Source organism: Bos indicus, chromosome 1 (assembly GCF_029378745.1).
Source record: "Bos indicus isolate NIAB-ARS_2022 breed Sahiwal x Tharparkar chromosome 1, NIAB-ARS_B.indTharparkar_mat_pri_1.0, whole genome shotgun sequence".
Lineage (NCBI taxonomy): Eukaryota > Metazoa > Chordata > Mammalia > Artiodactyla > Bovidae > Bos > Bos indicus.
Window position 1 is genome coordinate 87,282,553 of NC_091760.1, and position 72,089 is coordinate 87,354,641.

Below are 72,089 nucleotides of genomic sequence, written 5' to 3' on the forward strand. Positions count from 1 at the left end.
ATACCATGAGGAAGCAATTAATCATATACATGTTGCAGATATTCCACAGGACTGCTCACTGGTTTCTTCAACAAGTCAGAGGAATGAAAAATAAAAAGATACTTTTCTAGATTCAAAGACTTAAAAATAACTTAAAAGACCTAACAAATAGAGTTGAGTGGATTTGTTCTGATACTTATTTGAACCAACTAAATTAAATAAGGGCTTCCCAGCTGGTGCGAGTGGTAAAGAACCTGCCTGCCAATGCAGGATGTGAAATAAAGGATACTTTGAATGTGGACTGAGAATTGATCATAGCAAAGAATTGTTAATTTTGTTAGCTTCAATAATAGTACTGAGGTTAAATACCCTTACCTTTGTAGATGCACCCTGAAGTAGTTAAGGGTGAAATTACATGACATCTTGAATTTGCTTTAAAATATTCAATAAATAATAGGGGAGGGAAGAAACTGATGAAATAAATATGACAAAATATTGACAAGTGTTAAAGGTAGGGAATGTGTATATGAGAGTTTCCTGTACTTGCTGCACTTTTGTTGTTTGAAATTTTCACAATAAAATATATTTTAAAGTATCTTTTAGTTAAGGAGCACAAAAGTGATACCTGTGTAAAAGGTATGGATTGTAAAAGTTTAGAGTTGAAGCACTTTGAGAGAAGAAATCAAGTTCCTCAACTTAATAAAAATTCCATCAAAACATGTGCACTTGACTGTTCTGGTGAACATCACAAACCTGGGAAGATATCAAATTTAGGCCAAAACTCTGTGAAGTTATTCTAGTAAGTAGAATAGGAAGCTATAAGAACACAGAAAGTGAAGAAATGAATTAAACTCATGGTGTCGATATTTTAAGGTAACTGAAATTGTGTACTTGGCAACACATTTTGTACTTACTGCATCTGTGTGCATTTTGTCTAGTGTACAGGAATCTGATGTACTCAGAAGAATCAGTTGTGCTAAACTATAACTGGAATTTCGTAAGGAAACAATCATATTACAATCAGTGTTTAAATGCTCAAGAAAAATAGGTTTCCAAAAATTTTTTAGAAGCAGATACATGATTTGATAAACTGAACATTAAAGTAAAAATAGTTATGTTTTTCACTAGCTGCACAAAGGTCCTTGGAGACTTATTGAGTTAATCTATACGTGGTATTGCAAATATGGGCTTCCTTGGTGACTCAGTGGTAAAGAATCCACCTGCCAAGCAGGAGAAGCATGTTTGATCCCTGAGTTGGAAAGATACCCTGGAGTAGAAAAATGGTAGCCCACTCCAGTATTCTTGCCTGGGAAAATCCCATGGACAGAGGAGCTTGGCAGGCTATAGTCCATGCAGTCACAAAAGAGTTAGACATGACTGAGCAACTAAGCAACAACTGGAAATACACTGAGATAATTAGTATTTTTAAGAGTTTTCAGATCAGATCAGATCAGTCGCTCAGTCGTGTCCAACTCTTTGCGACCCCATGAATCGCAGCACGCCAGGCCTCCCTGTCCATCACCAACTCCCAGAGTTCACTCAGACTCACATCCATCGAGTCAGTGATGCCATCCAGCCATCTCATCCTCTGTCGTCCCCTTCTCCTCTTGCCCCCAATCCCTCCCAGCATCAGAGTCTTTTCCAATGAGTCAACTCTTCACATGAGGTGGCCAAAGTACTGGAGTTTCAGCTTTCGCATCATTCCTTCCAAAGAAATCCCAGGGCTGATCTCCTTCAGAATGGACTGGTTGGATCTCCTTGCAGTCCAAGGGACTCTCAAGAGTCTTCTCCAACACCACAGTTCAAAAGCATCAATTCTTCGGTGCTCAGCCTTCTTCACAGTCCAACTCTCACATCCATACATGACCATAGGAAAAACCATAGCCTTGACTAGACGGACCTTTGTTGCCAAAGTAATGTCTCTGCTTTTGAATATGCTATCTATGTTGGTCATAACTTTCCTTCCAAGGAGTAAGTGTCTTTTAATTTCATGGCTGCAGTCACCATCTGCAGTGATTTTGGATCCAAGAAAAATAAAGTCTGACACTGTTTCCCCATCTATTTCCCATGAAGTGGTGGGACTGGATGCCATGATCTTCATTTTCTGAATGTTGAGCTTTAAGCCAACTTTTTCACTCTCCACTTTTAGTTTCATCAAAAGGCTTTTGAGTTCCTCTTCCCTTTCTGCCATAAGGGTGGTGTCATCTGCATATCTGAGGTTATTGATATTTCTCCCGGCAATCTTGATTCCAGCTTGTGGAATCAAGTCGAACGTTTCTCATGATGTACTCTGCATATAAGTTGAATAACAGGGTGACAAAATACAGCCTTGATGAACTCCGTTTCCTATTTGGAACCAGTCTGTCATTCCATGGCCAGTTCTAACTGTTGCTTCCTGACCTGCATACAAATTTCTCAAGAGGCAGATCAGATGTTCTGGTATTCCCATCTCTTTCAGAATTTTCCACAGCTTATTGTGATCCACACAGTCAAAGGCTTTGGCATAGTCAATAAAGCAGAAATAGATGTTTTTCTGGAACTCTCTTGCTTTTTCCATGATCCAGCGGATGTTGGCAATTTGACCTCTGGTTCCTCTGCCTTTTCTAAAACCAGCTTGAACATCAGGAAGTTCAGTGGCTCAGAGGTTAAAGCGTCTGTCTGCAATACGGGAGACCTGGGTTCAATCCCTGGGTCAGGAAGATCCCCTGGAGAAGGAAATGGCAACTCACTCCAGTATTCTTGCTTGGAGAATTCCATGGACGGAGGAGCCTGGTGGGCTACAGTCCACAGGGTTGCAAAGAGTTGGACATGACTGAGCGACTTCACTTTAAAGAGTTTTAGTTTTTTACTAAAAGGAGAGAAATATTCTCTACCACGAAAATGGAACTGCTGCATTTCATTTTGCTGATGAGTTGTTTTTCAGATTTACATTCATTTGTTAGAAATTTAGTATCTTACCTCCAAGATTTTTGCAACTTGACATAAATTGATTTGGTTGTTCAGTGTTCATTTAAAATTCTTGACATTGTGTGTGTCTATATCTTGTTTGTGTAGACTAGCATCTTCTTTAGGAAATGGCTGTCCTTGCGGTATGTATCACTGGACTGATAAGTATGATGACAATGATGAAGAAAGATGTCACTAAGTTATGTTGATGGGCAGTGTATCTCATGGGATAATACAAACAATGTTTCTTAACTACAGGATTTGATGGATATATTTTTATTATATTAAGATGAAAAATACAGTTATTACTTGTCCAGTCACATGTCTTTTCTGAAAGAGCTGTGTTTCATAATTAAGAGTCTTAAGGACAAGCCAAAAAATATATGCTTGCTAATCCACTTTACATTTTAGGAATCCTAAGAGTTGAACATAAAGTTTCCCCCTCCTTACCCCTCAAAGATACCATCCTAGTGCTGCCTGCTCAAGAAGAGACTGATGTCTTCTTAATTCTCACAACTATAACATATTTTTAATCCCTTGAGAGAACACCAGTCTCAGGCAAATATGTCACATCTCAGATTGCTGTGATGGGCTTCTTTCAGATGTAAGCAGCTATGTTTATGACTTTAAAAGTAAGTGGCCATTTGAGCCTGGGTCATACTAGTGTGCATAAATCCAGAAGGACCTTTTGAAAAAAAAAAAAAAAGGAAAATAATTCATTTCTTTCTTTTTCCTTTTGGCATCTTTTACCCTAAATAATGCCCATGCTCGTGTGATTTTTCCAGCTCTCTCACAAAACCTGTTCTCTGGAACATACTATTTACTGACACATTTTCTACTGAAAACATGGCTGCATTTCTTGCTTTCACACACAGGATGCCAGTTCCTGAAGTTTCTGTTTGTCTTAGATGTGTGGCATCAGAATGACAAGACTGTGTCTATTAAACCCTTACAATGTATCATACTGTATAATAGCAGAAAATCAATGTGGTTGCATGTCGTTCATTTATTTCTAGAAAAACTACTTTATACTGTGTGATTTCCAGTAAGATTTGTCATTTAATGAACACTTACTAATTTTCTACCAAATTCTTACTTTCTCTAAGATCAGTTTCCTTCCATGATTCCAGTTTCCTTTCATGTTGCTATCAATGCACTTCGAAAAATTTCTGATGTTAGATTTAATACATTCCAAAGCAGACAACTGGAAGAGTAAAAGTTCTAATGCCCAAGATGTATGGAAAGTATTTAAAGGACTACTTTTTAAACATGGACCCCTGCATTTTCATATTATAGTGGGTCCTGTCAATCATGTAGCCATATGGAGCAAGGGTAACTATTTAAATGACACTCTAACCTACTGGTTAATTTTGCTTGTTTATGACTATATATGGGGCTTCCCTGGTGGCTCAGATGGTAAAGAAGCTGCCTGCAATACAGAAGACCCAGGTTTGATCCCTGGGTCCGGAAGATCTCCTGGAGAAGGGAATGGCAACCCACTCTAGTATTCTTGCCTGGAGAATTCCATGGACAGAGGCACTTGGTGGCCTACAGTCCATGGGGTTGCAAAGAGTCAGACACAACTGAGCAACTAACACTTACTCACTTATGACTGTATGTAATGGATACACACACTCACAGTACTTTTCTTGTGTCTGGCTCCTTTAATTCAATAATTGTGTATTCTTGCATATGATCATGTAGTTGTAGGTTGTTTACACTCATTATTATAGAGCAAGAAGTTTCTGTGTTCAACCACCAGAATTCTGTTTTAGTAGAGCCAAGGTGGGGCCCAATAATTTGTCTAACAAGTCTGGGAGAGTCATGTTGATGCTGATGGTCAGAGAATATGAAATGGTGGTCTAGTTAAGGAGATAAAAAGGTAAATAGACAATTCTAATGGCACCCCACTCCAGTACTCTTGCCTGGAAAATCCTATGGATGGAGGAGCCTGGAAGGCTGCAGTCCATGGGGTCGCTGAGGGTTGGACATGACTGAGCGACTTCACTTTCACTTTTCCCTTTCATGCATTGGAGAAGGCAATGGCAACCCACTCCAGTGTTCTTGCCTGGAGAATCCCAGGGACGGGGGAGCCTGGTGGGCTGCCGTCTATGGGGTTGCACAGAGTTGGACACGACTGAAGTGACTTAGTAGTAGTAGTAATGCAAAAATAAATGCTACTGTGCTCTGGGGACATATAGGACGGAAAAAGAAAAAGAACGCAGAGTGATAGTGATGGTGGTAAAACATCCTCACTGAAATAACCACTGTGCTGAATTTGGAGATGGAGTGTTAGCTATAGAGGAAAAGGTAATTCTAGGCAGAGAAAAACTTTGTGGAAGATTTGGTGGGTGATTTTAAGCCACTTTTAGGGTATTGCAGCAGTTCCACTTGGCAGGAACACTAAATGAACTTACAGAGAAACCTGGTGATTCAGCGGTCAAGAAACTGACTGCAATGCAGGAGATGCAGGAGATGAATATTCTATCCCTGTGTCTGAAAGATGCGCTGGAGGAGGGCATGGCAACTTGCTCCAGTATTCTTGTCTGGAGAATCCGATGGATTGAGGAGCCTGCCGGGATATAGTCCATAGGGTCACAAAGAGTTGGCCATGCCTGAAGCAACTGAGCATGCGGGCATGCATGCAGAGACAACCAGAGGAAAAAAGGAAAAGCAGAATGTCTTGAAGTGACTAATTTAGTAGACTGTAAGTCCAGCATCAGATGAATGAATGTATCTCATAGTCTAAATTTACATCCAAGTAATGGAGGGTATTTACCCATACAGAAAAGTGAAATTATTTACGTTAGAAAAGATTGTCATAGAATTCCTGTTTTTCTCTGTAACATTTAAGTCAGGAAAAAAATTACTCTTCCAAATGGATTTATGCCTTACTTTTAAAACAAGATATACATTTTCTTTCTTTTCTAAAACGAACTATATAGCCACATAAAGGATAATAAGAATAATGTAATCATAATACTTTTGAGTACTATGCCTCATTTAATCCTACCTAAAATCCTATGAAGTATGTATTATTTCCCTTTTATAAATGTTTTATGAATGATAGAATGAGATATGGAAGCTTAAGCAATTTGGTAAAGCCCATTCCGTTAAATTTGGGACCCAGGTCTAATTCCAAGGCCACACTCTTAAGCTACAAGTCTGCTTTCTTTGTGTTTCATGTTGACCATAACATGATAGAACTGTGGTCTGGGGCCATGAAATGGTCCTTTAGGCAAGATCTATCAGGATTCATCTTTGGAAGAATCTCAACCTTACCTTCATAGAGTTAGCAGTCTGGTAGGCAAAAAGATATGACTACAAATGGGTGATAAATCATTACAGTGAACAATTGGGCACTACTAAATCAGAAGACAGTTCTATTTGATGAAAAGAGTACAAGTATACAGAAAGAATTTAGAAAGACTATGAGGTACAAGCTGAGTCCTTCAATCCATGTAGGTACTTGGCAAGCAAAAAGAAAAGGCTTAGGCAGGGGGAAGATTTTGAACAAAAGCTCTGTATGTTCTAGGGACTGAAAATAGTTCCATCTGGTTTAGGAATGAGGTAAATCAGGAAGAAAATGACACCGAAAAGGTGAATAGATTACCTAATCTATTCCATTACATGGTCTTCTATGCCATGTAAAGTCATAGGGACTTTGTTACTGACAAGGGAAAGATTAAACAGGGGAGTCACATGATAATATTTACCTTTTAAAAAATGTTTTTGAAATATAAAAGTATTTTGTCAGATTATTATATGCAGAGTACATCATGAGAAATGCTGGGCTGGAGGAAGCACAGGCTGGAATCAGGATTGCCAGGAGAAATGTCAATAACCTCAGATATGCAGATGACACCACCCTTTAGGCAGAAAGTGAGGAAGAACTAAAGAGCCTCTTGATGAAGGTGAAAGAGGAGAGTGAAAAAGTTGGCTTAAAGCTCAACATTCAGAAAACGAAGATCATGGCATCTGGTCCCACCACTTCATGGCAAATAGATGGGGAAACAGTAGAAACAGTGGCTGACTTTATTTTTCTGGGCTCCAAAATCACTCCAGATGGTGACTGCAGCCATGAAATTAAAAGACGCTTACTCCTTGGAAGGAAAGTTATGACCAACCTAGATAGCATATTCAAAAGCAGAGATATTACTTTGCCAACAAAGGTCTGTCTACTCAAGGCTATGGTTTTTCCAGTGGTCATGTATGGATGTGAGAGTTGGACTATAAAGAAAGCTGAGCACCAAAGAATTGTTTTGTGGAGTTAGAGAAGACTCTTGAGAGTCCCTTGGACTGCAAGAAGATCCAACCAGTCCATCCTAAAGGAAATCAGTCCTGAATATTCATTGGAAGGACTGATGCTGAAGCTGAAACTCCAATACTTTGGCCACCTGATGCAAAGAGCTGACTCATTTGAAAAGACCCTGATGCTGGGAGATATTGAGGGCAGAAGAAGGATGAGATGGTTGGATGGCATCACCAACTCAATGGGCATAGGTTTGGGTGAATTCTGGGATTTGGTGATGGACAGGGAGGCCTGCCTTGCTGTGGTTCAAGGGGTCGTAAAGAGTCGGACACGACTGAGTGACTGAACTGTACTGAACTCCATTATAGGCTATTATAAGATAGTGGGTATAGTTCTCTGTGTTATACAGTATATCCTTGTTGCTTACTTATTTTATATATAATAGTTTTTAGCTGTTAATCCCATAGCCTAATTTGTCCCTCTCCCCTTACCTATACCTTTTGGTAACCACAAATTTGTTTTCTATATCTGTGAGTCTGTTCCTGTTTTGCATGTACATTCATTTGCATTTTGTAGGATTCCATGTATAAGTGATATACTATTTGTCTTTCACTATATGACTTATTTCACTAAGTATAATATTCTCTAGGTTCATCCATGTTGCTGCATATAGCAGTGTTTCATTCTTTTTTTCATAGCTGAATTATATATACATATAATTGGGCTTCCATGGTAGCTCAGACAGTAAAGAAACTGCCTGCAACATGGGAGACCTAGGTTCAATCCCTGGGTCAGGAAGATCCCCTGGAGAAGGGAATGTCTACCCAGTCCAGTATTCTAGCCTGGAGAATTCCATGGACAGAGGAGCCTGACAGGCTACAGTCCATGGGATTGCAAGGAGTCAGATGAATGAATGACTTTCACTTTCACATATATACAACCAACCACATTTTCTTAAGCCAATCATCTGTTGATGGGCATTAGTGTGCTTCCGTGTCTTGGTTACTGTAAATAGTGCTGCTATGAACATTGGAGGTGCATGTATCTTTTCAAATTAGTTTTCATTTCTTTTCATGATATATACCCAGGAATGAAATTGCTGGATCTTATGATAATTTTATTTTTAGTTTTTTGAAGACTCTCCATACTGTTATCCATAGTGGCTGCACCAATTTTTATCCCCACCAACAGTATAGGAGGATTCCCTTTTCTCCACATCTTCTCCATAAAGTGTTTTTTGTAGATTTTATGATAGTCATTCTGACACATGTGAGGTGATAGCTCATTGTGGGTTTTTTTTTAAGGATTTTTTTTAATGTGGACCATTTTTTTAGTCTTTATTGAATCTGTTACAATGTCGCTTCTGTTGTTTATGTTCTCGTATTTTGACCATGAACATGTATGATAGCTCCTTGACCAGGGATCAAACCCACACCTCCTTCATTGGAAAGTGACGTTCTACGCACTGGACTTCCAGGGAAGTCCCCTTATTGTGGTCTGAAAATCCCTTATGATTATACAGTGGAAGTGAGAAATAGATTTAAGGGACTAGATCTGATAGAGTGCCTGATGACTATGGACTGAGATTCGTGACATTGTACAGGAGACAGGGATCAAGACCATCCCCATGGAAAAGAAATGCAAAAAAGCAAAATGGCTGTCTGGGGAGGCCTTACAAATAGCTGTGAAAAGAAGAGAAACGGAAAGCAAAAGAGAAGAGGAAACATAAGAGCATCTGAATGCAGAGTTCCAAAGAATAGCAAGAAGAGATAAGAAAGCCTTCCTCAGCGATCAATGCAAAGAAATAGAGGAAAATAACAAAATGGGAAAGACTAGAGATCTTTTAAAGAAAATTAGAGATACCAAGGGAACATTTCCTGCAAAGATGGGCTCGATAAAGGACAGAAATGGTATGGACCTAACAGAAGCAGAAGACATTATGAAGAGGTGGCAAGAATACAGAGAAGAACTGTACAAAAAAGAACTTTATGACCCAGATAACCATGATAGTGTGATCACTGACCTAGAGCCAGACATCCTGGAATGTGAAGTCAAGTGGGCCTTAGAAGGCATCCTTACAAAAAAGGTTAGTGGAAGTGATGGAATTTCAGTTGAGCTATTTCAAATCTTGAAAGATGATGCTGTGAAAGTGCTGCACTCAATATGCCAGCAAATTTGGAAAACTCAGCAGTGGCCACAGGACTGGAAAAGGTCAATTTTCATTCTAGTCCCAAAGAAAGGCAATGCCAAAGAATGCTCAAACTACCACACAATTGCACTCATCTCATACGCTAGTAAAGTAATGCTCAAAATTCTCCAAGCCAGGCTTCAGCAATACGTGAACCATGAACTTCCAGTTGTTCAAGCTGGTTTTAGAAAAGGCAGAGGAACCAAAGACCAAATTACCAACAACTGCTGGATCATCGAAAAAGCAAGAAAGTTCCAGAAAAACATCTATTTCTGCTTTATTGACTATGCCAAAGCCTTTGTGTGGATCACAATAAACTGTGGAAAATTCTGAAAGAGATTGGAATACTAGACCACTTGAGCTGCCTCTTGAGAAACCTATATGCAGGTCAGGAAGCAACAGTTAGAACTGGACATGGAACAACAGACTGGTTCCAAATAGGAAAAGGAGTACGTCAAGGCTGTATATTGTCACCCTGTTTATTTAACTTATATGCAGAGTATATCATGAGAAATGCTGGGCTGGAAGAAGCACAAGCTGGAATCAAGATTGCCGGGAGAAATATCAATAACCTCAGATATGCAGATGATACCACCCTTATGGCAGAAAGTGAAGAGGAACTAAAAAGCCTCTTGATGAAGGTGAAAGAGGAGAGTGAAAAAGTTGGCTTAAAGCTTAATGTTCAGAAAACTAAGATCATGGCATCTGGTCCCATCACTTCTTAGGAAATAGACGGGGAAACAGTGGAAACAGTGTCAGACTTTATTTTTCTGGGCTCCAAAATCACTGCAGATGGTGATTGCAGCCATGAAATTAAAAGACACTTACTCCTTGGAAGGAAAGTTATGACCAACCTAGATAGCATATTCAAAAGCAGAGACATTACTTTGGCAACAAAGGTCCGTCTAGTCAAGGCTATGGTTTTTCCTGTGGTCATGTATGGATGTGAGAGTTGGACTGTGAAGAAGGCTGAGCGCCAAAGAATTGATGCTTTTGAACTGTGGTGTTGGAGAAGACTCTTGAGAGTCCCTTGGACTGCAAGGAGATCCAACCAGTCCATTCTGAAGGAGATCAGCCCTGGGATTTCCTTGGAAGGAATGATGCTAAAGCTGAAACTCCAGTACTGTGGCCACCTCATGGGAAGAGTTGACTCATTGGAAAAGACTCTGATATGGGAGGGATTGGGAGCAGAAGGAGAAGGGGACGACAGATGATGGGATGGCTGGATGGCATCACTGACTCGATGGACGTGAGTCTTTGTGAACCTGGGAGTTGGTGATGGACAGGGAGGCCTGGCGTACTGCTATTCACGGGGTCGCAAAGATCGGATACGACTGAGCGACTGAACTGAACTGAAGTGAACTGAATAATTAGTGATGTTGAGAATCTTTTCAAGTGCCTGTTAGTCATCTGTATGTCTTCCTTGAAGAAATGTCTAGTCAGGTCTTCTGCCCACTTTTTTAATTGGTTCTTTTAAAATGAGTTACATGCGCTGTTTGTTTATTTTGGGTATTAACTCCTTGTTGATCACATCATTTGCAAATGTTTTCTCCCATTCTGTAGTCATCCTTTTCTTTTGTCAAAGATTTTGTTTGTTTTTGCTTTTATTTCTTTTGCCTTAGGAATATATTGAAGACAATATTGCTATGACTTATCTCAAAGAGTGCTCTGCCTGTGTTCTCTTCTATAAGTTTTGGGGTTTCAGTCCTTAAACCTGAAACTATTTGAGTTTATTTTTGTACATGGTATGAAGAAATGTTCTAATCTCATTGTTTTACATGTAGCTACCCAGTTTTCCCAGTACCACTTGTTGAACAGACTCTCTTTCACCATTGTATAATCTTGTCTCCTTTGTTGTAGACTAATTGGCTATATGAGTATGGGTTTATTTCTGGGTTCTTCATTCTATTCCATTGATCTATAAGTCTGCTTTTGTACCAATAACATGCTGTTTTGATTGCTTTGGCTTTGTAGTACGCTCTGAAGTCTATGAGAGTTATACATCAAGCTTTGTTCTTTTTTCTCAGGATTGCTTTGGCAATTTGGAATCTTTTGTGTTTCCATATAAATGTTAGTATTTTTTGTTCTAATTTTGTAAAAAAAGTCATGGCTGTTATTAGTGTTTAGCATTATAACAGATTTCTGCATAGTAATATTGTATTTTACAAACTTGCTGATTTCATTCATTAGTTCTAATAGTTTTAGGGTGGATATTTTAGGATTCTGTATATAGAGTATCATATTATCTGCAAATAATGACAGTTTTACCTTTTTCCTTCCAATTTGCATACCTTTTATTTCTTTTTCTTGTCCGATTGCTGTGGCTAGAACTTCCAATACTATGTTAATAGAGTACTATATTAATAGATACAATACTGTGTTAATAGACTTGTTCCTCTACATTTTCATTTTCCTTAACTTTCTCTGTCTCTATGAATTTAGATACAATGGCTACCTATTATGGTCTTGGAAGTGCTGTTCTTATGTAGAAGTGTTCCGGTGTAGATTATGTTTACCCAGTATCTTTGGTGGAAGGACTGGGTTTGATATGTTCACTAGTCAATATCTTTCCTCAAGGTGTGCTGAACACAGTCACTTCAATTGGGGGTATGGCTTGTGATAGAGGAGCTGGGGTCTGTTCAGAGTTTGAGGCAGAACTTCCTCTCTGTTCAGTGGTCCTCACCACCCTGTTAAGGGCAGGGTCTGCTCCCAGGTTGCTTGATCAGCAGCCCTGAGAGTTTGGCTCACGCTGGCTTGTTCCTTTTAAGTGTGTGTTTTTTTCCTCTCCCCACACTGGGGACTTTGCCCCAGTGAAGGAGATGCTGAAGCTTGTGGAGCTTGTGACCTTAGAGAGTCACATGGACTGCCTGTGTAGATATTTGTGGCTCTGCTCAGATGCAGCCCATGGTTGTGTATTTCCTCCTATTTTATTGATTATAAACAATTACAGTGTTTTTACTAGATATCAACGTACTTATGGGCAGGGTTTTTAAAATTTGGAGACATTAATATTAGTTGTCACCATGGTAACAATAATGAGGTTGGTAACTACCATTCATTAAGTATCCATGATAAACTTAGTATTTCATGTATATTAATTATATCAGTTAGATTATTTACCAATTCTATGAAGCAGGCAGATATTATTGCTACTTTAGAGATAAGAATCTTAAGGCTTAAATAATTATCCTAGTTCACATAGTAAGTGGTAGGGCAAAGATTTAAACTCAAATATGACCTAGAAGGTCATGCCTTTAACCATTAAACTAATTCTTACATTCTGTCTCTCAGGTTGGTACATGGTAGAGAGTTAATGTTTAGTAAATGTCTGTCTTTTAAATACATAAAAGAACTCGAGCAATACATGTGAACAAAGTTTTTATGTCCCAGAGGATTTACTTTAATGATTGAAAATAAATGTAAATGGAAATGATATATAATTATGCATCATATATATGCATAAAAAGATGATTTTAAATTTAAAAATCTAAACCTAAAAGGTAAATTAAATGTGTGGTAAAGGGGCTGATTTTCATACACTTGAAAAACTAAGGCTAAGAAGAAAGAAAAAAGAAATGTGAAGGCATACTTTCATGTAAATAAGAAAGGAGAAGTAAAAAGATTTGTATGTGGTGGGGACTGTGGCAATTCATCATCAATTGTCTCAGGAACTATGACTCACTGTTAGAACAATTATGCCTAATTTGACCCTTCCAAAAAAGTTATTTCTAGCACTTTGAACTTTCATATGTTCTAAGCAGCAACTTTTAAAAACTGAAGTTATGTGGGATTATGTTTAATCTCCCTATATTATTCAAGATATGCTAACTACTGTAACAAAATACCTCTAATCTCAGTGGTATAAAAAACAAAAGTTAATTCTTGCTCATATTAAAATAAATAGGCATGGGGGAGAAGGACTCTGATATATGCAGTCATTCTGGGATGTAGGCTTATTCCATTTAGTGTAATTACTATCCCCAGGGCTTCAGTAACCTCCACTGGATCCTCCACATGCAGTCAACAGTTTAAGAAAAACAGAGTGATGATATTTACTCGAGGTTTTAGTGTCCATATATAGAAGTGCATCACTTCTTTCTTCTCATATTCCAGCAGACAAACTCAGTCCCATGATCCATGTAACTATAGGAGAGCTCTGATAGTAGCTTGATAATGTGCTAAGAAGTGAGAACAAATATCAGGGCCCAATTATTCAGTCACTTGCATACTCCCTAACTATATAGTTAGCTCCTAAGAGACATAAATATCACTTTTTAATTATTTGTATGCTCTATAATCCCTAAGAGTTTCTGGAATATAGTATACTCTCAACTAATTGTTGAATGACTACCCAAACTCTCTAGCTCACTTCTTAGCTTTAGAGCCATTTAAAGATCCTCAAAGGCCCTAATCCCATTTATTTTAGAAGCCCAAATCTGTATGGTATCAAACTATCAGCACATATCACATACCATATTAATATACTTTTTACCACTAAGATTTGAAAAACACTGTAAATTCTTGATTTTGGAATTATTTGACTACTGTAAAATGGTAAAATTGATCAAAAAGAGAATTGGTTACATTGAAAAAGAAAAGGGAATAAAGGCTTGATAGATAAAATAAACTGCATTGTTAATAAATTCAAGAAAAAGGGTATAGGATTAAAACATCCCTTAACACATGAAATAAGGAGAAGGAAACTGAAAACTGCAGCATTCTTACCATCACAACATTAAATCAAGAACACTGTTGAATTTTGACTAAATGGAGGAGAAATTATCATAACTAAGAGTAAGCTACAAAGGTGCATCTAGTCAAAGCTATGGTTTTTCCAGTAGCCATGTATGGATGTGAGAGTTGGACTATGAAGAAAGCTGAGGGCCTAAGAATTGGTACTTTTGAACTGTGGTATTGGAGAAGACTCTTGAGAGTCCCTTGGCCTGCAAGGGGATCAAACTAGTCAATCCTCAAGGAAATCAGTCCTGAATATTCATTGGAAGGACTGATGCTGAAACTGAAACTCCAATACTTTGGCCATCTGATGCAAATAGCTGACTCATTGGCAAAGACCTTGATGCTTGGAAAGATTGAAGGCAGGAGGAGAAGGGGACAACAGAGGATGAGACGGTTGCATGGCACCACTGACTCGATGAACATGAGTTTGAGCAAGCTCCGAGAGTTGCTGAGAGACAGGGAAGCCTGGCATGCTGCAGTCCAAGGGGTTGCAAAGAGTCATACATGACTGACCAAATGAACTGAACTGAACTGAACACAGTCACCCCTTCTGGCTACCTTGGTAACTAAAACCTATATTACGATAATGTTACTATAGTGAAAAATGCCTCCAGGAAAATAATAAAACTAATGATTAGAAGTCAAACCACATGTGACCCCTCCCCCCAATCTGAGGGAAGATCTTTGACTTTTGGAAGGGGTTAAGAAAAAGCATCACTACGAAAAAAGCTAGTGGAGGTGATAGAATTCCAATTGAGCTATTTCAAATCTTGAAAGATGATGCTGTGAAAGTGCTGCACTCAATATGCCAGCAAATTTGGAAAACTCAGCAGTGGCCACAGGACTGGAAAAGGTCAGTTTTCATTCCAATCCCAGAGAAAGGCAATGCCAAAGAATGCTCAATCTACCGCACAATTGCACTCATCTCACACGCTAGTAAAGTAATGCTCAAAATTCTCTAAGCCAGGCTTCAGCAATACGTGAACCATGAACTTCCAGATGTTCAAGCTGGCTTTATAAAAGGCAGAGGAACCAGAGATCAAATTGCCAACATCTGCTGGATCATGGAAAAAGCAAGAGAGTTCCATAAAAACATCTATTTCTGCTTTATTGACTATGCTAAAGCCTTTGACTGTGTGGATCACAATAAACTGGAAAATTCTTAAAGAGATGGGAATACCAGACCACCTGACCTGCCTCTTGAGAAATTTGTATGCAGGTCAAGAAGCAACAGTTAAAACTGGACATGGAACAACCGACTGGTTCCAAATAGGAAAAGGAGTACTTCAAGGCTGTATATTGTAACCCTGCTTATTTAACTTATATGCAGAGTACATCATGAGAAACTCTGGGCTAGAGGAAGCACAAGCTGGAATCAAGATTCCTGGGAGAAATATTAATAACCTCAGATATGCAGATGACACCACCCTTATGGCAGAAAGTAAGAGGAACTACAAAGCCTCTTGATGAAAGTGAAAGTGGAGAGTGAAAAAGTTGGTTAAAGCTCAACATTCAGAAAACTAAGATCATGGCATCTGGTCCCATCACTTCATGGGAAATAGATGGGAAACAGTGTCAGACTTTATTTTCTGGGGCTCCAAAATCACTGTAGATGGTGATTTCAGCCATGAAATTAAAAGACACTTACTCCTTGGAAGGAAAGTTATGATAAACCTAGATAGCATATTAAAAAGCAGAGACATTACTTTGCCAACAAAGGTCCGTCTAGTCAAGGCTATGGTTTTTCCAATGCTCATGTATTAATGTGAGAGTTGTACTGTGAAGAAAGCTGAGCACCAAAGAATTGTTGTTTTTGAACTGTGGTGTTGGAGAAGACTCTTGAGAGTCCCTTGGACTGCAAGGAGATCCAACCAGTCCATTCTGAAGGAGATCAGCCCTGGGATTTCTTCAGGAGGAATGCTAAAGCTGAAACTCCAGTACTTTGGCCACCTCATGCGAAGAGTTGACTCATTGGAAAAGGCTCTGATGCTGGGAGGGATTGGGGGCAGGAGGAGAAGGGGACGACAGAGGATGAGATGGCTGGATGGCGTCACTGATTCGATGGGCATGAGTCTGAGTGAACTCTGGGAGTTGTTGATGGACAGGGAGGCCTGGCATGCTGTGATTCATGGGTTCACAAAGAGTTGGACACGACTGAGTGACTGAACTGAACTTAACTGAAGAATAATTTGGGATGTTGGGTTAAATTAGGGACTGCTTGCTTGGAAACTTCTTGGGTACAAAGGACATTGTATTCTGTACTGACTTAGCTGTGCATAAATGAAATGTTCATCTTCCATGTTACCTCATCTGTCTTAACTGATACAATCAGAAACCCTATACAAGGTGTTTCATGGACAGAAACCCTATACAAGGAAGTAGAAGACAGAATTTTAAGTAATTAAGTGAAATCAGTTTTGATTTCTTCACAATAATTATATATACTGCTGCTGCTGCTAAGTCACTTCAGTTGTGTCCGACTCTGTGCGACCACATAGATGGTAGCCCACCAGGCTCCTCCATCTCTGGGATTCTCCAGACAAGAACACTGGAGTGGGATGTCATTTCCTTCTCCAATGCATGAAAGTGAAAAGTGTAAATGAAGTTGCTCAGTCCTGTCCGACTCTTAGCGACCCCATGGACTGCAGCCTACCAGGCTCCTCTGTCCATGGGGTTTTCCAGCCAAGAGTACTGGAGTGGATTGCCATTGCCTTCTCCAATTATATATACTAGAGAATTCTTAATGAAGTGAAAAAATTTAAGAATTACTTTCAAATGTAAAGATAATGTGAATTCTAAGAATGAAGTCGACTTGCTATAGTTTATTTAAATATTTAATTATTTAGATTTTGCTCCTTTTTATATTTTGATGCCAGTGCATATATATATATTTCGTGTCTCCAGTGTTTGTGTAAGCCCTTGAAAAGCTCAGAGATCCTGGGCTCTATGCCCACATTGTGTAACAGAGCAAATGGTCATGTTTGGTTCTTGCCAATTGGGTTTGAACTGAAGCGTGGTATGTGGAGAGAGGCACTTTCTCCTGTGTCATTTCACAGATGGAAACCAAGGGCATTTATTCAGAGGGTTTTCTTTTGACAGATAAGTTTGAATTTTATAAATGATAAATATAAATACACACACACACACACACATATATATATATATATAAATAATGGGCTTCCCTGATAGCTCAGTTGGTAAAGAATCTGCCTGCAATGTAGGAAACTGGTTCAATTCCTGTTTCAGGAAGATATACTGGAAAAGGGATAGGCTACTCACTCCAGTATTCTTGGGCTTCCCTAGTGGCTTAGCTGGCAAAGAACCCACATGCAATGTGGGAGAGCTGGGTTTGATCCCTCAGTTGGGAAGATCCCCTGAAGAAGGGAAAGGCTACCCACTCCAGTGTCTTGGTCTGAAGAATTCCATGGACTGTATAGTCCATGGGGTCACAAGAGCCCAACATGACTGAGCTACTTTCACTTCACTTTATATATAAATAAAAATAAAAAGATAGACAAAGTTCTACTAGGTGCCAGACCCTGTGCTGGTTCTTACTCTTTTTAGTAGGCCTTTCCTTTGAAGGCTTTATATTTACCAGTCATTTACTACTTTGGCGTGAATCAAGTTTTTATATATATTATAAATGTAAAAATTATAATTTTCTAAATCCATTGTTCCCTTTGGTAGTCTATATAAGGCACCACTTTTTCTTCTCTTCTATCTACCTATCTACCATCTACCTATCATCAATATAGAATCATGCATTCTTATTTTATTCAATGGATTATTATTTTCAGTTTGTGTTAAATTGCTGCCAGCGGGCCTCCTTTACAGTGGTTCCTGATCCCTTTATCATGTCCCCATATTTTTCAGTATTTCCTTATTTTCCAAGAACTCTAGATCCTTTTATTGTGGAAAGCTATTTAGAAATGGAGATTTGTATGCTAGTTGTGTTTCCTGCTAATAGATTTTATTACTTCCTTGGAGCAAAAAAGGCTAGAAAATACACTCTCCACAACACACACACACACACATTTTTTCTAAGATTTCCTGTTCCAGTCCAAATTCTGAATGATTCTTTCTTTACTATCCTTATTCCATTTGCATCTCCCCTCTGCAGTGAGAACCCTGGTTCCTAATGTCAACATGTTCACTTACTTTCTCTGTTCTACAGTACACACACAAAAAGTTTCATAATTACTATACTGTTATAGAAAACAAATCTACTAAAAAACAGTTCAATATTTGTTTCAATTTTTATTTTCTTTTGACTACAGATATATAGTTAAACTGTTTGCAAAGGTTAAAAATTTACTTAGTATTTTAAAAAATTGTCCTTCAGCCTCCTTACCAAATTTTAAGGCCTGGCTGATTCCAGTCTTTTTTTAAGCTTAAGTGTAAGAATACCCAGCTGTGGATATGACTGGTGATAGAAGCAAGGTCTGATGCTATAAAGAGCAATATTGCATAGGTCCATGAATCAAGGCAAATTGGAAGTGGTCAAACAAGAGACGGTAGGAGTGAATGTTGACATTCTAGGAATCAGCGAACTAAAATGGACTGGAATGAGTGAATTTAACTCAGATGACCATTATATCTATTACTGTGGGCAGGAATCCCTCAGAAGAAATGGAGTGGCCATCATGGCCAAGAAAAGAGTCCGAAATGCAGTACTTGGATGCAGTCTCAAAAATGACAGAATGATCTCTGTTCGTTTCCTAGGCAAACCATTCAATATTACAGTAATCCAAGTCTATGCCCCAACCAGTAACGCTGAAGAAGCTGAAGTTGAACGGTTCTAGGAAGACCTACAAGACCTTTTAGAACTAACACCCAAAAAAGATGTCTTTTTCAATATAGGGGACTGGAATGCAAAAGTAGGAAGTCAAGAAACACCTGGAGTAACATGCAAATTTGGCCTTGGAATACAGAATAAAGCAGGGCAAAGACTAATAGAGTTTTGCGAAGAAAATGCACTGGTCATAACAAACACCCTCTTCCAACAACACAAGAGAAGACTCTATACATGGACATCACCAGATGGTCAACACCGAAATCAGATTGATTATATTCTTTGCAGCAAAAATGGAGAAGCTCTATACAGTCAGCAAAAACAAGACCAGGAGATGACTGTGGCTCAGACCATGAACTCCTTATTGCCAAATTCGGACTTAAATTGAAGAAAGTAGGGAAAACCACTAGACCATTCAGGTATAATCTAAATCAAATCCCTTATGATTATACAGTGGAAGTGAGAAATAGATTTAAGGGCCTAGATCTGATAGATAGAGTGCCTGATGAACTATGGAATGGGGTTCATGACATTGTACAGGAGACAGGGATAAAGACATTTCCAACAGAAAAGAAATGCAAAAAAGCAAAATGGCTGTCTGGGGAGGCCTTACAAATAGCTGTGAAAAAGAAGAGAAGCAAAAAGCAAAAGAGAAGAGGAAACATAAGAGCATCTGAATGCAGAGTTCCAAAGAATAGCAAGAAGAGATAAGAAAGCCTTCTTCAGCAATCAATGCAAAGAAATAGAGGAAAACAACAGAATGGGAAAGACTAGGGATCTCTTCAAGAAAATCAGAGATACCAAAGGAACATTTCATGCAAAGATGGGCTCGATAAAGGACAGAAATGGTATGGACCTAACAGAAGCAGAAGATATTAAGAAGAGATGGCAAGAATACACAGAAGAACTGTACAAAAAAGATCTTCACGACCCAGATAATCACGATGGTGTGATCACTGACCTAGAGCCAGACATCCTGGAATGTGAAGTCAAGTGGGCCTTAGAAAGCATCACTACAAACAAAGCTAGTGGAGGTGATGGAATTCCAGTTGAGCTATTCCAAATCCTGAAAGATGATGCTGTGAAAGTGCTGCACTCAATATGCCAGCAAATTTGGAAAACTCAGCAGTGGCCACAGGACTGGAAAAGGTCAGTTTTCATTCCAATCCCAGAGAAAGGCAATGCCAAAGAATGCTCAAACTACCGCACAATGGCACTCATCTCACACGCTAGTAAAGTAATGCTCAAAATTCTCCAAGCCAGGCTTTAGCAATATGTGAACCGTGAACTTCCTGATGTTCAAGCTTGTTTTAGAGAAGACAGAGGAACCAGAGATCAAATTGCCAACATCTGCTGGATCATGGAAAAAGAAAGAGAGTTCCAGAAAAACATCTATTTCTGCTTTATTGACTATGCCAAAGCCTTTGACTGTGTGGATCACAATAAACTGTGGAAAATTCTGAAACAGATGGGAATACCAGACCACCTGATCTGCCTCTTGAGAAATCTGTATGCAGGTCAGGAAGCAACAGTTAGAAGTGGACATGGAACAACAGACTGGTTCCAAATAGGAAAAGGAGTTCGTCAAGGCTGTATATTGTCACCCTGTTTATTTAACTTATATGCAGAGTGCATCATGAGAAACGCTGGACTGGAAGAAACACAAACTGGAATCAAGATTGCCAGGAGAAATCTCAATAACCTCAGATATGCAGATGACACCACCCTTATGGCAGAAAGTGAGGAGCAGCTCAAAAGTCTCTTGATGAAAGTGAAAGTGGAGAGTGAAAAAGTTGGCTTAAAGCTCAACAGTCAGAAAACCAAGATCATGGCATGTGGTCCCATCACTTCATGGGAAATAGATGGGGAAACATTGGAAACAGTGTCAGACTTTATTTTTGGGGGCTCCAAAATCACTACAGATGGTGACTGTAGCCATGAAATTAAAAGACGTTTACTCCTTGGAAGTAAAGTTATGACCAACCTAGATAGCATATTCAAAAGCAGAGACATTACTTTGCCAACAAAGGTCCGTCTAGTCAAAGCTATGGTTTTTCCAGTGGTCATGTATGGATGTGAGAGTTGGACTGTGAAGAAGGCTGAGCACCGAAGAATTGATGCTTTTGAACTGTGGTGTTGGAGAAGACTCTTGAGAGTCCCTTGGACTGCAAGGAGATCCAACCAGTCCCTTCTGAAGGAGATCAGCCCTGGGATTTCTTTGGAAGGAATGATGCTAAAGCTGAAACTCCAGTACTTTGGCCACCTCATGGGAAGAGTTGACTCATTGGAAAAGACTCTGATGCTGGGAGGGATTGGGGGCAAGAGGAGAAGGGGACGACAGAGGATGAGATGGCTGGAAGGCATCACTGACTCGATGGACGTGAGTCTGAGTGAACTCCGGGATTTGGTGATGGATATGGAGGCCTGGCGTGCTTCGATTCATGGGGTCGCAAAGAGTCGGACACGACTGAGTGACTGATCTGATCTTATCTGTAACTCTCTAATGGATGCCTTCCCAAGCTCTATATTAAATTAGGTCTGCTTGTTAGATGGTCTCATAGCATCCTATGCTTTTCTTCTACAGAACTTTTCCTTTTTGGTCTTTATGGTTGTTTACGGAGTCTCCTCCCAATATGCTGTAAGTTTCAAAAGGACAGAGATAATGTCTCCCTTATCGCCCCTTATTCCCCTATGAACACATAGTAGGTATTAAAATAAAAGTTCATTGGGTAAATGAATTATATCTAATAGTTGCTATAGGAGCAGAAAAAAAGAAGAAATTATAAAAGGTTGTTTGTTACATTCCTTCTTTCTCTCACTATTCCACCCTTTTGTTTCCTTCTCCAGAGGCAGAGATTTCTCAATTTAGTTGACAAATATTTGTTAAACAACATTTTTGAGCACCTAATGCATATTTCCTGAGAACTGAAATATATATATATATACACATATATTTATTTATATATAATTTAGGAGACTAAGATCTAGTACCAACAAAAATGAATTTAAAATGGCTTAAAGACAATAATTATAAGACACAGCATCAGAAAATTCGTAGAAGAGAGTATAGGCAAAGCGTTCTCTGATGTAAAGTGTACCAGTGTTTTCTTAGGTCATTCTCCCCAGGCAACAGAAATGAAAAAAATAAATGAGACCTTGTTTCTGGTCTTATGTTTAGATCTTTAATCCATTTTGAGTTTATTTTTGTGTATGGTGTTAGAAAGTGGTCCAGTTTCATTCTTTTACAAGTGTTTGACCAGATTTCCCAGCACCACTTGTTAAAGAGATTGTCTTTAATCCATTGTATATTCTTGCCTCCTTTGTCAAAGATAAGGTGTCCATATGTGCGTGGATTTATCTCTGGGCTTTCTGTTTTGTTCCATTGATCAATATTTCTGTCTTTGTGCCAGTACCATACTGTCTTGATAACTGTGGCTTTGTAGTAGAGCCTGAAGTCAGGTAGGTTGATTCCTCCAGTTCCATTCTTCTTTCTCAAGATTGCTTTGGCTATTCGAGGTTTTTTGTATTTCCATACAAATTGTGAAATTATTTGTTCTAGCTCTGTGAAGAATACTGTTGGTAGCTTGATAGGGATTGCATTGAATCTATAAATTGCTTTGGGTAGTATACTCATTTTCACTATATTGATTCTTCCAATCCATGAACATGGTATATTTCTCCATCTATTAGTGTCCTCTTTGATTTCTTTCACCAGTGTTTTATAGTTTTCTATATATAGGTCTTTAGTTTCTTTAGGTAAATATATTCCTAAGTATTTTATTCTTTCCGTTGCAATGGTGAATGGAATTGTTTCCTTAATTTCTCTTTCTGTTTTCTCATTATTAGTGTATAGGAATGCAAGGGATTTCTGTGTGTTGATTTTATATCCTGCAACTTTACTATAGTCATTGATTATTTCTAGTAATTTTCTGGTGGAGTCTTTAGGGTTTTCTATGTAGAGGATCATGTCATCTGCAAATAGTGAGAGTTTTACTTCTTCTTTTCCAATTTGGATTCCTTTTATTTCTTTTTCTGCTCTGATTGCTGTGGCCAAAACTTCCAAAACTATGTTGAATAGTAATGGTGAAAGTGGGCACCCTTGTCTTGTTCCTGACTTTAGAGGAAATGCTTTCAATTTTTCACCATTGAGGATAATGTTTGCTGTGGGTTTGTCATATATAGCTTTTATTATGTTGAGGTATGTTCTTTCTATTCCTGCTTTCTGGAGAGTTTTTATCATAAATGGGTGTTGAATTTTGTCAAAGGCTTTCTCTGCATCTATTGAGATAATCATATGGTTTTTATTTTTCAATTTGTTAATGTGGTGTATTACATTGATTGATTTGCGGATATTGAAGAATCCTTGCATCCCTGGGATAAAGCCCACTTGATCATGGCGTATGATCTTTTTAATGTGTTGTTGGATTCTGATTGCTAGACATACAGATGGCTAACAAACACATGAAAAGATGCTCAACATCACTCATTATCAGAGAAATGCAAATCAAAACCACTATGAGGTACCATTTCACACCAGTCAGAATGGCTGTGATCCAAAAGTCTACAAATAATAAATGCTGGAGAGGGTGTGGAGAAAAGGGAACCCTCTTACACTGTTGGTGGGAATGCAAACTAGTACAGCCACTATGGAGAACAGTGTGGAGATTCCTTAAAAACCTGGAAATAGAACTGCCTTATGATCCAGAAACCCCACTGCTGGGCATACACACTGAGGAAACCAGAAGGGAAAGAGACACCTTTTCCCCAATGTTCATCGCAGCACTGTTTATAATAGCCAAGACATGGAAGCAACCTAGATGTCCATCAGCAGATGAATGGATAAGAAAGCTGTGGTACATATACACAATGGAGTGTTACTCAGCCATTAAAAAGAATACATTTGAATCAGTTCTAATGAGGTGGATGAAACTGGAGCGTATTATACAGAGTGAAGTAAGCCAGAAGGAAAAACATAAATACAGTATACTAACGCATATATATGGAATTTAGAAAGATGGTAACAATAACCCGGTGTACGAGACAGCAAAAGAGACACTGGTGTATAGAACAGTCTTATGGACTCTGTGGGAGAGGGAGAGGGTGGGAAGATTTGGGAGAATGGCAATGAAACATGTAAAATATCATGTAGGAAACGAGTTGCCAGTCCAGGTTCGATGCACGATGCTGGATGCTTGGGGCTGGTGCACTGGGACGGCCCAGAGGGATCGTATGGGGAGGGAGGAGGGAGGAGGGTTCGGGATGGGGAACACATGTATACCTGTGGCGGATTCATTTTGATATTTGGCAAAACTAATACAATTATGTAAAGTTTAAAAATAAAATAAAATTAGAAAAAAAAATAAATAAATGAGACCTAATCAAAGTCACAGGCATTTGCATAGCAAAGGAGACCATAAAAACAAATGGAAAGACAACCTACAGAATGGGAGAAAATATTTGAAAATCATTGATGTAACAGACAAAGGCTTAATCTCCAATATATGCAAACAGCTCATAAAACTCAATAATAACAAAAAAGCCCAATCAAAAAATGGGCAAAAGATTTTAAAAGACATTTCTCCAAAATAGACAATCAGTTGGCCAGTAGACACATGAAAAAATGCTCAACATCACTAATCATTAGGGAAATGCAAATCAAAACTACAATGAAGTAACACCTCATACTGATCAGAATGGCCATCATTAAAAAGTTTATGAATAACATATGCTGGGAAGGGTGTGGAAAAAAGGGAAACCGCCTACATTGTTGATGGGAATGTAAGTTGGTACAGCCATTATGGAAAACAGTATGAAGGTTCCTCAGAAAACTAAAAATAAAGTTACCATATGGTCCAGCAATCTCACTTCTGGGAATATACCCATAAAAACTATAATTCAAAAAGATACATGTTCATAGCAGCACCATTCATGACAGCCAAGGTATGGAAACAACCTAAATGTCCATCAACAGGTGAATGGATAAAGAAGATGTACATATATGTGATATGACATATATAATATAAATGATATATACTACTCAGCCATAATGAATCATAATAATGCCATTTGCAGCACCAGGGATTCAACTAGAGATTATCATACTAAGTGAAGTAGTTAGAAAAAGAAAGACAAACACCATATGACACCACTCATATGTGAAATCTAAAATATGGCACAAATAAAAAAAATAAAATATGGTACAAATGAACCTATATACAAAACAGAAACAGACTCATAGACATAAAGAACAGACTTGTGGTTGCCAAGGGGGAGGGGAGAGAGAGAGATGGGCTGGGAGTTTGGAGTTGGTAGATGCAAACTATTGTATTTAGAATGGATACACAGCAAGGTCCTAATATATGGCAAACTATATTCAATATCCTGTGATAAACCATAATGGAAAAGAATAAAAAAAAGAATGTACATATGTGTATAAATGAGTCACTTTGCTATACAGCAGAGATTGGCACAACATTGTAAATCAGCTATGCTTCAATTAAAAACAAAAGAAAAAGATCTAGTGCCAAAATGTATTGTCTAATGTCTAAAGAAATCAACAGGGCTTTCTCAAAGACCCCAGAAAGATCAGGCAGATGGGTTACTACATTTATCTGCCTTAAAATGTAGATGTTCTTTTGACTCATAATCAGTACATTTCATGTTCATTTTTGAAGATATTTCTGCCAAGTATGCTTTCTCTTCAGTGGTTAAATGTAAAAATAGAACTTCTCACTTGAGAAGACTCTGAATTAGGTTCCACATATGAGTGTGAAAATCTATTACTGATAGGATTGCAGTGTAAATAGTTGTAAATAAAATTTTAAGGTGGATCAAAAGCCACGTGATTTCTCATTTGAACCCTTCTAATGGAAACCATGTGGCCCATGATTAAATTGAATTTCTCTTTATATGTTAGAAAACAATAAATAGGAAACAAAGCAATTTAAATAATGACAAGAAGCTGTTCACGAGGAATTTAAATGAAATAGGAAGAAAATTACTATGAAGTGATTTCTGTCATATGCTTTACCTTCCTCTATTGCTCTTAGATCCCAAGAATCCTGTGTCATCTTTCTTTATACCCTAAATCAGATAGTTATTTTTTTTTCTGTTGAATTCTTTTACTTAGTAAAGGAAAAGTTCCTTTCCTTCACTTTTTCTTCTGAATAAAGTTGGAGGATAATCAAATAAAGAAGAATGTAAAAGGAGAACTATGCTGTGATGGGCAAGTATAGGCTTGAATCCAGAAAAGCCTGTCTCTCGGTTCAGTTCGGTTCAGTTGCTCAGTCATGTCCAATTCTGTGACCTCATGGACTGCAGCATGCCAGGCTTCCCTGTCCATTACCAACTCCCGGAGCTTGCTCAAACTCATGTCCATTGAGTCGGTGATGCCATCCAACCATCTCATCCTCTGTCACCTCCTTCTCCTCCCGCCTTCAATCTTTCCCAGCATCAGGGTCTTTGCCAATGAGTCAGTTCTTTGCATCAGGAGGCCAAAGTATTGGAGCTTCAGCTTCAGCATCAGTCCTTCCAATGAACATTTAGGACTATTTCCTTTAGGATGGACTTGTTGGATCTCCTTGTAGTCCAAGGGACTCTTAAGAGTCTTCTCCAACACCACAGTTCAAAAACATCAATTCTTCAGTGGTCAGCTTTCTTCACAGTCCAACTCTCACATCCAGACATGACTACTGAAAAAACCATAGCCTTCACTAGATGGACCTTTGTTGGCAAAGTAATGTCTCTGCTTTTTAATATGCTGTCTAAGGTGGTCATAGCTTTTCTTCCAAGGAGAAAGTGTCTTTTAATTTCATGGTTGCAATCACCATCTGTAGTGATTTTGGAGCCCAAAAAATGGAACCCAAAAGATGCAGAGTACATCAGGCAAAATGCCAGGCTGGATGAAGCATAAGCTGGAATCAAGAGTTCCAGGAGAAATATCAATAACCTCAGATACACAGGTGACTTCACTCATACGGCAGAAAGTGAAGAGGAACTGAGGAGCATCTTGATGAAATAGTGAGAAACTTGTAGAAGACTACAAGGAGATCCAACCAGTCCATCCTAAAGGAGATCAGTCTTGGGTGTTCATTGGAAGGACTGATGTTGAAGCTTAAACTCCAATACTTTGGCCACCTGATGCGAAGAGCTTGCTCATTTGAAAAGACCGTGATCCTGGAAAGATTGAGGGCAGGAGGAGAAGGGGACAGCAGAGGATGAGATGGTTGGATGGTACCGCCACTGGTTGGGGCTAAACCATAAACTGTGGAAAATTCTGAAAGAGATGGGAATACCAGACCACCTGACCTGCCTCTTGAGAAATTTGTATGCAGGTCAGGAAGCAACAGTTAGAACTGGACATGGAACAACAGACTGGTTCCAAATAGGAAAAGGAGTATGTCAAGGCTGTATATTGTCATACTGCTTATTTAACTTATATGCAGAGTACATCATGAGAAATGCTGGGCTGGAAGAAGCACAAGCTGGAGTCAAGATTGCTGGGAGAGATATCAATAACCTCAGATATGCAAATGACACCACCCTTATGGCAGAAAGGGAAGAGGAACTAAAAAGCCTCTTGATGAAGGTAAAAGAGGAGAGTGAAAAAGTTGGCTTAAAACTCAACATTCAGAAAAAGAAGATCATGGCATCCAGTCCCATCACTTCATGGGAAATAGATGGGGAAACAGTGGAAACAGTGTCAGACTTTATTTTTCTTGGCTCCAAAATCACTGCAGATGGTGACTGCAGCCATGAAATTAAAAGACGCTTACTCCTTGGAAGGAAAGTTATGACCAACATAGATAGCATATTCAAAAGCAGAGACATTACTTTGCCAACAAAGGTCCGTCTAGTCAAGGCTATGGTTTTTCCAGTGGTCATATATGGATGTGAGAGTTGGACTGTGAAGAAGGCTGAGCACCGAAGAACTGATGCTTTTGAACTGTGGTGTTGGAGAAGACTCTTGAGAGTCCCTTGGACTGCAAGGAGATCCAACAGTTCATTCTGAAGGAGATCAGCCCTGGGATTTCTTTGGAAGGAATGATGCTGAAGCTGAAACTCCAGTACTTTGGCCACCTCATGAGAAGAGTTGACTCATTGGAAAAGACTCTGATGCTGGGAGGGATTGGGGCCCGGAGGAGAAGGGGCCAACAGAGAATGAGATGGCTGGATGGCATCACTGACTTGATGGACGTGAGTCTGAGTGAACTCTGGGAGTTGGTGATGGACAGGGAGGCCTGGCGTGCTGCGATTCATGGGGTCGCAAAGAGTCGGACATGACTGAGTGACTGACCTGAACTAAACTGAACACCAGTTCTAGTAGACAGTATTTTTGAACCTCACTTGCCTATAAGTAGAGAGATTCCACCATCTAAACAAACAGGAGGCAGGACAACATGCAATCCAAGAGGCAAGGTTCCAAGAGCAGCCAAAGTCCATAACAAGAGGACACTAGCTGATGACAGGAGGTGTCCAAAGCTGTAACTGGGGAGAGGATATGAATGAAAACTGGGGGAAGAAAGTTGCAGGAATAATAAAGATGTAAATGGAGCATCTGACGGAGCATTCTAATCAGGAGTACCAAATTGTTCCTTGATCTCTCTTTCCTTTAAAGTTGAGTTGGTGTTGGACAGGGAGGCCTGGCGTGCTGCGATTCATGGGGTGGCAAAGAGTCAGACATGACTGAGCGACTGAACTGAACTGAATTGAACCATGGATGGGTCCACCATGGTTGGTGGACTCAGTGGACATGGGTTTGGGTAGACTCCGGCAGTTGGTGATGGACAGGGAGGCCTGGTGTGCTGCAGTTCGTGGGATCGCAAGGAGTCGGACATGACTCAGCGACTGAACTGAACTCTGCATCTAAGTGAAATAAGCAGGGTGACAGTATACAGCCTTGACTTACTCCTTTCCCAATTTGGAACCAGTCCATTGTTCCATGTCTGGTTTTGACTGTTGCTTCTTGACCTGCATACAGATTTCTTAGGAGGCAGGTAAAGTGATCTGGTATTCCCATCTCTTTAAGAATTTTCCATAGTTTGTTGTGATCCATGCAGTCAAAGGCTTTGGCATAGTCAGTACAGAAGTAGACACTTTTTTGGAACTCTCTTGCTTTTCGATGATCCAGCAGATGTTGGCAATTTGATCTCTGGTTTCTCTGCCTTCTCTAAATCCAGCTTGAACATCTGGAAGTTCTTGGTTCATATACCGTTGAAGCCTCACTTGGAGAATTTTGAACATTACTTTGCCAGTGTGAGATGAATGCAATTGTGCTGTAGTTAGAACATTGTTTGCATTGCCTTTCTTTGGGATTGGAATATAAACTGACCTTTTCCAGTCCTGTGGCCACTGCTGAGTTTCAAGGCAAGTATAGGCCTTGAATCCAGAGAAGCTTGTCCGTACATCTTAGCTATACCAGCTAGAAAGTCTTGGAGAAAGCAGATGTTTCTAAGTCTCTTTTTCTTCATCACTAAAATGATGGTTTAGTTGCAGGCTTAAAATTACATACAGCACTGTTACACTGTGCCTGGTATGTGGAAAGTATAAATAATTTGTAGTCAGTATGTGGAGTCTTTATTTTATCTCTATCCATAGGCAATTATTATGTATCTGCTATTTGTTCTGTGCACTAAATGAGATGTAAGTTATTTGTAAGATATAGTCCATCACATATAGGGCTTGGCCGGGTTAGCTAAGGAGGACTGAATCTGGAGTTACTCTTACCATATAGGTGGGAAGAAGGCCACCCATGGCTGTTGAAGAGACAGCAGAACACAAAACAACTGGTTTGCCTGAGTCCTTTGGAAGACTCCACATATAAAGGATCCACTGTGGATTCAAAATGGGACACAAAGTCGAAAAATGGGTGCTATTCTTACAACCACACATGTAATTCAAACTAGTCATATCTTTCTACAGGTACAAAATTGATGGTCATTGTGCTAGCTGTTTAAAAAAAAAAATTCAACTCTCTGGTAAAAACTGGCATGAAAAATGTAGGACCATGATCCTGCAAAGACTGAGATCTTCAACAGGTTTGTCAAGAGAGTTTCAGGATACAGAAGCCAAGGAAGAGCTAGTTAGCCGAGCTGGAATATAGAGAAGGGACTGGATCCCAAGAATGAAACAGAGTACTTTTTTCAAGGCTGGATTTAAGACTAGAGTCAGAGACACAGTAAATGATTGAATAGTGAGATAGTAAAAATAATTGAATTATCAAATCAGGTACATGAATCAGATTTTGGCCAGGAACAAGTTTTACTAATGATTTCAGGCATGCAAGTAATCATGAGACACAGGTGAAGCACAGAGACATCTGAAATGATCAGTGTAGCTTACTGGGTGTTTTGTTGTTTGTTTTTTTGCTGCATCAGGTTGTTTCCTGGTCCCAGATTAATATATGAGGTCTCCAATGAGGTGTGCAATTAAGTCACTTATTGAGAAAAACTATTTGGACCACAAAACATCTCCAGTTTATGTTTGGATAGTTATATAGTTTATATGTCTATTAATCCATCAATTCCAGGTATGTTATCATAAACAATCTTATAACAGGTATGTCCTTCTACAGATGAGGACTATCTTGTTAGAAAATACCATAACTTTGTTCTAATAGAGGTCATTAGTTTTAGCATGTTTACAGGGATATTTGACCAGGTCATCTTTTTTTTTCCCCCCCTGAAGATGTCCCTTGCCAATGGGATGAGGAATGGGAGAGGGGAACTGCAAATCTGTTTAACTATTTACTTCCCTATGATAAGACCCAGAAAATTGGAATCAAGCAAAATTCTGTCCTTCCTGAAATCTAGATTCCTTCTGGAGTTTGACTTTAGGATGGAACTAGCTGATGGGGAGCATACAGAACTAGGGGGGAAAGGAACTTTTGAGCTCATCTCCATACTCAGTGGATGGATATACTCTGTATCATTAAGGATTTAAAAGGATAAGTGAACTTCACAACCCAGATAATCATGATGGTGTGATCACTCACACTCACCTATAGCCAGACATCCTGGAATGTGAAGTCAAGTGGGCCTTAGGAAGCATCACTACAAACAAAGCTAGTGGAGGTGATGGAATTCCAGTTGAGCTATTCCAAATCCTGAAAGATGATGCTGTGAAAGTGCTGCATTCAATATGCCAGCAAATTTGGAAAACTCAGCAGTGGCCACAGGACTGGAAAAGGTCAGTTTTCATTCCAATCCCAAAGAAAGGCAATGCCAAAGAATGCTCACACTACCCCACAATTGCACTCATCTCATATGCTAGTAAAGCAATGCTCAAAATTCTCCAAGCTAGGCTTCAACAATACGTGAACTGTGAACTTCCAGATGTTCAAGCTGGTTTTAGAAAAGGCAGAGGAACCAGAGATCAAATTGCCAACATCCACTGGATCATTGAAAAAGCAAGAGAGTTCCAGAAAAACATCTATTTCTGTTTTATTGACTATGCCAAAGCCTTTGACTGTGTGGATCACATAAACTGTGAAAAATTCTGAAGGAGATGGCAATACCAGACCACCTGACCTGCCTTTTGAGAAACCTGTATGCAGGTCAAGAAGCAAAAGTTAGAACTGGACATGGAACAACAGACTGGTTCCAAATAGGAAAAGGAGTACGTCAAGGCTGTATATTGCCACCCTGCTTATTTAACTTATATGCAGAGTACATCACGAGAAACGCTGGGCTGGAAGAAGCACAAGCTGGAATCAAGATTGCCGGGAGAAATATTAATAACCTCAGATATGCAGATTATAGTGCCCTTATGGCAGAAAGGGAAGAGGAACTAAAAAGCCTCTTGATGAAAGTGAAAGAGGAGAGTGAAAAAGTTGGCTTAAAGCTCAACATTCAGAAAACGAAGATCATGGCATGTGGTCCCATCACTTCATGGGAAATAGATGGGGAAACAATGGAAACAGTGTCAGATGTTATTTTTCTGGGCTCCAAAATCACCGCAGATGGTGATTGCAGCCATGAAATTAAAAGACACTTACTCCTTGGAAGGAAAGGTATGACCAACCTAGACAGCATATTAAAAAGCAGAGACATTACTTTGTCAACAAAGGTCCTTCTAGTCTAGGCTGTGGTTTCTCCAGTAGTCATGTATGGACATGAGAGTTGGACTATAAAGAAGGCTGAGCGCTGAAGAATTGATGCTTTTGAACTGTGGTGTTGGAGAAGACTCTTGAGTGTCCCTTGGACTACAAGGAGATCCAACCAGTCCATCCTAAAGATCAGTCCTGGGTGTTCATTGGAAGGACTGATGTTGAGGCTGACACTCCAATACTTTGGCCACCTGATGCGGAGAGTGACTCATTTGAAAAGACCCTAATGCTGGGAAAGATTGAGGGCAGGAGGAGAAGGGGACAGCAGAGGATGAGATGGTTGGATGGCATCACCAACTCAATGGACATGGGTTTGGGTAGACTCCGGCAGTGGTGATGGAAAGGGAGGCCTGGCGTGCTGCGGTTCATGGGGTTGCAAAGAGTCAGACACAACTGAGTGACTGAACTGAACAGAACTGAACATATAATAGATAATAAGGGCCTTGAGTGGATGGATAAAGGGAGAGTAGGTGAGTTAGAATAATCAGGGCAGGTTTTGTGACCTTCTTTGCTTTCCTTCTCTTTTAATTTAACCCTTTCTCTCAGCCCTCGGGATAGTAAGGGGGATTTCTGCACTCCACTATTGAATGAAGTTCTGTCCATATAGTCAAGGCTTGCTCTAAGCAAAGTCTAAAATAGAAATATTAAAGGTAAAAGAGAAATTAACTTTGAAAGAAGATATTGATAGGTAGGGGTTTCTGCTCCTTGAACTGACTTAATTTAACGTTGAAGTATGGTCTGCTTCCCTGGTAGCTCAACTGGTAAAGAATCTGCCTGCAATGCAGAAGATCCTCGTTCAATTCTTGGGTCAGGAAGATCCCCTGCAGAAGGGATGGGCTAACCACTCCAGTATTCTTGGGCTTCCCTGGTGGCTCAGATGGTAAAGAATCTGCCTACAAGCTGGGAGACCTGGGGAAGTTCCCTTGGAGAAGGGAACAGCTACACACTCCATTATTCTGGCCTGGATAATTCCATGGACAGAGGAAATGTTAATTTATCACTGACATATGGTCCATTGTCAAGCCTGAAATCCTCTCCTAATAACATCTCACACCAGTTGGAAATATTTTGTAGAGAGATCATGATTCCTTGATCATGGTTTTTTGTGCAATATTTACACCCAAACTAATGTGAACAAATTAATTTCCTTATTCAAGGCAGAAGAAATATGCATGGAAGGACCCTGCAGCTTCTCTGAGTCTTCTGGTTAATAATGTGAGCAATGAATCATCTATTACCTTGAAATATTTCATCTATTGTTGTCTTGAAATATCATTTAAATGTTTTATTTTTTTCTAGATTTCCATGCTTTTATTTTTGTTACCAACTGAATTTAATTTTCTAGAACACAACCAGTATAGGAGCTTCAATACATGTTTCTTGATTTAATTTGCAGATCTATGGGACCTTGGGAAAATATTTTAGAAATTAGTCTCTTTGGTATCTATCTCTGCTAAGGCACCTTTAAGAATCTGTAATGACAAGCCAAATACAATTTATAATAGAAAATTTAAATTTTACATCGGTGGGTATTCATGATTTCCAGCTTCATTTTTAAAAGCCTATACAATAGTTTAAAAATAACACAAGACTTAAAGAGAAGAATAAAAAACATTAAATACCATCAAAAGGGAATTAAGCTGCAATCAAATGAAAGTATCCTGAGTACAGTTTGAAACAGATTCTAAGTGGAAGGGTTGAAAATTTTCTCATTTTTTAATAGGCTTTAATTTTTTATCTTTAATCTATTGTAAAAAGTTCCAAGAAAATCTTAGTTTCTTGTACTATCTATACTGGTCAGATTTTAATCAGAAAAACAGATGCTACTTTAAGGATTCCAACAGGGTCTCAAAGTAGATGATTCTCTGGAGTTTGTCAGATAGCCTTTGCATCTGCTCATACTACCAGCAGTGACTACTGATTTCTCTTCCACCTACCAAATTCTAAAAGTCTAATTGCTTCTCATCATCAGAAACTGACTTAGATTTTAGGGATTCTGGGAAATGTATTAATAGTTTTGAGTCTTACCTAAGATGGTGAGGAGATGTAGAAATAGGTAGGCAGCGATATCCAGGAAACCAAAGATCATCTTGCACACTGTTCAGCATTTAAAAATTTTAAAAGCAGTTGTATAGACAATTATTATATTAATATTTACATAATTGATTCAAAGATACAATGAACTTCCTCTTCTTATAAAAACCAGGCATTTTTAGATATAGTTAAGGAAATTCAAAATGACTCTAAGTGTCATAGTAGGAAGTAGTACTCTAGGTAAAAATTTTGTTACTTCTATTTATCATCAAAGTCACACCAAAGTGTGTGACAAAGTCACACCAGAATATTCTTTGCTATTGTTTCATGCTGAAAGAGTTCCATGAACTATGGTGAACTAAGTTTTCTCATTTTTTGACATCACAAACATGAATATATAGCAATAATGATGATAATCTTGTTATCTTGATGATAGATATAAAAAGAAAAACAAATATAAAAGGCATTTAATGTAATCAACTGCCTTACTGCCTCTTGAGAAATCTGTAGGCAGGTTAAGAAGCAACAGAACACACATGGAAAAACAGATTGGTTCCACATTGGAAAAGTAGTATGTCAAGTATTGTCATCCTGCTTATTTGATTTCTCTGAAAAGTACAGCATGAGAAATGCTGTGCTGGATGAAGCACAAGCTGGAATCAAGGTTGCCAGGAGAAATATCAATAGCCTCAGATATGCAGATGACACCACCCTTTTGGAAGAAAGTGAAGGGGAATTAAAGAGACTCTTGATAAAAGTGAAAGAGGACAGTGAAAAAGCTGGTTTAAAACTCAACATTCAAAAAATGAAGATCATGGCATCTGGTCCATTACTTCATGGCAAATAGATGGGGAAACAATGAAAACAGTGACAGACTTTATTTTCTTGCAAAATCACTGCAGACAGTGACTGCAGCCATGAAATTAAAGGACACTTGCTTCTTGGAAGAAAAGCTGTGACAAACCTATACAGCATATTAAGCAGAGACATTAATTTGTGGACAAAAGTCCATCTAGTCAAAGCTATGGTTTTTCCAGTAGTCAAGTATGGATATAGGAGTTGGACCATAAAGAAAGCTGAGCGCCAAAGAATTGATGATTTTGAACTGTGGTGTTGGAGAAGACTCTTGAGAGTCCCTTGGGCTTTAAGGAGACCAAACCAGTCAATCCTGAAGGAAATCAGTCCTGAATATTCATTGGAAAGACTGATGCTGAAGCTGAAACTCCAATATTTTGGCCACCTGATGCGAAGAACTGACTCATTTGAAAAGACCCTGATGCTGGGAAAGATTGAAGGCAGGAAGAGAAAGGGATGACGGAGGTTGAGATAGTTGGATGGCATCACCAACTTAATAGACGTGAGTTTGAGCAAGTTCTGGGAGTTGGTGATGGACAGGGGACCTGGCACGCTGTAGTCCATGGGGTCGCAAGGAGTTGTACATGACTGAGTGACTGAACTGAATCGAATACAGTTAACAATGTTGTTGTTGTGTGTGCGCAGTCACTCAGCCATTTCCAACTCTTTGCGACCCCATGGACTGCAATCTGCCAGGGTCCTCTGTCCATGGAATATCCAGGCAAGAATACTAGAATGGGTTGCCATTTCCTCTTCCAGGGATCTTCCAAACCTATGGATTGAACCCGTATTTCCTGATTCTCCTGCATTAACAGGCAGATTTTTTACCACTGAGCCACCTGGGAAGCTTCATTGTTGAGTCAAGGATCTTTAGAAAACAAAATTGGTTGTTGATTTGAAAACTTCTTTTAGTAATGTACTTATTATTGTTACTGATATAATTAATTGCTGACTTTTAGAGGTCTATGCAATTAAAAAAAAAACAATAACCTGCAGCAAGCATAAATATCCTCATTTATGGATAAGGACAACAGGGATTCACATCACAGACAGTAAGTGACACAACCAGGAATTGAACCTACAGAATTCTTGCTCTTAACCAATTGCATGAGCCTTTATAGTAAGGAGAAACTTTAGAAAAACCTTGTCTAAACCATGCATTTTATATTTCAATGAACTAAAAGCTTGAGAGCTGAAGCATATTGCCTTTGATTATACTGCTAATTGCAGAGTTGTTACTATGACCTGGGTACAATAGCCAGGCCAGACTAAGTTTGGCTGCCTGAAATTGCAATGGCTTTAGTACAACAAATATTTGTTTCTTCTTTTATGAAGTCTGGTAGAAGTCAAAAAGTCAAGCAGTCCCACCCTATGGTGCATGTAGCTTCCACTGGTTTTGAACTGCCTGGGATTGAAAGTGACATGATAGAATAAATCAAATGACTTCAACTTAAATACCATGATAGGAAATATGGTCTTCCTACCAGAGTGGTAAGCACACAATATTGCCCCTGTCATAACAGGGGTCCTGGTACCCAGCCACATACTCTTATCATGACATTAGTCTGCCTTTCATCCCATATGCTTTCCAGGTTTGAAGCCAGCTGATATTCTTCAATAATAGTATTTGTAGCTAAAATATATTGGTTCCCATAAACCTGGTAACTCTGGTCTTTTTTTCTTATTTTAAAAATATTAACTGTGGCTGCTTATAATGGATGTGATTTTTTAAAATCAATTCCCACTCGATATAAATTTCAAAGTATATATGAAACTTCAACATAAGCCCCTTATTCTAAGTAGATAGGGGACTCATCAGACCTCATAGAAACAGTTCAAGTTTCAAATTTATTTTTCTAGCTTTACAATGCAAATGGGCACTGTACACATTTCATATCCATTGTACACATTCATTTTCCATTGGAAACTGTTGCTTTGGAGTTATAGCTGCATGATTTTTAGATGAAATATCTATAGAAATATATCATCGTGATAAAGAGGAGAATCAACATTCTTTATGTTACTCTGCAGAGAAAAGGTATAACAAATGCTAAGCGATGTCTTTGGTATATGAAGTACAGTGAATAGAAGATGCATTCATTCATCATGCAAAAATGCAAATATTTATTGAGTAATAACTAAATACAAAGAAGACCATATGGATCCTTGTTCTACACTGACACCCAAGAATCATAAAATATGGTTGGACAGCTGAATATTGCCAAACAAGGTATATAGCCAGTGGGCTTGGCATGCTCAAATCCTGCACATTCCAGAGAAAGGACTGGTCCGTGACTAGCTCATGGGAGACAATCTCTGAGCCCTTATAATATTTTGCCTGAAAAGAGTATCTTTGTATACCTGAGACCTCGAACTATACAAGACAGTTTATGCTAACAGTGAAATTTATAGCAAATACTTGTCTTGGTCACCTGATGTGAAGAGCCGACTCATGGGAAAATACCCTGATGCTGGGAAAGACTGAAGGCAACAAGAGAAGGGAACAACAGAGGATAAGATGCTTAGATAGCATCACTAACTCAATGGACATGAGTTTGAGCAAATTCCAGAGACAGTAGAGGACAAAGAGGCCTGGAATGCTGCAGCCCATGGGGTTGCAAAGAGTTTTAGTGACTGAACAACTGAACAACTTAGTGACTGAACAGCAAGAGCTTGCTTTTGTTCTCTTGCAATGCTGGAACTATGCTGTTTTAGTTTGACCTCTGAGGGGCAGGTGGAGTGGTTGGAGTCTGAATAGTTAGTTCATTCATATAAGCATGGTGTGCTTATGTACTGACCTACAATAAGAACCTAGGACACCAAAGTTCGAGTGAGCTCCTTTGGTTAACAATACATCCTGCACATTGTTCTGGGGAAAATTAAATGCTGTCTGTACAATTTTAACGGGAAAGAATAACTTGCAGCTGGTTTCTCCTGGACTCTGTCCTATGCATCTTTTGCTGATTTTAATCTGCATCCTTTCACTGTAATAAATTGCATCCATGAATAAACAGCTTTACTGATATCTGAGTTTGTTAAACCTGAGTGCAGTCTTGGGCTCTCCTGAAACACAGCTGAATAAAAGTTCATAAACAGAAAAAAAGAATCCCAAATGAATTGTGAGACACTAAGTGTCATAAAAATATATTAACATTTTTAAAATGTGTTACTGTTTACAAAAATTTCCTATAATTTTTTTATAGGAATTCAGAAGGAGTGAGAACCACTTCAAACTGTAGAGATTGAGCAAGGTTTTATGGAGGAAGAATCAGGATGTTGAGCAGGATCTCAAAGGGCTCAGGAGAGGAGAGAAGACAGAACAAGGTAAGGAAATGCAATCCAGGGTCAAGGGCAGAAAGCAGAACTCTTATGCTCAAGTGTGAATTTGAAGAAGGTAAGTAAAGAGTTAAGACTGGAGATGTAAGCTGGGGCCAAATTACAGGGTTTTAATGCTGATATTGTTTACCATAAAACTAAAAGTTTAACTTTTATAAATTAAACTAATCAAATTCCAGAAAGTTTCTGTGTGTGGAGAGAGTTACCTGTAGGGGGTCTCCATATGCTGCAAAATTCTGATGATAAAGTAACTCTTAGTGCCAGAAAAAAAGTCACTGTAATAATAACCTAGCAGGGTTCCAAATGTATCCTCTTACAGTGATGTCCACATCAAATTTGCACAATTTATAACTGCAAAATTGAATTGTCTCCAGCCAGAAGTTGTAAGTTCCACCTGTCATCTGAGAATCCAGCTGTGTTCTTTTTGGATTGTTACAAAATCACATTAATAAGGATTCTGCAATCAGAATTTAGCTCACACTTCTGGGTAATGATTCATGATCCACAACTGTCTCCAGCTCAGCTTCCCTGTGGCTCCACTGGCCCTAAAGCCCCCAAAACTGTTGTTGTCAGGAAGACACACTGTTATTACTCTTTTTGTTATTCACTGAGTGCCTTAAATACACACCATTTTCTTTGGAAGTAAGTTGTGGGGGGTGGGATTGGAATGGGTAGTATTTGTAAGAAAAAGATGTCAGGTTTATGGAAGGGTTTGGATTACAGAAAAATATTAAACCCAATGTAGTTCTTAAAAAGTTGTGATAGTGGGCAGACCACCCCACTTCTTTATTTCTATAGCAAAATATTATGCCAATCAGCCATTTCCTTTTTGCCCAGCTATATAATTATTATAGTGGTATGTATTTTTGTTTCAAGTGTATTTGTTCCATCAGGAGTAGAAGAAAACAGAGGCACTCTATATTTGATGGTCCTTAGTTTGGAGAAGGCAATGGCACCCCACTCCAGTACTCTTGCCTGGACAATCCCATGGATGGAGGAGCCTGGTGAGCTGCAGTCCATGGGATCGCTAAAAGTCGGACATGACTGAGCGACTTCATTTTCACTTTTCACTTTCATGCATTGGAGAAGGAAATGGCAACCCACTCCAGTATTCTTGCCTGGAGAATCCCAGGGATGGAGGAGCCTGGTGGGCTGCCGTCTATGGGGTCGCACAGAGTCGGACATGACTGAAGCGATTTAGCAGCAGCAGCAGCAGCAGTTTGGTTCAATGCAAAGTTCTGGCCCTCCAGTCATATTATTGTGCAGATATACTCTTTCATATTTTTAAAAATTATCATCTGTAATTAAATTACATGAACATTTTCTCCAGTTTCTTATTGTATTAATATCTATTAGTCATGAGCTTTCAATATGACTAAAATTGAATCATTTATTCTTCTTTCTTCAAATTGTATGCTTTCCATGTATTCTCTATCTCAACATCACTAGTATCCACCCAGACTCCAAAGTTGAACCTAAAATCATTCTGACTTTTCCCACTCCAGTCTTTACTTCCAATCAGTTATCAACTTCTGGCTAACTTACTGTCTGAAAACGTCACCATCCTGTCCACTTCTTTTCCTGCCTATCACTATTCCTTAGTCTAGGTCACCATTACTTCTCACATAAATTGAGGAAATAACTTCTTGCCTGGTTCCTCTGTTTCTCATCTTCCATCCCCTAAGTCATTTTCTTTTCCAAAATATATTATGAAATATTGTACTAAATTTTCAGAACACAGAGCAAGAGATACATGATGGTCAGGGGAGATCTTTCCTGCCACTTTTCCTCTCCTCCCTCCCTGGTTCAGTCCTTGAGTAGAACTGGGCAGTGGGGAGGAGGCAGAGTGAGGGAAGAAAATAAGCCAACTATACCTCTCCTCTCTCAAGGAAGCCTACACTAAGGTGAGATGAAAACTTTAATGGAGTATTTTGGGATACAAAAAAGAATTCTGATATAGACATGTTAATTTTGAGATATCAACTGGGCATTTGATGGAGATATTGAATAGGTAGTTGGATTTATGAATCTATTGATAAAATTTAAGGCTGAAGGGTGCCCACTCTCACTACTTCCATTCAACAGAGTGCTGGCAGTGCTAGTCTAGTATTTAGGCAAGAAAAATAAATAAAAGGTGTCCAAATTGGAACAAAGAGGTTAAATTGTCTCTGTTTGCAGATAACATGATCTTATATATATAAAACCCTAAAGATTACACTGAAAATTGCTAGAACTAATAAATAGATTAAATAAAGCTACAGGATACAAAATCAGTTGTGTTTCTATATATTAACAAACTATCTGAAAAAAAAGCTTTTAAAAATTCCATTTACAATAGCCTCAAAAACAATAAAATACTTAGGAATAAATTTAATCAAAGGTATTAAAGATCTCTACATTGAAAATTGTAAGACATTGATGAAAGAAATGGAAGAAGAAACAAAAATGGAAAGGTATCCCATGTTCATACATCAGAAGAATTAATATTTTAAAATATCCATACTGCAGTCCATGGAGTTGCAAAAAGTCAGACATGACTGAGCAACTGAACAACAATACTGCCTAAGCCACCTATAGATTCAATGCAATGGCTAATAAAAATCCCAATAGAATTTTTCACAGCAAAAAAACCCACAAAAAACCTAAATTTGCATAAAACCCAAAAAGATCCCAAATAACCAAATCAATCTTGAGAAAGGAAAACAGAGCTTGGTGGTTTTATACTTCCTAATTTCAAACTATTACAAAATCACAGAACAGACAGTCTCTGACTTATCATGCTTTGACTTAGGATTTTTCAAATTTATGATGATATGAAAATAATATGCATTCAGTAGAAATTGTACTTTGAACTTTGATCTTTTCCTAGGCTAGCAATATGCAGTGGGATACTCTCTTGTGATGCTAGGCAGCTCCCAGTCAGTCACTTGATCAGCAGGGTATTTAAACAACAATTCTGTACCCATAAACCATTCTGTTTTTCACTTTCACTATGGTATTCACTAAATTGAATGAGATTTTGAATATTTTATTATAAAATAAAATTTCTGTTAGATGATTTTGCCCAAGTAGGCTAATATAAGTGTTCTGAGCATCTTTAAGTTAGGTTAGGTTAAGTTATAATGTTTGGTAGGTTAGTTGTGTTAAGTCATTTCCAATTTACAATATTTTCACTTTACAATGAAAATACGATCAGGAAAACTTTTTCAGGAGGTAACCCCTTTGTAAGTCAAGAGAAGTTTGTGTCAAAACAATATGGTAATGGGCTAAAAACACAAACATAGATCAATGAAACCAAATAGATCTCAGAAATAAATCTATGGATGTACAGTCAGCATCCTTGACAAGGGTGTGAGGAACACACAATGGGGAAAGGAGAGTATCTTCAGTAAGTGGTATTGGGAAAACTGAATGTCCATATGCAAAAGAATGGAGTTGAACTGTTATCTTACACTATGCACATAAATTAACTCAAAATGCATTAAGGACTTAAACATAAGACCTGAAACTACAAAATTATAGAAAATATATGAAAAAATTTCCTTGACTTTAGTCTTGACAATGATTTTTTAGGTATTACACCAAAAGCAAATGCAACAATAGCAAAAAAAAAAAATAAGGGGGGGGGGTTCCCATCAAACTGAAAACCCATAAAAAAGTAGATAATCCTGCTACTTGCAACAATATAGACGAAAATTGAACGAATTATGCTAAGTGAAATAAGCCAGAGAAGGACCAATTCTATATGATCTCACTTATATGTGGAATCTAAAAAAATCAAACTTATAGAAACAGAATAAAATGGTTGTGGACAGAGTCTGGGGGTTTACAGAAATAAAATGTTGGTTAAAGGATATAAACTTTCAGTTATAAGATAAATAAGTTCTGGGAATCTAGTGTACAGCATGGTGGCTATAGTTAATAATACACATTGTATACTTGAAATCTAATAAGAGAGTAAATATTAACTGATCTCATCACACATACACACAAAAAGGTAGCTATGTAAATTGGTGGATGCTTTAGCTAATTTTATTGTGGTAGTCATTTCACTAAATGCATGTTTCAAAACATTATGTTGTACAGCTTAAATTTATACAAGTTATTTTGTCAATTATATTTCAATAAATCTGGGGGAAAGTGTTAAATCAAAATGGGAAAAATCCACTTCCTCCACAATAAATAAAATAAAATGTAAGGCTGGAGATAAAATTTAGGAGTCTTCAGGACATTAGTGGTATCAAAAGCCAGGAAACTAAGTGAGATCATAAGGGAGTGAATATAAATAGAAAAAAAAAGTGGGAGTTGAAGACTGAGATATACAGCTTTCCAATGTTTAGATGATGGGTTGGTGGGGAGAAAACATAAAGGAGACTGAGAAGGTACTTTCAGAGATGAGAAAGGAAAATGAGTAGTGTCCTGGGAGCTAAGTGAAGAATGTGTTGCAATGATGTAGCCTGATGGCCTTTGTGAAATGGTGGTGAAGAGGAAGGAAATTGAGGATGGAGGAATAACCACTGTATTTAGCAATATGGAGACTGTTGGTGACCTTTCAATTCAGTGAAGGGGCTGGGGGGAAAGCCTAATTTGAATAGTCTCTAAAGAGAACAGGAAGAGAGTCATTGAGTCTAGGAAGTATAGACAAGGCGAGGAAGAATTTTTCTCTAAAAGAAAATGAGGTGCTTGCTGGAGGCAGAGGTGGACTAAGGATTTTTAAGATGACAGATATTTACATGCCACTGAGCAAGAGAAAATTGATGATGCAGGAAAGAGAGAGGACAGTGAATGAAGCAATGATCTTTGTCAGCAAGAGGGGTTTGGATTTGGTGCACGAGTGGCGGACTTTGGTTTATCCGAGTGTCGATAGTTCATCTTTCCTTCTTTCTTCCTTTCCTCCTTCCCCTCATCCATTCCTTTTTTCTTCTTCTATTTTAATGTTAGAGTTTTAAAACAGAATATTATTCACACAATTGATGATGGGAAAGGGGGAAGGGCAGGCAATTCAGAGATTAGCAAGAACAGGAAGCAACAAACCTTAGGGCTAAAGCAGCAGGTTGTTCAGTCCCCGAGTCATGTCTGATTCTTTGTGACACCATGGACTGCAGCACGCCAGGCTTCCCCGTCCATCTCCAACTCTTGGACCTTACTCAAAATCATGTCCGTCGAATTGGTGATACCATCCAACCATCTCATCCTCTGTCATCACTTTCTCCTCCCAGCTTCAATCTTTCCCAGCATCAGGGTCTTTCCAATGAATCCGTTCTTCACATCAGGTGGCCAAAGTATTGGAGTTTCAGCTTCAGTATCAGTTCTTCCAGTGAATATTCAGGACTGATTTCCTTTGGGATTGACTGCTCGGATCTCCTTGCAAACCAAGGGACTCTCAAGAGTCTTCTCCAACAGTACAGCTCAAAAGCATCAATTCTTCAGCGCTCAGCTTTATTTATAGTCCAACTCTCACATCCATACATGACTACTGGAAAAACCATAATTTGACTAGACAGACCTCTGTTGGTAAAGTAATGTCTCTGCTTTTTAATATGCTATCTAAGTTGGTCATAGCTCTTCTTCCAAGGAGCAAGCGTCTCAGTTTCACGGTTGCAGTCACCATATGCAGTGATTTTGGAGCCCAAAAGTATAAAAAGTCTCTTACTGTTTCCATTGTTTCCCCATCTATTTGCCATTAAGTAACAGGACCAGATGGAGAAGGCAATATGGCACCCCACTCCAGTACTCTTGCCTAGAAAATCCCATGGACAGAGGAGCCTGGAAGGCTGCAGTCCATGGGGTAGCTGAGGGTTAGACACAACTGAGCGACTTCACTTTCATGCATTGGAGAAGGAAATGGCAACCCACTTCAGTGTTCTTGCCTGGAGAATCCCAGGGACGGGGGAGCCTGGTGGGCTGCCATCTATGGGGTCGCACAGAGTCGGACACGACTGAAGTGACTTAGCAGCAATAGGACCAGATGCCATGATCTTAGTTTTCTGAATGTTGAATTTTAAGCCAACTTTTTCACTCTTTTTCACTTTTGAAGAGTCTCTTTAGTTCCTCTTTGCTTTCTTCCATAAGGGTGGTGTCATCTGCATATCTGAAGTTATTGATTTTTTTTTCCCTCGCAATCTTGATTCCAGCCTGTGCTTCATCCAGCCTGGCATTTCAAATAATGTACTCTGCATATAAGTTAAATAAGCAGGGTGACAATATACAGCTTTTATGTACTCCTTTCCTAATTTTGAACAAGTAGGTTGTTCATATCCGGTTCTAACTGTTGTTTCTTGACCTTCATTCAAGTTTCTCAGGAGGCAGGCAAGGTGGCCTGGTATTCCTATCTCTTGAAGAATTTTCCACAGTTTGTTGTGATCCACACAGTCAAAGGCTTTAGCATAATCATTAAAGCAGTAGTAGTTGTTTTTCTAGAATTCCCTTGATTTTTCTATGATCCAATGGATGTTGGCAATTTGATCTCTGGTTCCTATGCCTTTTTTAAATCCAGCTTGAACATATAGAAGTTCTCAGTTCACATACTGTTGAAACCTATCTTGGAGAATTTTGAGCATGACCTTGCTAGCATGTGAAATGAGCAACAGTTGTGTAGTAGTTTGAACATTCTTTGGCACTGCCTTTCTTTGGAATGAAAACTGATCTTTTCCAGTGCTGTGGCCACTGCTGAGTTTTTCAAATTTGCTGGCATATTAAGTACAGCACTTTAACAGCATCATCTTTTAGGATTTGAAATAGCTCAGCTGGCATCTATCCCCTCCACTAGCTTTGTTCGTAGAGATGCTTCCTAAGGCCCACTTGATTTTACACTCCAAGATGTCTGGCTCTATGTGAGTGGTCACCCCATTGTGGTTATCCAGGTCATTAAGACCTTTTTGTATAGTTCTTCTGTGTATTCTTGCCACTTCTTCTTAATCTTGTTTCCTTCTTTTAGGTCCTTACCATTTCTTTCCTTTATTGTACCCATCTTTGCATGAAATATTTCCCTTGTATCTCTAATTTTCTTGAAGCAATCTCTAGTCTTTCTCATTCTGTTGTTTTCCTCTATTTCTTTTCATTGTTTTTTTAAGAAAAGTTTTCTTTATAATATTGTATTGGTTTTAACATACATCAACAATTAAAATAAATAAATTTATATTAAAAAATAGCAAAGTTCTCTGTTTTTTTTTAAGATTCACATAAAATATAAAATATAAGAAGAAAAGAGCACCATCAAAAAAAGAAAAGTTTTCTTGTCTCTCCTTGCTATTCTTTGGAACTCTGCATTCAGATGGGTATATCTTTTCTTTTCTCCTTTGCCTTTCACTTCTCTTCTTTTCTTGGCTATTTGTAAGGCCTTCTCAGATAACCATTTTGCCCCTTTGCATTTCTTTTTCTTGGGGATGGTTTTGATCACTGCCTCTTGTACAATGTTATGAACCTCTGTCCATTGTTCTTCTGGAATTCTGTCTATCAGATCTAATCCCTTGAATCTATTTGTCACTTCCACTATATAATCATAAGGGACTTAATTTAGGTCATATTTGAATGGCTTAGTGGTTTTCCCTACTTTATTCAATTTAAGTCTGAATTTGGCAATAAGGAGTTCATGATCTGAGCCACAGTCAGCTCCTGGTCTTGTTTGTGCTTACTGTATAGAGCTTCTCCATCTTCAGCTGCAAGGAATATAATCAATCTGATTTCGGTATTGACCATTTGATGATGTCCATGTGTAGAGTTGTCTTTTGTATTGTTGGAAGAGGGTGTTTGTTATGACCAGTGTGTTCTTTTGGCAAAACTCTGTTAGCCTTTGTCCTGGTTCATTTTGTATTCCAAGGCCAAACTTGTCTGTTAGCCTGGTATATCTTGACTTCTTACTTTTGCATGTATATATTGGTTTGCCCACAAAGTTCATTTGAGTTTTCTGTACTATGTATGAACTTTTTTTGGCCAACCCAATGCAATGACTCTTTCATAATAGGAGCTGAAGGCATCTTTCTTCCACCTTCCCCTTTGGGAAACATCTCTCAAAGCATTGCTTTCTAGAATGATAAAGAAACTATTCTTCTAAAGAGAATTTTGCCACAAAGTCTTATCTTTGGATTTCCTTTCAGTTGTTGCTGTTTAGTCACTCAGTCATGTCCAACTCTTTGTGACCCCATGGACTGAAACACAGCAGGTTTTTTTGTTCTTCACCATCTCCTGGAGCTTGCTCAAACTCATTTCCATTGAGTCAGTGATGATATAAAACAATCTTATCCTCTGTCATCCCCTTCTACTCCTGCCTTCAGTCTTTGCCAGCTTCAGGGTCTTTTCCAATGAGTTGGCTCTTTCCATCAGGTGGCCAAAGTATCGGAGCTTCAGCTTCAGCATCAGTCCTTCCAATAAATATTCGGGGTTGATTTACTTTAGGATTAACTGGTTTGATCTCCTTCCAGTCCAAGGGACTCTCAAGCATCTTCTCCAACACTACTGTTCAGAAGCATCAATCCTTTGGTGCTCAGCCTCCTTTATGGTCCAACTCTCACATCCATATCTGACTACTGGTAAAACCACAGCTTGGATTATCCAGACCTTTGTTGCAAAGTTATGTCTCTGCTTTTAATGCATTGTCTAATTTTGTCACAGCTTTTCTTCCAAGGTGCAAGTGTCTTTTAATTTCATGGCTGCAATCACCATCCACAGTGATTTTTTGGAACTCAAGAAAATAAAGTCTGTCACAGTTTCCACTGTTTTCCCATCTATTTGCCATGAAGTGATGGGACCAGATGCCATGATATTAGTTTTTTGAATGTTGAGTCTTAAGCCAACTTTTTCACTCTCCTCTTTCACATTCATCAAGAGGCTCTTTAGTTGCCCTTTGCTTTCTTCCATAAGGGTGGTGTTATCTGCATATCTGAGGTTATTGATATTTCTTCTGGCAATCTTGATTCCAGCTTGTGCTTCATCCAGCCCAGAATTTCTAATGATGTACTCTGCGTATAAGTTAAATAAGTAGGGTCACACTATGAAGCCTCAATGTACTCCTTTTCTAATTTTGAACCAGTGTGTTGTTCATGTCTGGTTCCAACTGTTGCTTCTTGATATGCATACAGATTTTTCAGGAGGCAGGTAAGGTGGGCTGGTATTCCCGTATTTTGAAGAATTTTCCACAGTTTGTTGTGATCCAAATAGTCAAAGGCTTTAGCATAGTCATAAAGGCAGAAGTAGTTGTTTTTCTGGTATTCCCTTGTTTTTTCTATGATACTAATGGATGTTGGCAATTTGATCTCTGGTTCCTCTGCCTTTTCTAAAGCCAGCTTGAACATCTGGAGGTTCTCAGTTCATGTACTGTTGAAGCCTAGCTTGGATGATTTTGAGCATTATCTTGCTAGCACATGAAATGAATGCAATTGTGTGGTACTTTGAACATTCTTTGACATTTCCTTTCTTTGAGATTGGAATGAAACTGACCTTTTCCAGTCCTGTGGCCAGTGCTGAGTTTTCCAAATTTGCTGGCATATTGAGTGCAGCCCTTTCACAGCATCATCTTTTAGGATTTGAAATAGCTCACCTGTAATTCTATCACCTCCACTAGGTTTGTTCATAGGGATGTTTCCCAAGGCTCACTTGACTTCACATTCCAGGATGTCTTGCTCTAAGTGAGTGGTCACACTATCATTGTTATCCATAATTAATTTCAGTAGTCTTTATCAAAAGCAGCATAGACCCAAAGTTGACACAAAGGGGGAAGTTCTCAGAGATCACATTTTTTAAGGATTATTTCTCTGAAACTTCAGTCACTTTGGGGTCCCCTGACAATATAGTGTTTATAGAGGTGACTACAAAAATCAATAAACAAGTGTTTCCAGAAGAGCCTAAAGTCAATAGCCCTTAATCCTTGCTTCTAAAATAGGATGTTATAATTTTTCATAGATCTTAAAATAGAGTATTTGTAATTGCTGCACTGATATGTTAAGGGAGACTTATCTCTTGACAGTAATACCTGCTGTCAAGGTTAAGATTCATGTTCACAAAAGTGTGCATGATACCAAATAAACTTAATTTATATAATATGACCTAATTTGAAATTTGCGATAACTTTGTCTTGGAAAGAAGTGTCTGAGCTAAGGATGATAAACTCCAATGCTTGTATTGATAGATGGTCCATACTTTCAAAGCATTCATTGCCTAGTAGGGTTTTCCCTTAATGAAAAGGTCTGCATAAATTATGATTCAGGAAGAAAATAATCTATTTAACAAAAAGCTTTAAGTAAACAAATTGTATGACTCACTACAACTAATTTTTATCTCTTCATTAAAATAGAACATGAATTCTTATTTTGCTTAGAATATAATTAAATTGCAATGGAATGAACAAAACTATTTTAACAGGTAATCCTAGAATCAGAATCTGAATTTGTCACATATAATATCAGAGTGATTTTGGGCAAGCCATCAACTTGTGAATAATGATATCTGCTCTGTAGTATTCCATGGAAGAAAATTAAGGAAATACTTAAGAGTTTTTCCCACTACCTGTTTCTACATCCAGAAATATTTGATGATTCACATTCTTCCCTTCTATGGGAAATGCTTCACTTCTTAGCAATCAATTCTAGTTATCTGGTCTTTGGACAGTAATAAAAAATGATTTAAAAATATTTTCTGTGTTTCAGGCATTTTAATAATGTTATCCCCTAAATTACTCAAATAAAAAGGGTTTATTTTGTGTTTTTAACTTATATATATAATTTGTAACCTATATATAACTTACATATATAATTTTTAACTTATATATATAATTGAGGGGAATTCTTTTTTCTCCTGATAACCAGACTTGTCCAGAAATTTCAAAACCAGAGGAAAGTTTATGGAAGCGAAAACATTTTTCTTTATTTCTTCATTCCTTAGTGGCACCACTACTATTTTTGGATGTACTTTTCCTTTAATCTTTTAATTAAAACTTTTCTTTATATAATTTGAAATGATACCTTATATACATATGCAGTTTGGTATCTCATTTTGGAGGGTAACTTTACATTATATGTATTTTCCAAGTCATTAAACACATAGTAAAGTACCATGTTCCATTGTAGTGTTTAAAAACAAAAACCAAGAGAGTAAATTCAAAGATCTAATTGACATTACTCAATGAATCAAGCAGCGGTCTATCTAGCAAGTAGGAGATCTGAGGAGCTGTAAAAACTGGAAGATTTTTATGGGCACAAAGAGGGTGGGATAATGAAGTCATAAACAAAAGAAAGGATTATTTCAGCAAGATGACCTCCCTTTAGAGGCAGGGCAGGGGTCTCTGATTCAGATTACCTCAGTAGTGCTGATTAGATAATTCCAAATTGCCTGGTTAATGGTCACATTTCTGGGAGTGGCTGAAACTGCAGTTAAGTCTTGGTTTGTTGTCACAGGTCACGAAGTAACAGTTAGAACTGGACATGAAGCAACAGACTGGTTCCAAATCAGGAAAGGAGTACATTAAGGCTGTACATTGTCACCCTGCTTATTTAACTTAGATGCAGAGTACATCATTTGAAATGCTAGGTTGGATGAAGCACAAGCTGTAATCAAGATTGCTGGGAGAAATATCAATAACCTCAGATATGCAGGTGACACCACTCCTATGGCAGAAAATGAAGTACTAAAAAGCCTCTTGATGAAAGTGAAAGAGGAGAGTGAAAAAGTTGGCTTAATATTTGGCAAAACTAATACAATTTGTAAAGTTTAAAAATAAAATAAAATTAAAAAAAAAAAAAGTTGGCTTAAAACTCAACATTCAGAAAACTAAGATCATGGCATCCAGTCCCATCACTTCATGACAAGTAGATGGGGAAACAATGGAAACAGTGAGAGACTTTATTTTGGGGGGTTCCAAAATCACTGCAGATGGTAACTGCAGCCATGAAATTAAAAGACACTTGCTCCTTGGAAAAAGAGCTATGACCAACCTAGACAGCATATTAAAACGCATTACTTTCCAACAAAGGTGCATCTAGTCAAAACTATGGTTTTTCCAGTACTCAGGTTTGGATGTGAGAGTTGGACTATAAATAAAGCTGAGCGCTGAAGAACTGATGTTTTTGAACTGTGGTGTTGGAGAAGACACTTGAGAGTCCCTTGGACTGCAAGGAGATCCAACCAGTCAATCCTAAAGTAAATCAACCTGAATATTCACTGGAAGGACTGATGCTGACACTGAAACTCCAATTCTTTGGCTACTTGATGGGAAGAACTGACTCATTGGAGAAGACCCTCATGCTGGGAAAGATTAAAAGCAGGAGGAGAAGGAGACAACAGAGAATAAGATGGTTGGATGGCATCACCGACTTGATGGATATGAGTTTGAGTAAACTCCAGGAGTTTGTGATGCCCAGGGAAGCCTGGCTGCTGCTGTCCATGGGGTCACAAAGAGTCAGACACAACTGAGCGACTGTACTGAACTGAACTTATTGTCATAGGATTGACTGGTTTGATCTCCTTGCAGTCCAAGGACTCTCTGGAGTCTTGTCAAGAATTATTGTCGTAGAGCTTAGCACAACTGATTCCATTTTAAACCTGTTTCTTTTTTAACAGTAGAGATATATCATAATTATTTAAGAGGATTAAATTATTCCCTTAAATTTGGGCTCTTTGCTTGTGTTCCACTTTCTTTATTATAATTAACACTGTAAATATGTTAGTACATAAATGTATGCACACTTATGGATTGTTGGATTGTTTTGTGAGAATAGACATTCAGTAATATATTTACAGGTCAAAGTTTACAAACTTTTTAAAAACACTTGATAAGAAGTGCCAAACTGATTGCATCAGCAATAACCCAGGTATTATATTATTTTAAGTGTTTAAGGAAGAAAATAATAATAATATATACTATTTCAGGTCTCAGTTGTTTAAATAATAATGATATTGGAGATGTTCTAATATGCTTACTGGACACTTGAATTTCTTTCTTTTAGCAAATTGCTTGTGAAAGAACAAATTATTTTCTATTCTGTTTGGTAAATATTCCTTTAGCATTTTCTATGCGCCATCTGGAACAACAGGAGTTGGTGTATAGAGATTCATAAAATGTAATCCCTATCTTCAAGGAATTCTAAATATCAAAGGAGAGAAGGAAAAAAAAGTATAATAATATCAATCATAGAAACAAAAATGATTTTAGTTAGAATAGAGAAAGGGGTAATTAATCTTTAAGACTAAGGAAATTTTTAAAGGATGCATACACATTTTCCAGGCAGATAATTAAGGAAAGGGCTTTTCAGTACAGAGTTAAGAGCACACAAAAAGACTGGAAGTTTGGAAGAGCAAATATTCAGTAACTAATAGTTAGCAACTAATGGAGTATGCAGTGGGTCAAGAGGGGATAGAGTGGGCAGAGATGAAGATGGGAAGATGGAGAAGTTTATAAGAAGCAAATCGTGATGAACCTCAGTGTGATATTCCATGCTGAGCAATATGACTTGACCCTGAAGGTGATATGTAGCTTCTGAATTCAACCTTTTTACTATTAATTTGTGATTTCATAACTAAATAAGAAGATAGCAATTTAAGCTTTTAAAATTTCTCATCTGTAAACTAGAACAATCTGTTTATGTTTTTGCTATTCTCAACATGCAATGAAAAAACCAACACTGATTATGTGATGTTACCTTGGAGACATGGAAATTATTTTAGGAAGCATACTGATTACCTTATCCAGAGATCAATTCCACCAGGGCCCAATTATTTCCCTGGTATCACACATGTCCTTTAATCTACTTAGCTCTGGAAAACTGTGACACTTTCCTCAACAAAAGTATATGTATTTTAACACTGACAAGCAATTTTCATTTTACACAGATTCAACATCCATGTCTTTACTAAGACATCATATCACATGACATTTTATTTAGGGATATAATTAACCCATATTTCCCCTTTTATATGTTAAAGTTTAAAAATATAGATGTTAATTTGACAGCTGACTATCACCTTCCCCCTGAAGGTCAAGGAGTCCCAACCAGCCTCAGGCCAAACTATGTAGGGATCCTCTCTTGTGCTCTAGTTCTCTCAGCACTGCAGACACAACCATATTTGGCAAGCAAGCATTGAATGGCAGAATTCCAAGGAATTATTTAAATAACAGCTGAAGGTCAAGCTAATGCACTTCTTAAAAATATTTTTTAACTAGAGTACTATATATACGGAAAAAAATATAAATAAGTATATTGCTAGATGAGCTATCAAGCATAAACACCACATGTTACCACAAGACACAAAATAAAATATTACCAGCATCCCAGAAGCCTAACTCAAACCCTGTCATATATACTCACAACATACCAATCATTATACTAATTTCTAATGCTATTGATATCTTTTCCCTCTTATTATTTATTATTGTTTTGTACCTGACTTTTATTGCTCCCTCAACGTAATATTTGTCCAATTAACTATGTTGTAAATATACCACAGTTTCTAAGTTTACATTATTTTTTATAAACTATGAGGATGTTCTCCATTATTATTACAAATAATGCTGCTACAAGCATACTTCCCAGATGGCTCAATGGTAAAGAATCCACCTGCCAATGGAGGAGATGCAGAAGATGCAGGTTCGATCCCTGGGTCAGGAAGATGCCCTGGAAGAGGAAATGAGAACACACTCCAGTGTTCTTGCCTGAAAAATCCCATGAACAGAGGAAGCCTGACAGGCTACAGTCCATGGAGTCACAGAGTCAGACACGACCAAACAACTGAGCACAGCAGAGCACAGCACAGCACAGCACCACAAACATACTTGCGCGTGACTTTTGGTGTGCATATATGTGCATACCAAATGTTGGATGTATGCCTAGGAGTGGAATTGCTAGATCATAGTGTCCCTATATTCATCATATACTAATAATATACACCAAGTAGCATTCTAAAGTGGTTGTATAATTTTTGTTCTTATCAACAGTGTATGTATCTGTACTTCATCCTCACTGATACATGTTATTATCAGTCCTTTTAATTTGAGTCCTTCTGGAAGGTGTTTGATGGTGTCTCATTTAGTTTTAGTTATATTTCTCTGATGACTAATTAAGTAGAAGATCTTTTCATACATTTATTTGTTCTTTGTATACCTTTTTTTTTTTTTTTTTTTTAATGAACTTCACTGGTGGCTTAGATGGTAAAGCGTCTGTCTACAATGCGGGAGACCTGGGTTCCATCCCTGGGTCGGGAAGATCCGCTGGAGAAGGAAATGGCAATCCACTCCAGTACTATTGCCTGGAAAATTCCATGGGCAGAGGGGCCTGGTAGGCTACAGTCCATGGGGTCGCAAAGAGTTGGACACGACTGAGCGACTTCACTTTCCTTTCCTTTCCTATACCCTTTTTTGGCTTTCTGGGTGACTCAGTGGTAAAGAATCTGCCTGCCAATGCAGGACACTTGAGTTCAATCCCTGGGCTGGAAAGATCCCTTGGAGAAGGAAATGGCAACCCACTCCAGTATTCTTGCCTAGGAAATCCCATGGACAGACAAACCTGGTGGCCTACAGTCCGTGGAGTGACAACGAGTCAGACACAACTTAGCAAGTAAACAACAAAAACATCCTTTTTAATGAAATGTTTGTTTAAGTGTCTTCCTCATCTTTAATTTCATCATTTACCCTTTGACTTATTGAATTGTGAGGGTATTTTATACATTCAAAAAATCACATGCAAGTATGTTTGTGGTGCTGTGCTCAGTTGTTTGGTCATGTCTGACTCTTTGTGGGCTTCCCTGGTGGTAAAGCATCTTCCTCAGATGGTAAAGCATCTGCCTGCAATGTGGGAGACCTGGGTTCAATCACTGGGTTGGGAAGATCCCCTGGAGAAGGAAATGGCAACCCACTCCAGTACTCTTGCCTGGAAAATCTCATGGATGGAGGAGCCTGGTAGGCTACAGTCCATTAGGTCGAAGAGTCGAAGACAACTAAGAGACTTCACTTTATACATTCCAGATACTAGCTCTTTGCCAATTACAGTTGTATCTTCTCCTAGTGTGTAATGTGTCTTTTTCTCTCTGTTTATGGTATCATCTGATGAACAGAAATTCTTCATTTTAATGTAGCTCAATTCATCAGTTTCTTCCTTTTATGGTTAGTTTATTTTGTACTGTGAAAAAACTCTTTTCATACCCTACTTGTGTACCTTGAAAGAGAGGACAGAATGCTCCCCTCCCCACCACCCCAACCCAAAGAAAAGTTTACTCACTTTCCTTGCTATTTGTAACCAATGGGAATTAACATGAGCAATGCACTTTTGAGGGTATAGGAGCATTTGAGTCTGCATAAACTCACATCAGTTTGTTTCTTTAAATAACTTTTTGTTTGAGCTCAGTTTCTTTGTTTTGTTTTGTTTTGTTTTGAGAACCAGGGACTCTCTTTAGTCATTTGGTCTGTTCATACCACCAAGTACTGAAATCATATCCAAGAAAGAGCATCAAGGATATCAATCCAGGGGACCATATCCATTTGTCTTTTCAGAGAAAGATGGGCCTGGGTTGAGAACCAGCTCATCAGTAACCTTGCTAAAGAACTAGAAGGTGGTTTGGGCCAATCTAAGAGGGAGTGGCTGTAATTTCCTATGACCAACTTAAATATGTTTCTGGAACAAGTCACATGAGTAGAGCAATGGCATGGAACATATGTAGAAGTGCTCATTTTCAGACATATTTCCCTCATATTTTCTTTCTTTATGTGTTAGGCTATTCCTATATCAATAAAATCCTCTTAAATTTTAATCTACTAATTGTAAACATAACCATAATCTTAACAAACTCATAAACAAGAAAGTACTTTTTTATTTCTGAGAGTTCTGTTTATATTAAGAGGGCATTGACATTGTGTTTCCCTAAGTACATCAGGGAAATGTGTGATTCTGTCTTTTTTTTCCTTCTTCATTAAAAGTTTTTTTTATAGCCTTCCAAGGGCGCTAGCACAATTGCTTATTGAAGAGAAGAAGGCTAAGGGACCTAAAATAGCTGTGCCTTTCCCTGCCTTCAGCCTCATTTAGAACATTGTTCATCTTTGGAGCAGTGAAGTCCTGTAATCCTTCCTGCTTGTAGTTGGCAGTCATTTTCCACACTGGTAGCAAAGCATGTGTATCTTCTATGTGTTTTATTAGGTGAAAGAACTTTAGAGTCTATGGGATTTAAAGGAAAGAGAGATCAAGAAACAATTTGGTACTCCTGATTAGAATGCTGCGTCAGATGCTCCATTACATCTTTATTATTCCTGCAACTTTCTGCCCCCAGTTTTCATTCATATCCTCTCCCCAGTTACAGTTTTGCACACCTCCTGTCATCAGCTAGTGTCCCCTTGTTATGGACTTTGGCTGCTCTTGGAACCTTGCCTCTTGGATTGCGTGTTGTCCTGCCTCCTGTTTGTTTAGATGGTGGAATCTCTCTACTTATAAGCAAGTGAGGTTCAAAAATACTGCCTACTAGAACTGGTGTTCAGTTCACTTCAGTTCAGTCACTCATTCGTGTCCAACTCTTTGCGACCCCATGAATTGCAGCACGCCAGGCCTCCCTGTCCATCACCAACTCCTGGAGTTCACTCAGACTCACGTCCATCGAGTCGGTGATGCCTTCCAGCCATCTCATCCTCTGTCGTCCCCTATTCCACCTGCCCCCAATCTCTCCCAGCATCAGAGTCTTTTCCAATGAGTCAACTCTTCGCATGAGGTGGCCAAAATACTGGAGTTTCAGCTTTAGCATCATTCCTTCCAAAGAACACCCAGGAATGATTTCCTTCAGAAAGGACTGGTTGGATCTCCTTGCAGTCCAAGGGACTCTCAAGAGTCTTCTCCAACACCACAGTTCAAAAGCATAAATTCTTCAGCACTCAGCTTTCTTCACAGTCCAACTCTCACATCCATACATGATCACTGGAATAACCATAGCCTTGACTAGACGGACCTTTGTTGGCAAAGTAATGTCCCTGCTTTTGAATATGCTATCTAGGTTGATCATACTTTTCTTACAAGGAGTAAGTGTCTTTTAATTTCATGGCTGCAGTCACCATCTGCAGTGATTTTGGAGCCCAAAAAAATAAAGTCTGACACTGTTTCCACTGTTTCCCCATCTATTTCCCATGAAGTGATGGGATCACATGCCATGATCTTCGTTTTCTGAATGTTGAGCTTTGAGCCAACTTTTTCACTCTCCACTTTCACTTTCATCAAGATGCTTTTTAGTTCCTCTTCCCTTTCTGCCATAAGGGTGGTGTCATCTGCATATCTGAGATTATTTATATTTCTCCCAGCAATCTTGATTCCAACTTGTGCTTCTTCCAGCCCAGCATTTCTCATGATGTACTCTGCATATAAGTTAAATAAGCAGGGTGACAATATACAGCCTTGACGTACTCCTTTTCCTATTTGGAACCAATCTGTTGTTCCACATCCAGTTCTAACTGTTGCTTCCTGACCTGCATACAGGTTTCTCAAGAGGCAGGTCAGGTGTCCTGGTATTCCCATCTCTTTCAGAATTTTCCACAGTTTACAGTGACCCACACAGTCAAAGGCTTTGGCATAGTCAGTAAAGCAGAAATAGATGTTTTTCTGGAACTCTCTTGCTTTCTTGATGATCCAGCGCATGTTGGCAATTTGATCTCTGGTTCCTCTGCCTTTTATAAAGCCAGCTTGAACATCTGGAAGTTCACGGTTCACGTATTGCTGAAGCCTGGCTTAGAGAATTTTGAGCATTACTTTACTAGCGTGTGAGATGAGTGCAATTGTGCGGTAGTTTGAGCATTCTTTGGCATTGCCTTTCTTTGGGATTGGAATGAAAACTGACCTTTTCCAGTCCTGTGGCCACTGTTGAGTTTTCCAAATTTGCTGGCATATTGAGTGCATCGCTTTCACGGCATCATCTTTCAGGATTTAAAATAGCTCAACTGGAATTCCATCACCTCCACTAGCTTTGTTCATAGTGATGCTTTTTAAGGTCCACTTGACTTCACATTGCAGGATGTCTGGCTCTAGGTGAGTGATCACACCATCATGATTATCTTGGTCGTAAAGATTTTTTTTGTATAGTTCTTCTGTGTGTTCCTGCCATCTCTTCTTAATATCTTCTGCTTCTGTTAGGTCCATACCATTTCTGTCCTTTATCGAGCTCATCTTTGCATGAAATGTTCCCTTGGTATCTCTAATTTTCTTGAAGAGATCCCTAGTCTTTCCCATTCTGTTGTTTTCCTCTATTTCTTTACATTGATCACTGAAGAAGGCTTTCTTATCTCTTCTTGCTATTCTTTGGAACTCTGCATTCAGATGCTTCTATCTTTCCTTTTTCCTTTGCTTTTCGCTTCTCTTCTTTTCACAGCTATTTGTAAGGCATCCTCAGACAGCCATGTTGCTTTTTTACATTTCTTTTCTATGGGGATGGTCTTGATGCCTGTCTCCTGTACAATGTCATGAACCTCTGTCCATAGTTCATCAGGCACTCTATCAGATCTAGTCCCTTAAATCTATTTCTCACTTCCACTGTATAATCATAAGGGATTTGATTTAGGTCATACCTGTGTGGTATAGTGGTTTTCCCTACCTTCTTCAATTTCAGTCTGAATTTGGCAATAAGGAGTTCATGATGTGAGCCACAGTCAGCTCCTGGTCTTGTTTTTTTTTGACTCTATAGAGCTTCTCCATCTTTGGCTGCAAATAATATAATCAGTCTGATTTCGGTGTTGACCATCTGCTGATGTCCATGTATAGAGTCTTCTCTTGTGTTGTTGAAAGAGGGTGTTTGCTATGACCAGTGCATTTTCTTGGCAAAACTCTATCAGTCTTTGCCCTGCTTCATTCCGTACTCCAAGGCCAAATTTGCCTGTTACTCCAGGTGTTTCTTGACTTCCTACTTTTGCATTCCAATCTCCTATAATGAAAAGGACATCTTTTTTGGGTGTTAGTTCTAAAAGGTCTTGTAGGTCTTCATAGAACCGTTCAACTTCAGCTTCTTCAGCGTTACTGGTTTGGGCATAGACTTGGATTACTGTGATATTGAATGGTTTGCCTTGGCAATGAACAGAGATCATTCTGTCGTTTTTGAGATTGCATCCAAGTACAGCATTTCGGACTCTTTTGTTGACCATGATGGCTACTCCATTTCTTCTGAGGATTTCCTGCCCACAGTAGTAGATATAATGGTCATCTGAGTTAAATTCACCCATTCCAGTCCATTTTAGTTCGCTGATTCCTAGAATGTCGACGTTCAGCCTTGCCATCTCCTGTTTGACCACTTCCAATTTGCCTTGATTCATGGACCTGCCATTCCAGGTTCCTATGCAATATTGCTCTTTACAGCATCGGACCTTGCTTCTATCACCAGTCACATCCACAACTGGGTATTGTTTTTGCTTTGGCTCCATCCCTTCATTCTTTCTGGAGTTATTTCTCCACTGATCTCCAGTAGCATATTGGGCACCTACTGACCTGGAGAGTTCCTCTTTCAGTATCCTATCATTTTGGCTTTTCATACTGTTCATGGGGTTCTCAAGGCAAGAATACTGAAGTGGTTTGCCATTTGCTTCTCCAGTGGACCACATTCTGTCAGCCCTCTCCACCATGACCCACCCATCTTGGGTGGCCCCAAGGCCATGGCTTAGTTTCATTGAGTTAGACAAGGCTGTGGTCCTAGTGTGATTAGATTGACTAGTTTTCTGTGATTATGGTTTCAGTGTGTCTGCCCTCTGATGCCCTCTTGCAGCACCTACCATCTTACTTGGGTTTCTCTTACCTTGGACGTGGGGTATCTCTTAACAGCTGCTCCAGCAAAGCTCAGCCGCTGCTCCTTACCTTGGACAAGGATATCTCCTCACCGCCACCAGAACTGGTGTGATGGAACCCAAATTCTTTCCTATAAATTCCTACTTGTCTCCCTACCCCATTCCACCTCAAATTTTACTGAACTATTTCTACATTTCTAAATATCTCCCCCACCCCCACCCCTTCCTCCATCTGCCTCTCTTTTTGCTGTTGTGGATCTAGTACACCCTGACTATTCTGCTTGCAACCCTTTCTGCCCACTTATCATACACTGCTTGTATTTATCCTTAACAACTCACTTCAGGCATCAAACTTCTCAGGAATCTTTTATAATTGTTTTTCCAACCCAATCCTGATCACTTATGTTGTCTTAGGAGCCTTTTCTGTGGTTCCTCATAGCTTAGTGTGTGTGCCTCGAGCCTCTGTCTAGTCAGGTGTTTACTCATCTGTCTCCAAGACTATACGTTTCTTAAAGTTAGGGAATCCCATATTTTTCCTTGTTGGTTTCTCAATTTTTATGCCAATGCCTGACACACAACTAGCAAAATATATGACTCTACTAATGTTTCTCTGTATACATCCTAATAGAGGAAGAAATTGGCTTATTTTTTAGCCTTATTAATAGAGAAAAACACTTTAATTGGCTTTCCACTAATTTCAAGTTTATGAAAATATAAACAAGGACTAATCTCAAGCTTAACAAAATATGTGTCAAAGATGGTACAATTTAAGCTTGTAGGCAAGAATGTTTAAATTATTCAAGGAAACAAATACTTAAGTATTAATTTAGAGAAAGGAAATTCATATGATGATTATGTCATTCTTATATTTATTAACTTTATAAATTATACATATAAAATATTTTTTATAGTTTTATAGTATAAAGGGGGAGACCAAAGACTTATACTAGGTAACATTTTTTTTAACTATTAGCTGATAGCCTTGAAAACAAGAGAACAATTTCAGGATGTTTTGGAACACCTAAAACAACATGAACAGATTTCAACCAGTTGATGATTATGAATCTTATTGCAAAGAGTAGGCCTTTAAAGCCAGAAGATCTTTGCAACTAGCAACCTGTGTGATTTTAAACAACTTATTCATCCTCTATAAGCCTCAATTTTTCTCATTTGAAAAATGTAATTGCCCTAAGGATAACAGGAAAAAAGAGTATGATTCATACAATGCTTGGCCCAGCATGACATTTAGTGCTAGTAGAAACTATTATTATACTAAACTGATCTAAGTTAATGAGAGTCTTTTATGTCTTCAAAGTTTTCCTAGTACTTCCTGATAATAATTATAATTATATTTTCTTCAAAGAAAGCAAAAAGTAAATGATACTTTTTTATTTTTAAGCATTTGTTGTTGTTGTTCAGTTAGTCAGTCACGTCCAACTCTTTGCAACCCCATGGACTGCAGTACTCCAGGTTTCCCTGTCCATCCCCAGCTCCCGCAGCTTACTCAAACTCGTGTCCGTCAAATCGGTGATGCCATCCAACCATCTCATCCTTTGTTGTCCCCTTCTCCTCCCACCTTCAATCTTTCCCAGGTCTTTTCTAATGAGCCAGCTTTTCTCATCAGGTGGCCAAAGTATCGGAGCTTCAGCTTCAGCATCAGTCCTTCCAATGAATATTCAGGATTGATTTCCTTTAGGATTTACTGATTTGATCTCCTGTAGTCCAAGGGACTCTCGTTTTAAGCATTAGATTCCATGAAATACTTATTTTCCCTGTGAGCAATCATCAGGTGCTGTTATTGTTTTGCTTTGTTTTAATCTAACAGTATCCCTAACCTTAACCCTAACCTTTCTTTTGAGAAACTCCTACCTTTTATATGGATTGGGTAGATTGAACCCAACCCCCTCAGCTTTGGGAAACTCATCCTTTTTTTTTTTTTTTATAGCTTAGTTAGATTGAATGCAGCCACTTCCCCATACCCAGAGGTCTGAGCTCAGTGTCCAGATTTGCTCAATAAGAATAGTATATCTCTCTCCTTCAGTGCTGGATTCATAATCCAAATAGGGCCAATCAGCCTTTCCTGTTATGTTATATGAGGACATGGGGAGAAAGTAGGACTTTCTTCCTCTCAGATCAAGAGCTGTGAGAAAACCATAAACTAGAGTTACTTTCTCCCATCTTCTTTAGCTACTTGGAAGGGGCTATCTGAAGAAGAAAATGAAATCAAAACATGATACAAAACAGAGATGAATAGAGATAAACCCTGGATCAAGCCATGAACCTTTCATTTATGTGAAACAATAAATTATTTTTTCTTTGCATTTGATCTATAAATAGAACTAATATAATTTGCAATTTATGGAGTCCTTGCTAAGAGTTGCCTCCTTAGCACAATAGGCAGCATGCCAGTCTCATAATCTGAAGGTCTTAAGTTTGAACCTTAAAGAGGGCAATGCAAAGCTTTGGGCTTCCCTGGTGGCTCTGATGGTAAAGAATCTGCCTGCAATGCAGGAGACTTGGGTTTGATCCCTGGATCAGGAAGATTCCCTGGCAAAAGGAATTGTCACCCACTCCAGTATTCTTGCCTGGAAAATTCCCTGGACATAGGAGCCTGATGGGCTACAACATGGGGTTGCAAAGATTTGGAAATGACTTAGAGACAAATGCTTTCACTTTTTCACTGTTAATATACCTCAAAGCAGCAGGAAACTGAGACAGTAGGAAATAAAAAAAAAAAAGAAAATCTTGCTGGTCAGCACAACGATTCATGATCAAAACCTTTATATGACAGACAAACATTTATATGACAGTCAATTTTACTAACATGCTTCCTCAAATAAAAATGAAAGAATGTACCTATCCTAGAAAATTAAGAAACTCAAAATATCCATTTGTTTTTTACTAATTGAAAGCTATGAAAAATGTATTTATAGATAGTGACTCTGATATTAGGAGAAAAAGAAAGCTGGGCTGATTCTTTTAATTTGGTGTTTCCTGTCACAAATTTTTTCCACAGTTTATTGTGATCCACACAGTCAAAGGTTTAGGCATAGTCAAAAAGCAGAAATAGATGTTTTTCTGGAACTCTCTTGCTTTTTCTATGATCCAGCAGATGTTGGCAATTTGATCTCTGGTTCCTCTGCCTTTTCTAAAACCAGCTTGAACATCTGGAAGTTCACGGTTCACGTATTGCTGAAGCCTGGCTTAGAGAATTTTGAGCATTACTTTACTAGCGTGTGAGATGAGTGCAATTGTGTGGTAGTTTGAGCATTCTTTGGCATTGCCTTTCTTTGGGATTGGAGTGAAAACTGACCTTTTCCAGTCCTGTGGCCACTGCTGAGTTTTCCAAATTTGCTGGCATATTGAGTGCATCGCTTTCACAGCATCATCTTTCAGGATTTGAAATAGCTCAACTGGAATTCCATCACCTCCACTAGCTTTGTTCATAGTGATGCTTCCTAAGGCCCACTTGACTTCACATTCCAGGATATCTGGCTCTAGGTGAGTGATCACACCATCGTGATTATCTGGGTCGTGAAGCTCTTTTTTGTATAGTTCTTCTGTGTATTCTTGCCACCTCTTCTTAATATCTTCTGCTTCTATTAGGTCCATACCATTTCTGTCCTTTATCGAGCTCATCTTTGCATGAAATGTTCCCTTGGTATCTCTAATTTTCTTGAAGAGATCTCTAGTCTTTCCCATTCTGTTGTTTTCCTCTATTTCTTTGCACTGAATACTGAGTGAGGCTTTCTTATCTCTCCTTGCTATTCTTTGGACCTCTGCATTCAGATGCTTATATCTTTCCTTTCCTCCTTTGCTTTTCGCTTCTCTAGAAATGAGAATACCAGACCACCTGACCTGCCTCTTGAGAAACCTATATGCAGGTCAGGAAGCAACAGTTAGAACTGGACATGGAACAACAGACTGGTTCCAAATAGGAAAAGGAGTATATCAAGGCTGTATAGTGTCACCCTGCTTATTTAACTTATATGCAGAGTACATCATGAGAAACGCTGGGCTGGAAGAAGCACAAGCTACAATCAAGATTGCCGGGAGAAATATCAATAATCTCAGATATGCAGATGACACCACCCTTATAGCAGAAAGTGAAGAGGAACTAAAGAGACTCTTGATGAAAATGAAAGAGGAGAGTGAAAAAATTGGCTTAAAGCTCAACATTCAGAAAACTAAGATCATGGCATGTGGTCCCATCACTTCATGGGAAATAGATGGGGAAACAGTGGGAACAGTGTCAGACTTTATTTTTTGGGACTCCAAAATCACTGCAGATGGTGACTGCAGCCATAAAATTAAAAGACACTTACTCCTTGGAAGGAAAGTTATGAGCAACCTAGATAGCATATTCAAAAGCAGAAACGTTACTTTGCCAACAAAGGTCTGTCTAGTCAAGGCTATGTTTTTTTCCAGTGGTCATGTATGGATGTGAGAGTTGGACTGTGAAGAAAGCTGAGCACTGAAGAATTGATGTTTTTGAACTGTGGTGTTGGAGAAGACTCTTGAGAGTCCCTTGAACTGCAAGGAGATCCAACCAGTCCATCCTAAAGGAGATCAGTCCTGGGTGTTCATTGGAAGGACTGATGCTGAAGCTGAAACTCCAATACTTTGGCACCTCATGCAAAGAGTTGACTCACTGGAAAAGACCCTGATGCTGGGAGGGATTGGGGGCAGGAGGAGAAGGCCACGACAGAGGATGAGATGGCTGGATGGCATCACCGACTTGATGGATGTGAGTTTGAGTGAACTCTGGGAGTTGGTGATGGACAGGGAGGCCTGGTGTGCTGCGATTCATGGGGTCTCGAAGAGTCAAATACGACTGAGTGACTGAACTGAACTGAACTGATCACAAATTTACAAATGGAATCAATGGATCTTTCCTCTTCCTATTGATCCCCAAATAGCTCAAAACAAGTGAATATTCTACTGAATATCCTAAAATTATCAGTAGTCTTTAGATCGAAAGTTCAAACCAAAGTGAAACAAAATTCTCAGGAGGGACAGTGGTGTTGGTAAAGGAGGAAATATGATTATTATCCATGCCACAGATAAAATTAAAGCCTCTTATTTTAAAATCGTGTAAAATGGTTTTTGTTTGTATCTTCTCTGCTACAGCCTGGGTTTAATATGTGATCCAGTACTGGTAAGAACTATTCAAGAGTCATGCCCAACCTATATTATAGGATCACTCATGGTCTAAAAGTCTTTCATCTAGTCCGTGTTTTTTCCCTAGGATACTTCCAGTGGATATCTTATATGTATGCTCAGAAACAGGTCTTGAGCTTTGAGATGATAGCCACTGTTTATTTCCTCTTTCGCTTACTACTTACTTCTCATTTCATGACACCCAGCAATAGCAAACACTTTTAGTTATATACTCTAATTTTCACCTTCTCCCTTGCTAAAAGAATCCTGACTTTTTGCAGGATGACAATGTACTCAGTAAGAGGGATAGATGATGTTGTTGTTGTTCAGGCACTAAGTTGTGTCCAATTCTTTGTGACCCTGTGGACTGCAGCACCAGGCTTCCCTTCACCATCTCCTGGAGTTTGTTCAAACTCATATTCATTGAGTTGGTAATGCGTTCCAACCATCTCATCCTCTGCCACCCCCGTCTCCTTTTGCTTTCAATCTTCCCCAGAATCAGGGTCTTTTCCAATGAATTGGCTCTTCACATCAGATAGCCAAAGTATTGGAACTTCAGCATCAGTCCTTCCAATGAATGTCCAGGGTTAATTTCCTTTAGGATTGGCTGGTTTGATCTCCTTGCTGTCCAAGGGACTCTCAAGAGTCTTCTCCAGCACTACAGTTTAAAAGCATCAATTTTTCAGTGTTCTGCCTTCTTTATAGTCCAACTCTCACATCATACACGACTACTGGAAAAACCATAGCTTTGACTACCTGGACCTTAGTCAGCAGAGTGATGTCTCTGCTTTTAAATATGCTGTCTAGTTTTGTCATAGCTTTACTTCCAAGGAGCAAGCATCTTTTAATTTCATGGCTGCACACACCATCCTCAGTGATTATGGAGCCCAAGGAAAAAAAAATCTGTCACTGCTTCCACTTTTTCCCCTTTTATTTGCCATGAAGTGATGGGACCAGATGCCATGATCTTAGGTTTTTGAATGTTGAGTTTTAAGCCAGATTTTTCACTCTCTTCTTTCACCTTCATCAAGAGATTCTTTAGTTCCTCTTCACTTTCTACCATTAGAGTGGTATCATCTACATATCTGAGGTTGTTGATATTTCTCCCAGCAATCTTTATTCCAGCTTGTGATTCATCCAGCTAGGCATTTCACATGATGTACTCTGCATATAATTTAACAATCAGGGTCACAATATACAGCCTTGTCATATTCCTTTCCCAATTTTGAACCAGTCCATTGTTCCATGTAAGATTCTAACTGTTGCTTCTTTTTTTTTAATTTTTCTTTGCATTTTTATTTTTTATTTTTTTAAATTTAAATTTATTTATTTTAATTGGAGGCTAATTAGTTTACAATATTGTATTGGAACTGTTGCTTCTTGACCTGCATACAGATTTCTCAGAAGGCAGGTGAGGTGGTCTGATATTCCCATCTCTTTAAGAATTTTCCACAGTTTGTTATGAGCCACACAAAAGCTTTAGTGTATGATAAAGTGTCTGCCTGCAATGTGGGAGACCCAGGTTCAATCCCTGGGTCAGGAAGATACCCTGGAGAAGGAAATGTCAACCCACTCCAGTACTCTTGCCTGGAAAATTCCATGGATGGAGGAGCCTGGTAGGCTACAGTCCATGGGGTGGCAAAGCGTCAAACACAACTGAATGACTTCACTTTATGAAGCAGAAGTAGATGCTTTTTCTGGAATAGTTGATTAGTCTAAGCTAATTATGGCTGGCCTAGTCCTGGCTTTGCCAGAGGTGGTCTTGTCACATTGCCATGGTCAATGAGACCCCAAAACAAATTTGTTCTGGGGTGGTTCTAGGACAGCTTTTTATTTCTTGATTAAAAGTGGCACACTCTGTCATGATTTCTTTCACTTTTTCACTCTTCCTGGCTTGTATGTGAATTTATTCTCTAAACAACAGCAGCTGTATTGCAGTCATGAGCTAGGACAGAAGGATGAAAGCTGAATTGCTAAGACTGGCAGAACATAGAGTTGGAAAAGCCTGGGTCCTTGAAGTCATTGTTGAGTGGCTGAAACAATGCAGCAGCTAGCTTTCATGCTATAATTCTTGGCATGTAAGAAACACACTACTATTTGTTGAAACTACTGTTAGTCAAGTTTATTTCTGATTTGCAACCAAATCCAATAATAATTTCCACATATCCTGTTTTGGCCTCCTTTGCTTGGAAAACTGAGGAAAGATGTCTCTTCACTCCCTGCTGGACATCAGAATCTCTGCAGGTTGCTTATACTGAGTGGATACATCTTGTCCTCCTTGTCTAGTGGGCACCATTGTCTCCTTTGAGTCAACCTGTTACCCCAACTGGGCATCATTTCCTTAGTGTAGTAGTCCTGCTGATGTTCCTGTTACTCACATTATTTAAACAGAGGGCATATACAGTAGTAAAGACCAAACACCAAAGTGCATATTCTCAAGTTTCAAGATGAACATAGTTTGAAATTAGAGAACAAAAGTGAATCAGGTCTATACAACATCGACCCTTATAAAAATGGAGAGCCATTTGCCAGTAATACTTCAAGACTGGACTGAGATATACTATATATGCTGTTTCTCTCAAACTGACAAGATTTAACTACTTATTTAATTTTTTTTTTTTTTTAGTGGAAATGAGGAGAAATTGATTTCCTATTAATACACATCAAAAAAGGTAGCATACTAAACTCACTTCTACTGACTGAAGCAGATTCAGTCTTCTAAAGAAACTAGAAGCATTTCTTCTTCTCTGTCATCCTGGTCCTCTCTTCAGTGTTCTTTGTCAATTTTCTTAACCAAAAAACTTTGTGTGAAATATATTAAAGAATTTAACATTTGGACAATGAAATAGACCATGTGTTCACTTTAAATAACCTTGTGCCATTGCTTTATTTCAGAAATTTCAGCTGTGATCGCTGATTTCAGTTTCCTCAGAATACTCAAGTATAGATAGGCACATCAAGCAGGACTGTTTGCATGTCTGCTTGGCAGAAGTAATACCAGTTTGCGTTTTGCTAGTCAACTGTGGATGGAAACTTGAGTTAACTGGCACCTATTTATCCCGTTGATGTCTTAGTAATCCTTAAAGACTGAGATCCTAAGCAGTTGCCTGGTTGGCATGCCCCTAACTATCAGTTCAGTTCAGCTGCTCAGTCGTGTGTGACTCTTTGTGATGCCGTGGACTGCAGCATGCCAGGCTTCCCTGTCCATCACCAACTCCTGAAGTTTACTCAAACTCATGTCCATTGAGTTGGTGATACCATCTCATCCTCTATCATCCCCTTCTCCTCCTGCCTTCAATCTTTCCCAGCATCAGGGTCTTTTCCAATGAGTCAGTTCTTTGCACCAAGTGGCCAAAGTATTGGAGTTTCATCTTCAGCATCAGTCCTTCCAATGAATATTCAGGACTGATTTCCTTTAGGATGGACTGGTTGGATCTCCTTGCAGTCCAGGGGTCTCTCAAGAGTCTTCTTCAACACCACAGTTCAAAAGCATCACTTCTTAAGTGCTTAGCTTTCTTTGAAGTCCAACTTTCACATCCATTAGATGCCCCTAACTATAGTTTTAAATGATTCAAAGTCATTGGAGAAATGTAGAGGGAGGAAAAAGAAAGGCATCTACAGTGTCCAGAGGGAAATCCTCTGGACTGCTGGGTGCAGAGGTCTCTTAGTGTGGGCATTTCTGCCTTCAGGCCTGAAAGGAAAGAGCACAGTTCCCACAGGATAAATCCTGATTTGAGCTTGTTAAAAAAATTTAGAATCTTCAACTAAATCAACTAGCACAAAATAGTTTATCTGTCTCTTTTTAAAAATTCAGAAAGCTAAAAATTTATTGGAAATCTTTTATATATTAACCACTGTGCTAAAAAATGTAGATGGTATTATAAAAGTATCAACAAAAGAATTAAAAATCACAATGGGATTGAAATTAGAAGTGAAATGTGCCAATAACTGGATAGGCAAAATAAAAATGAAACGCATTAATCCATGTTAATATGTGCATTATTTGTTGTCTTCAACAGCATTGATTTCACTCTGTGTGCGGACTCTGTTATTTTAAGCTTTGCAATATAACACAGTATCAGCATCCAGCTAATAGAAAGATGAGTAAAGAGGACTTTACTCTTTAGTAAAGTACTCTTTAGGCCCACTCAGTATTCTAGAAGAAGTGAAAAATAATGTATTATATTTTAAAAAGTGTATTACTAGCAACTTTCTATAACTCAGCTGATATTCAGCACACTAGTCCCCATTTATTTGGCCTCAGGAAATTATTGTAACTGGAGGGAAAGCAAAATCAAAGATACACATTTTTAAACTTGAGCAAAAATCTGAGATGGGTCAATTTTTTTTACTAAGATTTGGAGCCATAATTTTTAAAATGTACTTTCACCAAATTAGTTCTGACTGTATTGGGTCACTCTGAGAGAAATGATGGTTCTATCATAAGTAAAGCTGTTGGGAAGAAGAATTTCTTCTGTCCTGTGGAAATGACTAGGCCTTTGACTTGCATCATGGAAGACCTTTTGTCATATATCACAACTTCACAAGAGAGGCCTTAAGCTTTCCTAGCAAGAAAAAATTAATTGCAATAATAGCCTTTGAAAGGAATCTTAGAAATGAATATCTTCAGAACATTCAAGACACAGAAATAAGTAATATAGCTATTTAAATACTTTAAGTCATATGTGCAAGTTCAGTGAATATTTAGTACTAGTTAATCTTCCCTTTATATAATAGATGAGTTTAAATAAGGTCAGATTTAAAATTTGTACAGAGAATCTTACTTTTGCTTTTTCTTTAAAATTAGAATATATTTCCTTTTGGAGAAAAAAAGTATCACTATAGACTTAAGTTAAACATCTTTGATAAAAAAATAAAACCTAATGGGCAAGTCCATGCTACACTCACCATCATGTTTTACAAACAGAAAAGATGTGTAGAAAGACAAAGTTCTTATTTAGCAATTCACTAATAATTTTGAGTCAAATTCTCTTTCTCCTGTTCTTTCACAACTTTAAGAGATTCCATTAGGTACCTTCTATTCCTCTTCTCCTGGCCTGTTTATATGTTCTTCCTGCTGTATCAGGGATTCCCTTAGCGCTGCATTCAAGGATACCTGAAATTTTTGCATGGCTAATTTTTTAAATTTTGTTTACATTGCTTCGAGATGTATATATAATTAGGTAACTCTAGCTCTTCAACCAACAAATACCAAAATATCAACAACTCAGCACATTATACGGTTATGCTATGCTCATCTAATAGTGTAATGTATATGTTCCTGGTTGGAAGGCAGTCTTCTTCTACAAAACTTACTCTTAGTAAAGTGGGAAGAGTGTTTTGGGAGGAAAGGGTTTTTTTTTTTTTTTTTTCCTATATTTATTCCTATAATTTTCTGAAAGAGAAATATTTGACTCTCACTGGCTCCAAACTCCAATTTCTCTACATAAACTTCTCTCAGATTTGTGAACAAGTTCCAAAGCAAATCTGTGAATCTTCTACAAATTTGAAAATGGTGTACATTGTTCTGTGTGTCAGATCCTTTAGTATTATTTGATAATGCTACTTTTAATGTCAAGGGTGTCTTGACTGAGCCAAAGCCAAAAATTAGAATGGTTAGTGGGTTGAGCTAGTTGAACTGCACTCTCTCATTTGTTTATTTCCATAAGCTAATGACTGACATAGGAAAATAAAGCATTTAAACAATGTTTCCCAGAAGAGATGACTAGATGGTATTCAAATTGCCAAGAAGGGGTGAACTCACCATCAGAAGGACAGCTTTGGGTGTGGTTTGCTCAAGTCATTATTGAGACATCAGACTTGATATCCCAATAATAGAAGTATAATTAGAGCCTCTTTGTGAAAGTGAAAGAGGAGAGTGAAAAACCTGGCTTAAAACTCAGCACTCAAAAAACTAAGATCAGGGCATCTAGTCCCATCACTTCATGGCAAATAGATGGGGAAAAAATAGAAACATTGACAGACTTTATTTTGAGGGGCTTCAAAATCACTGCAGATGGTGACTGCAGCCTTGAAATTAAAAGATGCTTGCTCCTCGGAAGAAAAGCTATGACCAACCTAGATAGTATATTAAAAGCAGAGACCTTACTTTGGACAAAGGTCTGTATAGTCAAAGTTATGATTTTTCTAATAGTCATGTATGGATGTGAGAGTTGGGCCATAAAGAAAACTGAGCACCCAAGAATTGATGCTTTTGAACTGTGGTGTTGGAGAAGACTCTTGAGAGTCTTCTTGGACTTGAGTCCCCTGGACTGCAAGATCAAACCAGTCAATCCTAAAGGAATGTGCTCCTGAATATTCATTGGAAGGACTGATGCTGAAGCTGAAGCTCCAATACTTTGGACACCTGATGCAAAGAACTGACTCACTGGAAAAGACCCTGATGCTGGGAAAGATTGAAGGCAGGAGAAAGGGATGACAGAGGATGAGATGGTTGGATGGCATCACCGACTCTATGGACATGAGTTTGAGCAAGCTCCAAGAGTTAGTGGTGGACAGGGAAGCCTGGAATGCTGCAGTCAATGGGTTCACAAAGAATCAGACACCACTGTGCGACTGAACTGAACTGAACTGATACCTCAGTAAATAAGTGAATGAAGAAAGCCAGGAAGGGAGGGAGGAATAAAAGAAGGAAGTATCTAGCAGCCAGAGAGGAGTAGTGGTACTGAGCTAGGTATGATGGTCAGTACTTGAGCATGACATTTCTCACATTCATGGGCCACATGTGAACCCTGGGGAGAAGATGGCCTCTGCATGGACCATCTCACTAAATATGGTAACATGCTCCCCTGCTGTGGGACTCATAAATCAGCCTCCCTCACCTGGCCCCAAGTTCTGCTACTGTCCTCCTATTCTTCTCTGCTGATGGATAAATCCTCTGCCCTACCCAGGTGAAGATCTCACCAGCTGTGCCAAGTACCAGGGCTGCCTGCACAATGTGCAGTACACAAGCCAGCAGTCACTAGCAATGTAAGAAAAATGTTCCTTTTCTGTACAATGTTCAGTTGTCAGAGAACTGTAACCTATTACCAGTTTCCTGTTATTCCTCAAGACTGGCACAGATATTGTCTTTGGGATACAATGTCAGCCATACTACATAACGACTCAAACCAGGGTTCAAATCTCGCTTCCACCACTTGCTCTGTATGTGATCTTTATCTTTCTGAGCCTCAGTTTTCTCATCTTTAAATATGCAAAACAGTAATACCTGCCCTATTTCCTTTGCTGTTGTTCCGTCACTAATTCATGTCTGATTATTTGCGACCTCATGAACTGCAGCATACCAGGCTTCCTTGTCCTTCACTATCTCCTGCAGCTGGCTCAAATTCATGTCCATTGAGTCAGTGATACTATCTAACCATCTCATCCTCTGCCACCCTCTTCTCCTATTGCCTTCATTCTTTCCCAGCATCAGGGTCTTTTTCCAGTGAATCAGCTCTTCATATCATGTAGTCAAAGTATTGGAGCTTCAGCTTCAGCATCAGTTCTTCCAATGAATATTCAGGACTGAGTTCCTTTAGGATGGACTGCTTTGATCTCCCTGCAGTCCAGGGAACTCTCAAGAGTCTTCTCCAGTACCACAATTCAAAAGTATCAATTTTTCGGCACTCAGCCTTCTTTATGGTTCAACTCTCATGTCTGTACATGACTACTGTAAAAACCATAGCTTTGACTATACACTATTGACTATACAGTTGGCAAAGTGATGTCTCTGCTTTTTAATACGCCATCTGGGTTTGTCATAGCTTCTATTACAGTTTCTTTAAAGAATCAAGTGAGATAATGTTTGTAAAATTATACTGTGAAGCATAAAGTATTATACAAATTTGAATAATTTTTTAACTATTATCATCAATTTGTAAAAGAAAATAGGAAAAAAATATTAATGAGAAAGAAAAGTTTATTCTGAAATCGTCATTCTCCAAAGTATAGTCAAAGGTATATTCCAGATGGCAAAGTCACTTTCTTTTC